The sequence below is a fragment of the Ursus maritimus genome, unplaced genomic scaffold, assembly GCF_017311325.1.
Source record: "Ursus maritimus isolate PB19 unplaced genomic scaffold, ASM1731132v1 scaffold_3, whole genome shotgun sequence".
In the NCBI taxonomy this organism is placed as follows: domain Eukaryota; kingdom Metazoa; phylum Chordata; class Mammalia; order Carnivora; family Ursidae; genus Ursus; species Ursus maritimus.
The window spans coordinates 32,969,539-33,031,025 of NW_024425563.1; the positions used below are offsets into that span (position 1 = coordinate 32,969,539).

The 61,487-nt window shown below is 38.2% G+C and overlaps 1 protein-coding gene across 1 annotated transcript; it reads right to left on the bottom strand.

Moving 5' to 3' along the window:
- Positions 1-14,295: 14,295 nt before the first annotated feature.
- TES (testin LIM domain protein) lies at positions 14,296-60,387 on the bottom strand. The gene is made up of 7 exons (XM_040644080.1): positions 60,168-60,387; positions 36,039-36,124; positions 24,127-24,379; positions 22,905-23,240; positions 21,425-21,640; positions 20,849-21,007; positions 14,296-15,545 (listed from the first exon to the last, which is right to left on the bottom strand). Exons 1-7 carry the CDS (start codon positions 60,192-60,194, stop codon positions 15,357-15,359), a joined length of 1,266 nt encoding a protein of 421 aa, XP_040500014.1. The 5' UTR covers positions 60,195-60,387; the 3' UTR covers positions 14,296-15,356.
- Positions 60,388-61,487: the final 1,100 nt, after the last annotated feature.

Below are 61,487 nucleotides of genomic sequence, written 5' to 3' on the forward strand. Positions count from 1 at the left end.
TTGAGCCTGTTCATTTTTGTACCCTGAGGTCTGGAAAACCTGACATTCTCTTGCCTAGCTAACGTAATCTATTTTAGCATCAGTGTTCCCCATTTTCTAATAAAATTAGAGTTTTAGGTTAAAGAGAAGTATTTATCAAAGCAAATGTTGTTTTTACTGTAATATCGTTTAATTTTATCAGACTGGTATCCAAGTTGCCCCTGGCACATAAGCTCTGTAGATTGTGAAGTTTAGGAAGGATAAAACCTATGGCTGATGGGTATTCTTGAGAAATCTTAAATCTCAGCTAATATGTTAAATTTTCAATCAATTTTTGGGAACATATACAAAGTGCTCTTCATTGCCGTTAATGTCTAGGAAGCAAGGTTGTGGCTATTGATCCCTAATATAAAATTGAGAATCAATTATTTAAAGATTGATTAATGCATTTATTGGGGGGGAGAGAAGGAGCATGCGCATAGTGGGGGGAGGGGCAGTGGGAGAGGGAGAGAGAATCCTCAAGCAGACTCCCCACTGAGCGTAGAGCTGATGCAGGGCTTGATCCCAGAACCCTGAGATCATGACCTGAGCTGAAATCTAGAGTCAGACGCTTAACCTACTGAGCCACCCAGGCACTCCGAGAATCAATTATTTAATACAATATACATGAATTTTTCTTTAAAACTTAATTGTAAGTAAGTGATTTATGTCTGTATCCTCTTGGGGAGAGTCTAGCTCATCAAAAAGGTGGTAAAATTTTGTACGTTATTTTTAGAGATTAAGGATTAAGTCCAAGCTAAAATTGAGTTTGCTCTGGGTCAGCCAAAGTTGTTTGAAGAGAGAAGCTGCCATTTAATTAAAAGCACCAGCAGGTGGAGACACTCTAATGTAAGGATGTTCTCAAAATCTCACAGTGTCGCCTCTTTTCAGAACTTCAGGCACATCTTACTAGGAATTTCCCCCTGGATATGATACTGGCATTTTAAAGAAACGTACCCCAAACAAAACACCATATTTGTCAACCCAGAAACTCCCCAAACCTTGTCATTTGGGATTTTTATGGAGGCCTCACTACCTAGGTATGATTGACTGAATCATTGGCCATTCATGAATGATCTCAAATTCTAGCTCCTCTCCCCTTCCAGAGAGCTGAAAGTTCCAACCTTCTAATCAAATAGTTGGTTCCTCTGGCAAACTCAGGTGTGATTGAAAGGGGATTCTTATGAATAATTGAAGACACCTTTATCTCTTTCATCAGTTAGGAAATTGGAAGGGTTTTAGGAGCTCTGTGCCATGAACTGGATGAAGACCAAATATGTATTTCTTATTATAAATCACAATAAATATGACAACCTCCTGCTTCTTTTCCTCCTAAGTCACCTACACTCCTGTTAATGACCCAGTTCCAGTGTTGCCTTCCTCACTGAAATCTGCTCTGCTCTCAACTTGACTCCCTTCATGCATTCCCTCTATTAAGGGCTTAACACGCTACATGGTAATTACTTGTTTGCATGTCTGCCTGTCTACCCATCTGGTGAGCTTCTTGAGTTCGTTGGCTCCTTGTATACCTTGTAAACATCAGAGTCTTTTTAAAACTCTGAACGATTGATTGTTGAATGAATGAACACAAGTTTGATGTTTTCTGCATATTCCTGACACTATTATCTGGTGAATTTGCTGAATCAGCTCTACTTGGTGACCATATCAGATTATCGATAGTGAGGGGACTTTTGTATCAAGCCACAACTATAGGTATGTAACATAATTTATTTATTATTAATTTTCCTTTTCTCACATCACTCACTTATATTTGGAAATCTATGTTACAAGGTATGTGAGCAAAATAGCTGAGGTGTATCTTTTAATATTAACCAAAATCACCAGGTATCAGACTTATTTCCATTTATAAGATTCATGAAGTAAGAAGGTATAATCATTTTATTGCCTTGTAACCAGAGAAAACTTTGGGGCATATGTACATGCTACATTTCTGAAACATGATTTATTCTTTATAGTTTGGGACAATATGTGAGTTTGATGCATTTAGCTTCTAGGGCAAATTCTAAGCTTATAACCACAAATCTTCCAGTTTTTCTATTCATTTAAAATGACTTCACCAGTCTTTTTTTTTTTTTTTTTCATTTAAGATATTTGGGTATTTTATGAGATTAAGAAGAAAAAAAGATTTGGTTAGGATCTCTAGTTTCTTTGAAATGAAATGAAACTTAGAATTTGATAGCTGGTCTTAATTCATCTTGCCAGATAAATGTGTGTTGCTGATAAGTAAGCCTATTTTCTTCAAGTGAGTGTAAACGAGTGAAGAAACATGGTGGGAAATAGTGTTCTCGTGTCTATTCTGACTTTTAAAAACACATCTCTCATAACATTCTTTAGCCTTCTTCTTGCCTTTAAAGATGTGATTCATCAGACTTTACGTTTGTTCAACAGAATTGATGGAAGTCCTTGCGGCAATTATGTATCTCAACTACGCGTCTTTCCACTTTAGCTTACCAAAGCTAAAGCTTTCCACTTTTATTACCTGAACAGGAAAACTGAGTCATATAAAAGGGTCAAAACCCAGATTCTTTCCTAATCAGAGACCTCAGAGCCCGAACGTGTGCAACTTGGGTCCTGTCCTTCTGGAGACAAACTAATGGGAATAAACTTTTCCATAGCAGAAGAGACATCATGATTTTTCCGTATTGCTCTCCAGTTTCTTGAGAATGTGCTTGAAGAAGGATGTTGAACTAAACTCTAGATTTCTGTCTTCTATTTCAGATACATTCCATGTAGATTATGGCATAGTGTAGGGTATACCACTCAGCCTCCCACACACTGTGATTCATACGGAAACCCCTTTTACTGGCTGCCAACAAATCAAGAGCTTGGGCTAGCAGGGTTTGAGAGGGCACAGATTCAGCGTGAGCTGGGGCTGGGCAGGAACACAGTGTGCATTCCAGGTTGGCAGAAGTGCACGGTTTACACGGTTTACAATTGCAAAGGAAGGCAGAACCACTGGTGCTGAAAAACAGTCCAGGAGCCTAGTAAATACTTGGTAAATGAGGCCCCAAAAGCACACAGTCTCTCTCTCTCTCTCTTTCTCTCTGTCTCTACGCATTTCTTTTTTTCTTTCTCTCTTATTTCCCTAATATGTTTTCGAAGTTGAGACGTTAACTGTACAATTTCTGAAGTCCATTATTCATTGTGTAATGGGCAAGCTCCTGTGTTATCCTTAGCTATGTCTGCAGATACATACTGATCCACCCTTAAACTTGTAATGCTGAAGCGTGCGCTCGTTTGAATCGGCATTGCCATACAAGGCAGCTTTGAATTCCTCGTGGTAACCTTTTATTACTCTTTTTAAGTTTCCCAAGCACTGCCAAACATCTTGAACTTTGTGGAATGATTATAAACTTTATAAACATAAACCTCTGATTCCACTTTGAAATCTGTTAAAGAATGCCGAAATTATATTCACAATGAACATTTCAAAATCAAAGACCTCGAACACTATTTTGATTACCTCAAGCCTAGAAAATATTTGTTGATATCGTTGGAGATCTGATAAATGGGCCTTGCAACAGCTGTACTGGTTTTCAGGACGATTATACAACCCAGAAACAAAGACTGGGCTGCAAAGCTAGCCTGGGTGTCTGGGTTGTTTGTACATGCCTCAGATATTTAGAAAGCTGTCCCTTTAAAATCTCCAAAACATTTGTTAGAAAACTTCATAATATAAGTATGTTTCCCTTGGCATCTCAGTAGGGCAGTTCTTGTTTTCAGCTCAAAATATGAGGGATTTGGTTCAGAAACAGAAAGGGTTTTGTCTTTAATGGGCTGACATGGGGCTGCTGCTGGTTGCGTGACCCAGAATCAATGCAATGTGGAGCAACTCTGTAACGTGAGAAGTTTCTCTACAAGATGGGCTAAAGCAAATGTGCATGGAAGAAATCTCTGGAAGGGCAAACAAGCAAAAGAAAACTATTTTTATGTGGTCCTGCTACAATTTATATGAAAGGGAAAAGACATGGATTCAGTATGGCAATATGGGGAGGCTGGATTGACAAAGTTCAAATGCCAGTTCCCCTTCCTAGTTTTGTGGCCTTGGTCAAATTACACAATCTCATTGTCCTCAGTTTCCTTATCTATAAAATGATATAATAAAACCTACTTCTGAGGGAGTGAGTGCATATATACAAAGCATTCAGAACAGTGACTAGCTCGGCTGTTCAAAAGAATGATAACGCAACTTTAAAAAGAGACTAAGAATGAACTTTGTTTGAAACAATGTTTCAGCTAAAATTTGCTCTCACATAATAATGTTTGCCCCAACACACACACTTAGGAAAGGTCATTCTAAAGCTATTAACTCTTCCTTTGGTAAAATGTAGATTAAATACTCAGAAAAAGGCTCTCTGATCGTCCCCCAAAGACCTTTTGCCTAGAGATAAGTAATAGAAATTCCTATGTTCGTTCTATAAGAAGCAAGAATTATCCTCAGCCTTCAGTAAGGATACTGAACCGTCCCTCCGGGATGTAACCCCTTGCAGCAGGGGGTTAGCTGGATGTGCTTACTCTGTCTTACGCCACTATAGGGCAGAGGGGAATCCTTAATAAATATTAAATGGTGATGATGATTTCACAATAGTGCCTTACAGTTACCTCATAGATTTTGCAAAACTGTACAGGGAATTTCCTGATATTGGAAAATACTGCGTAGAGTGCCATTGGGTAGAAAATGAGGTGGGGGTGTGGAAAATCAATTCAGAATGAAAGTACTTTAAGTCGCTGTGGTCCTATATGGTCCTCCAGCTTCTCTTTCCAGACCCTGTGATAAGCCCATGAGCAGAATTTCGTTTGGAACAAGGAAAGAAAGGGAAAATGTGTGTGTTTGGGGGGGAGGGGGATAATGTACTATATGACTTGGTTAAGCAGGACTGCCAAAACTTTCACACACCCCCTTACAATTCACGCTTCCCCCCCCTTTTTATGATTTCATTTAATTTATTTGAGAGAAAGAGAAAAATCACTAGCAGGTGTGTGTGTGGGGGGGTGAGGGACAAAGGGAGAGGAAGAAGCAGACTCCCCACTGAGCAAGGAGCCAGACGTGGGGCTGGGTCATGACCTGAGCCAAAGGCAGACTCTTAACCGACTGAGCCACCCAGGCACCCCCAATTCACTCATATATGCTTAATTACATTGAAGGTTTGATCTCTAAATTTTATAAATTGCAATTCAGAGGAAGTAACTCATTTTTAAATGTGAGAAAAAAATTGTAAGAAATTGGGTAAATAACTGATTGTGAATAGTATCGCATACCACTGTTCTCTGATAAACTGTAAGTATTGACAAACTCTCAGGCTAATCTTCAGATTTTGTCTCTACATTTACCACAATGGATCAAACACCTATCTCCTTTATAAGATACGAGATTATGAACTTCTTGAAGGCAAGGCCTATGTTGTACATAGTTTTACATCCATAGTACTTGGGAGCTTGTGGATGTTTAATCAACCCCCTCTCAATCTTCCTTAAATAAGTGATTTTTGTTTCATAACACTTGGAGGATAAACAAGCCTTTGTGTTCTAAATTCTTTCCCACTAAAACCTTAGCAACACTAAAGGTGTTTCTTACCTTGGCAACTGGAGTGCTGAGGATTCCATTTGTCCAGCATAGGAATTCAAGAACTGAAGTCTCCCAATAGGAATACAGGCCTTCCATTTGCTCCAGGACTGTGATCCTAAACTCCAGAATGTACTGTCTTGAAAACAGTACTCACCAGGTTTTTTGAGTCAGGATTATTATGAGTGTTCCTTATGTTTATAAACTCTACAGATAGAGTTTATGGACTTATGTTTATTAAGACTGCACATTTATACAAATCTTTGAGCAAAGGGAGAGGAAAGGCAGATAAAAGGATGAGTTAATAAGTATGGTATTTGTAAAAATAACATTTTGTAGTATATGGAGTAAACTTACATGTTTTGCAGGATTTCTCCTTTATGGATCATCTAATTTTGATCAACAGGTCTTACAGATACCAGGGCTGCATAATGAATTACCCCCGAATTTTGTGGCATAAAATACCTGTTCATTATATTCATGGCCTCTATGGTTGGGAATATGGACAGGACATAATGGGTTCAGCTTGTTTCTGCTGACATCGGGGGCTTTTGCTGGTAGACTTGAGGCTGGGGAATGGAATCATTTGAAGATTCATTCACTCGTGTTTGGAAGTTGACGCTGCCATTGGACAGGGAGCCTCAGTTCCTCTCCATATGGACCTCCCCACATGGAAATCTCCAAGTGGGCTACTTTGGGCCTCCTCACAGTATGATAACTGGGCCCCATCCCTTGAGATAGGCTAGAGAGGTCATAGCAAATTCAGTTTTCTCTCAACCTAACTCCTTCATAAGGAGATTTTCCCATTTTTGTCACTGCCATTCTTCCAGTTGGCAGGAATGGGGTTTTGGGCTTGTCCTTGACTCCTGTCCTTCAATCCCATTGTGACCAGGTATTTCAGACTTTGTTTTTGCAATGCTTCTTTTTATCTATCCACTACTCTAGGAAAATAATGAAAATAACCTGTTATTACAGAAGACTTTTCAATGTCTCATCACTTTAGGATCATTTCTATTGTCTTCTTTCAAGAATAGGTTTTCATTACTTTAATCTTCTGTTCACCTGTTTGTCTTCTCCATGAGAGTATGAGGAATTGAGAGCAGAAGTCTTATTCATCTCCAGTTTCCCAATATCCTAGTCAAGGTATGTTTGTAGAATTAGCAAATGGTCTGCTTTATTTATCTGTACTAGTTAGAAAAGGGTAACTCTCATGAAAAACAATCTTAATCTCAGTGGCTTAAAACAATAAATGCTTACTTCTTGCTCACATTATGTTCCATCTGTAAGACTGTGGAGAAGAGGGCCTCCTTTATCCTTTGGCTCCAACATCTTCTAAGGAATCTTGAGTTTTAATGGCCAAGCTAGAGGGCTCTTACAGTAGATGCTAGGAAATACAGTCCCACTGGAGATAAGTTTGGTTATCATCTAGCCAATGTCACACTATCCTTTCAACTATATACTTATTTAAACCATAATAGTTATCTTGTAGAAATGCTGGCCCTACCCCCACCCATTTTATTTCCATTCTGTTCTCTGCCTCCCCCCCGCCGCAGACCTCATTTGGGGAGATTTTTAACTTTTTTGTGTATGTTGCATGACTCTGACCTCTAGGTATAAACTGGTTTGCCCAGTGTGAGACAGTTGGGGTCAGACTTTCTTTTTGGGGAATTTGGAATCAGAACCTGGTAGCACTATTAGGGAGGAAAAAAATTTTCTCTACCCTTTTATGTTCTTTGGCTGATAAATCGGTATAAGACAGATTAATGGGAAAAACAAACTCAAATACAGACATGTGGGAGCCCCATAAGAATATGAGACCCCACAGTCAGCCAGGCAGTTGAGGTTCATATACCACCCAGAACTAGGAAGGGCGTAGGGAGTCTGAGACTTCAAAGAGGAGGAAGACAAATTACAGGAGAATGGGAAGAACAAATGCTTTGGTAAACGAATGTTTGCTGTAACGCTCAGAGACAATGGGAAACAGAGAGGAATTTGATCTCCAGACCATGCTGAGCTTACCCCCAGCTTACCACCTGGGGGGTATTCTTTGTAGTTATCTCTGGTAGTAGCTCTCTTCTGGAACCAGGCACTCTATCTAAATTCTTTTAGGCAGATAAGGGGAAGGTAAAGCTTTTCCCAAGTCTTTGGGTTTTGATTAACTTCAGCTCAAAGTAATCCACATGCCAAAGTGGCATTTGAGGGGAGGCTCATTCTGAACCCCTTCAGCACTAGGCTCTAATAGTAATTTCTTAGGCAGTGGGGTATAAGTGATTCATGTGGGAGATTTCACAGCCTCACTTCAATCCACTCAGGCTTTTGAAGAGGATCCCAATTCTCACATGTTATGATAAAGGCCAGTGCTTAGAATCTTAGAACAATTAGAACCTCATTATAGCTATTATGCAGGCCCTTATTATCTAATATTTTTAATGGCTTTGACCTCCGCTTGCTATTTATACATTCTCTGATCTTGAATCTTATTTTCCCCATTTGGCCACATTTAATTTTATGTGTTAGAATTCTTCTATTCTCTGTAGAACATAAAGCACCATGAGAACAGGGATTTTGTCTTGTTCACTACTTTGTTCCCAGTGTGTGCAGCCATTCCAGACATATAGCAGATGTTAAATAAATATTGATTGGCTGTGAGTGAGTGAGTGCATGAATAAATGAATGAAGTAATAGAGAGAAATGGACAGGACAGAAGAGAAGAGAAGAGAAATTGGGTAAGATTGAGGCTTGGGGGCCTTGTGGAGAGAGAGCAGCTGGAGGAGTAAAGAAAGGAAGCAGGAGGGAAGAGGGAATTTTAATAGGTATTGCTGAGGGCAGTGTACTATGATCCTTGTTATCACTTCTTAAAAATTCAAATAAATTCTTCTTTAACTTACTGAGCTGTATTTCTTCTACTGATCCATTTTTCAAAAAGATGACCAAATGAATTCCATATCAACTAGTAAAACTCTTATCTAGTTTTCATGACCTGTTCACATGTCACTTAATTCATTTTGTTATTCATCGTTTTGGAGGCATATATCATGTGTTAAGTGCTCTATTGGGTTCCAGGGAAAAGAACATGAATAATATTATATTCCTGCATCCAATTAGGGCAATGATATAAGTAAACTAGTACTATAGATCAAAACCTTTGTGGGAGCACAGAGGATGGGTCACAAACTTAGTAGGGTGTGAGAGTGTCATAGATCAGCTTCTTAGCAGTAGCTACCTTTGCAGTTATGGATGTATGAAAGAAGTTGCTAACTTAAAGAAACTATAAGCATTTGGGTATGGCTGAATAACAATGTGTATGTGTGGACAGTTAGAAAAAGAGGCTGGATCACTGTTAGATTTTTAAGTAGGAGAATAGAAACTCCATCTTTGTATTACACTCTGAGAGAAGAATAGAGAATGGATCAGAACAATGTTTCTCAATGTGTGGACCCAGATATCAGCATCAGCATCACCTGGGAACTTTTCAGGAATGCAGATAATCAGGCCCCAAACAAGACCTACTAATTCAGAAACTCTGGAGAGTGGGGTTCAGTAATATGTATTGAGCAAGCCCTCCAGGTGATTTTGCTGCATACTAAAGTTTGAGGACCACTGAGTGAGCATGAGGGTGAGTGGGTGAGACTATAGGCAGGAAGGCACGATAGGAACTCACAATAGCCCTGGTGAGAAACAGTGAGATCATCAACTACAGTGTCAGTTATGATATTAGAGAGGCAGGCATAGACAGATTCAAATAAGTGTTTCAGATGGTCAGATAAGTCAGCATGTTAGGGGAATCAAGGAATAAGATGTAAGGGGGGAGAGAGAGAGACTGATAGAGAAGGTAACAAAGACCTGTGACTTGAAATGGATCAGATATATAGAATGAGATGGAGTGGGGAGCAAGCCAAGCAAAAATTTAGTAACCAGTCACTGCAAGAACTTCACAGTATCTTTTGCTGTGACTCCACATCATCTTGACCATTCTCTGGCATTCTGCCTAAGAAAGATACCCCAAAGGATGCCCCTGCCTCATCTCACAAGCCAACAGAAACCCCAAGCTTCAGAACCAAACAGCTGCCCAGCAACCCTGTACCCTATAGCTAAAGAATTTGAACTCTAAATAATCATTCATCATAGTGGCCCATAGATTCTGAACTCTAAATAATTATTCACCATAGTGTTGAGTCATTTGCCAATTCAACAGCCATTACCCCTCTTCCTATATCAGCAAATTAATTTTGTTCTGGGTGACCATGTGCCCAGCCCTTTGGGTATGAATTATTATGGGATAAGTCAACCATACCTAAAGCTTCCCTTTTTCTCTGAGCAGGTGACCTAGTTCTAGCCAAGAAATGGAAGGGTAGGTAAGTCTGCTGGGGGATCTTGGTTAAGATGTTTCTCCTTGTTAAGAGAGTATACTACCCTTTTGTCCCACCTCTGCTTTACACTTTGGGTGCTGTTATGTGAAGGATTGGCATTTGAAAGAAAGGACAAACTTGAGAATGGAAGGCAATGCATATGGAATGGCAGAGCAGAGAGATTAAAAAGAGCCAAATTTGGACTAGCCTATGTCTTGTCTTTAAGCCACTCTTAACTGTGCTTTTAGTTACTTATAGCCAAAAGCATTCCTAATTGATTATTCATTCTTCTCTAGCAAACTATCGGAACTAACTGTGGTATGTCTCTCAGCTCTGTTTACTCCAGGCATCTAGATTTTTTGGCCTCATTTGGAAATCTGATATCCATTCTGCTTTGTAAATCCCTTAATCTGGCCGTATCCCTTCCCACACTCCCTAACTTTACATTTGTGTCCTGTGAGCTCCAACTTCTGTGAACTGCAGACTTGCTGTATTTTCAACTGCTTCATCTCCTTGTTCCAACTGACAGCCAGTTATCCCTCAAGCTGTTTCTTCTGTAGTATTCTCTAGTAGAGGCCAGTTATTTTTACTCTCATATGGGCATTCCAGAGTGCCTGTGGTGTCATTGTCTTCCTCGTTCTCTGTTGGCATTTCCACTAATTCTGTTTTTTCCCCCTAACAAAATCACAGCTCTTTGAAGTATATATAGTGAATGGCCTTGGACTTTACCACCTATTTCTACCCTTAGTTGTCATCTTGAATCACATTCCAGGATACCCCTTCACATTTTTTGATAACTTTTGGCCTCTGGCTCATTCTTCTCTCAACCATTTTCCCTATTGTTATTCTTGGTGACTTCAACATATTTATAGATGTCTGACCTACACTTGGGCCCATTATTTCCTAGACTCCTCAAATCCAACAGTCTTGTCCTCCATCCTGCTCAGCTATAACTGTGAGGAGACGAGAAACAATCAATGGGACTTGGCCAGAAGGTCTCTAGACTCCTAAACCCAGCCCTCCTTTAAACTATACCGTGAGGCCTTCACAGTCAGTATTTGTGGGGGCATCAACTCTAACTTCTCTGCATTCAATAATGGCAGACTCTAGTAAAGGTAACTGGGTGCAAGTTGTTTTGTTATTGTCTGAAGGTCAAGATATTCTGGGGTGAGAAGAGAAATCAATAGCAGCCTTCATAAATGTCAGCGTAAAATGCCATTCAAAACAAGTATAAAAGGTTAATGATATCTTGTTTTGAGTGTTTCAAAATACATTATCAGATTAAATAGAAGCTACAATGACATGTTGTTCCCCATGAAGAGACAAAATAATTAGCTAAAGCTATTTAAATATTTGATAAATATATGAAAAAAAGATTCAATTAATCAAGCAAGTATGTGTTCAGGTTATGTGCTCAAAACACACCCATATACCCCAGCACAGTGGGTCCTTTTCATATCTGTGAGTATTCAGTGCAATCATCAAAGTTGTCATTGAGCATTTAAATCAGGAGAGGTCCGGAAAGGGCAGAGCATATCTAGTAAGAATCTGTGGTAAAATGCTATTTTATGGAGACATTGATGGAGTCATATGTTTTCTGAGGAATTAAGTGAATGCCCAGAAGACAAGTTCAGATATGCCAGGGCATCTTGAGACAAAGGCTTAATACTGATCTTGGGTTATAGTGTCTCTTTGGTAACCATGGTGAAGCTGGATGAGCTTAAACACTGCATGTTGGAAATTCCTTAAGAATGAGTCAATAATGAATCTCTTGCGGGTAAAATTGGGCCGAAATACTTCAAAGTCAGATTTGGAAATCTATGCTCGAAGATTTCAGAGTAACAGATGAGATTGGGCGCGTTCAGGGTGGTATTAGTAACAGAAGTTTCAGCTAGAGTTCATTAAAGAAAAAACCTCACAGGGCCTCACTTCAGAAAAAAAAAGAAGAAGATACTCTACAACAAATAGAAAGGCTAGTGTGTCTCTTAAGCAACTCATATTTCTTAATGGGATCAAATAATTGAAATCCACTGATTTGTTAAAATTATTACTGTATCCAAGGGTTACAAGCAAAATTCTGCTTGGAGATGAACAGGATGTGTCTAGTTTCTGTGAATGAGTTCATGATTAATCATTCTAACATGTCAGATTCTTCCAATAAGGATGATAAATATATTACCTCACCTCACCTCAATATTCTTCAACTACTGATGTGTCAAAATCTTTTGAACTTCCTGAATCGGAAAAGAAACCCCTCTGTTCTCAAGTACCCACTGCAGAGTAGGGACTAAGAGAATTAGAAGTCCCCACCATACCTTTTAATATCCAAGATGTTGGCTTCTGCAGAAGGGAAAAAGACATCTCTTATTCTCTGTGGTGCCTTTATCGTGGTTCATATTCTGGTATTCTCTTCCTCCCAGTCTAGTCTTTCCAGAGCGAGTGTCTCTACTGCTAACTGCATAGACATGGTTGTTAATGCCTTCTATATTGACTACAGAAAGGATAAGCTATATCTCTGAAAATTAGAACTTAAATGGTATTTGGATGACAGAGATTTCCATTTATTGAGCCTTGAGAAATTAGGAAACAAAAGCCTTTTCTTCATTATCTACTTTTGAAGAAAAACAATGCATGAATCCAGATAAAAGCATTTATTACTTCCCTATCTTTTCTTATTGCAAGGAGAGGATTTAACTTTGGTCCCTGTACCAAGTAAACCATTATTTAGAACTGAGGACAATGCAGAATATAAAATGATAGTGGAGAGTGAGCAGGGGAGCATAACCTAAATGCTAGAGAAAAAATAAATCTTAGAGACTCTAGTAACCATCTTACTCTCTTGTTATAGGCCAAAGTATTTAAAAGACTTTTTTTCCCCAAAAAACCGAAACCTGATTAAAAATTAAAAATAGCAATCATTCTCTTGTATTACATACATTTCATTACAGTTCAGTTTCTTGTATTATAAGACCAAACTGAAAATAAGTCAGGGTAAAGAGTCAAACCCAGTGTATTTCCCAGGCAAAGTACTTCATTCTTTTAGGAAATGCCTAACATACATGCAGTCAGTATCTTGGGTAGTGAGTGATGGATTTGATCAATTTTTTTGGGCCTCTAACACCCACCGAACAGCTTGATTCTGCCTCAGCAGAATGAAGGCCGTGCAGGCAAACATGTAAAGAGTGGCCATGTTAATATGCAGGGAAGGTGTTTCAATTTATTCCCACTTAGCCATGCCTGGGAAAGTTAACTTGTTCAACTTTGTGGAAAAAATGATATAGAAAATATATTTGTTGCCATTTGAGATAAAGGTAAAAAGAGCAAGCATAAAGTGATATTTACAGACAATGATGGAAATTTGTGATATAAGCATTTAAAACTGTATGTAGGATTAGATTACCTCTTTAGATAAGGTGACATGTGTTCAAGATACTTTTTCAAGGCTGAGGAAGGCATAGTGTAGAAGGAATAAATGTGTCTATCTGTATGTTAGTGACAGTATGTGAGTGGTGGTATGGAATTTAGGAAAAGCACTATCAGCCAATCAATCACGAGCTGGGGAAAAAAAAAATCCAAAGCAAATTATTCTGAGTATGTGTCATAGAAAACCACTACTCCCACTATGACAGAAATACCTCAGACTGGGGAAAAAAAAAAAAGAAATCTCATGATCTGCTAAACTAGGAAGAATTAATCTACTACAATTCCACATTTGCTTCCTTTTTCAGAATAGATAGCCATGAAAAAATTGTTAGAAAATAAAAAAAAATTCAAGTATGAGCATAATATTTGTTAGATTCACCTCAAAAGAATATAGCTTACCCAAATTTCAGTTAAAATGACACTTCTCTTTTCTGAAAGATAAAACTCCTGCATGAATTGAAAACCAGCAACTTAAATTTGTTGTTTGCTTGATTTATTTAAAAGTGTCATAAAAGGGGCACCTTGATGGCTCAGTTGGTTAAGCATCTGACTCTTGATTACAGCTCAGGTCATGATCTTAACGGTCTTGAGATTGAGCCCTGCGTGGGGCTCTGTGCTGTGTGGAGCCTGCTTGAGATTCTCTTTCTCTCCTCTCTCTGCCCCTCCCTGCTCACGTGCTCTCTTTCTCTCTCTCTCAAAAAAAAAAAAAAAAAAAAAAAAAGTTTCATAAAATGTATCCCTTAATTACAACGAAAAGCTTAGTTTCCTGTCTTGCCAGAAAAAGCTTTTATTTTTGTTTGAGGCTTTATTCGTGGAGACAGCGCCCCCTGCTGTGATAAATGCTCAACTGCAGACGGATTTTTTTTTTTTTTTTTTTTTTGCTCTCTCAGGGAAAGGATATGAAGAATAAAGGTACAAATGTTGAAGTGAAAGAGACTTTATTTTGAATATACGTATCATTCATTCAGTTTCATTTTTATAGTGCATAGGTGTATATGGAAGTATATAGGGAAAATAAACATTAGAAGTATCTAAGGATGGAAGTGTACAGGCAAAGAAGACATTCTATATATACCCTTGAACAGGTTTAGAAGCACCATACGACAGTATCCATTAGAAAAGAATAGGTTCATGCAAAAAAATCTATCCAAACCATGGTAGGCAAGTGCAATCAGTACAAGTTATAGTTTCTTGGGTACAAAAAGTATACATGTTCTTTGGATTGAAAACATAAATGAGTGGCCTGGCTTTTATATCCAAGTCAGAAATCATCTATAGAAGTAAAAAGTGGATGCCACATGTGACAATAAGTATTTAAGGCCACAGATAGAGGTCACCAGCTTACAAAGAGAATGCTGAGAGGTAGGGCAAGTTAAAAAAAAAAAAAAGATAGAGAAATGCAATAAAGCCACCTCTGCCTAAATAAGAGGAAATGCAAAGGCATTAGAATGATAACAGCTCTGTACTCTGCTGCGTTTCTCTTTTCTTTGTCAAAAGAATTCACTATCACTACAAAGTTCAGTGAATAAGATAAGGCAATAAACGCAGAGCTTGGCATTAGGGCAAGTTTAATTTCCTTTCATTTTACACAAGAGGGGAAAAAGAATATAGAACCAGCAATGCACACCTTCCCACTCAGCACACTGATTTTTAAGTGTTCATATATACTGTTTGTTTGGCACAGGGGGATAGGCATATGAAGATTAATTAAACTCAAGCTTCCACCTCCAAGATTTTACATGAGGAAAGCCAAGGAAAGATAACATTCTTTACTGTTTTAAAGATCAAATGCTTAAAGCAGGTTTTAAAAATTGAGATGAAAAAAATTGATAAGGAAAAACAGCAAAGAAAGATACAGAACAAAATCTCCTGGTTTCCTTTACAGTTTCTTTTTTTCCATTTATTTTTCCAAATTGCATTTAAGAGTAGAAATGCAGACCATTTAGCATAGCTCTGGCTCAATATTGCTTGGTACTTTCCTCTTAAGACATCATCTTCTTACACTCCACTGAACAGAAAACCATCCCTTCTACTGGCATGAACTTCTGCCCGATGAGACACTTGCTGCAGCATGAACACAAAAAGCACTCTGTGGACGCATGCCAGCTGAAATTGTTATAGGTCACCCGCTGCACTTCAGGGTCAATGGCATTGTGGCATCCTTGACATACCTGTTAAGTTGATTACACAAATAAGAGAAGAGGATGAGTGATCAAACTGTGATGGTAATATTTTCATGTTAGAACAAACAATACCTTTCTTTCAGATGGCAAATTGAGAATGACCACCTCAAAAATATGTAACTGAGAGTGACCTTCTAGTTAATCTTTTAACAGTGGCCAACCACTGTTAATGGATGTCTATAGGCTGAGCACTATGAGAAATAACAGATGAAGACCAAACACGTGATTTGGTGCTTGTAGGATATCCCCATGGTGTCTGAGGCAGAAAGTCTTGATGGCGAGTTTCAATGCAGTTTCATTCTAGTGAATTATAAAGAAGTTTTATGATTTTTCCTTTAATACCAAATGCTGGTGAAGATGTGAAACAACAGGAACTCTCATTCATTATTGGTGGGAAAGCAAAATGTACAGCCACTTGGGGAGACAGTTTAGCAGTTTCTTAGAAAACTAAACATACTTTCATCATACAATCCAAAATCGTGCTCCTCCTTGGTATTTACCTAAAGGAGTTGAAAACGTATGCCCACAGAACTTGCACATTGATATTTATAGAATCTTTATTCATAATTGCCAAAATTTGGAAGCAACCAAGATGTCCTTCAGTAGGTAAAGCGATAAATACGCTGTGATACATCCAGACCATAGAATATTAACCAGTGCTGAAAAAGATAGGAGCTACCAAAGCATGAAAAGACACGGAGGAACTTTAAATGCACATTGCTAAGAGAAAGAAGCCAATCTAAAAATCAACATACTGTATGATTCCAACTGTACGACATTCTGGCAAAGGCAAAGCTATAGAGAAAATACAAAGATTAGTGGTTGCCAGGGGTGGGATAGGGAGGTGGGAGAGAGGAACCGGTAGAGCACAGCAGACATTTAGTGCAGTGAAAATATTCTCTACGATATTATAATGATGGGTATATGTCATTTGCCCATTCTATACATTTGTCCAAACCCACAGGATGTACAACACCGAGAATGAACCCTAAGGTGAACTACGGACTTTGGGTGATTATGATATGTGAGTGTAGATTCATCCTTGGTAAAAAAAAAAATGTAGCATTCAGGTGAGTGATGTTACAGTGAGTGAGGTTATATATAAGTGTAGGGGTAATATGGGAAATTGCTGTGTCTTCCTCCCAATTTTGTTGTAAACCTAATACTGCTCTTTAAAAAATAGTCCTAAAAAAGATTCTTCCTCACTCATTAAAGCTTTGAAGTGGTAATTTTACTAGTCTTACCTCTGACACATGAGATTATTAATATCACTAATTTCTAGACAGTATGAAATGAAAATCATATTCAAAATAATTAAGGACTCAATTTAAAATACTGACAGTGTTTGAGAATAATTAGTTTGCACTAAAAATATAACTTATAGTTAATTGGCTTCTGTTCTAAGTCATAATTTATGTATAATCTAATATTGTAAAACATTAATACTTATATTCTGTGGAATTCAGTGTATGTTGTGTACAAATAAGTATATGGCACACACACACATCCACAGACACACATAATTTTCTTTAGCTGAACATGTATATTAAGAAAATAAATGAATAGCCCTCAATATTTTAGCAGAAAAAAAAAACTACCCTATCAAGACTTCCAAAACACTAGATAGTCCATAGGCCTTCTTGTTTGTGCATTTTCTGAATGAATGTGACTATCTAAAGTTTTTGAGTATTTTTTATAACAAGTAAAGAAAGCAACACATTGTCCTGCATTACATAAAAATGTCTAAGCTTCAGCACCTTTGGTTTCTTAATGTGAATCCCTGAGAGAAGAGGGTAGGTCATTAAGCCTGAGCCTTCTTACTTGAAAAGACCTTCAAATGTGGCTGCTGTTCAGTGGGAAAACTGGTTTAGGATGTGAAGTGAGGCCTTGTTACAAATATCCACTTCAAACGTGCAATATACTTTCTATGCTTTTTTTTCTTTTAAGATTTTATTTATTTTTGAGAGAAAGAAAGAGAGAGGCAGAGGGAGAGGGAGAGAGAGAACCTTGAGCAGGCTCTGTGCCCAGCATGGAGCCTGACACAGGGCTTGATCCCAGGACCCTGAGATAATGACCTGAGCCAAAATCAAGTGTTGGACAGTTAACCAGCTGAGCCACCCAGGTGCCCTGATTTTCCCTACTTTTTAGAGCTACATGGCTTCTAGTTACAGAGATTATAGCTGCTTAAATCCCATGTCAACCTAGTGTTTAATGAGAAGCAAGGGAGATATTCTCTTTCCATGATCAATACGTGGCTATTCCTGAAAACAACAAAAATGGGTGTTTAAATTACAAATGTGCTCTTAATTTGTAGCTGTATCATGCAAGCAATTGCTTTTGCATATATTCATATTTTGTAGATTTATATTTAGAATGTTGTCCTTTGTAGTTTACTATGTTTCATATTAATTTTTCAATATTTTAAATTTGTTTGTGTAAAATAGAAGCATTTCCCAATTTTTTTTAGAAAAAATTGCTTTTAGACCATGCTTTTAGACCATGACCTATCTTCTTTATCTCAGCCCTCTAAAAATACTTGTGGGTCTTTTTATATCTTTTGAAACTCATATTTTTATTTGTAATTTTTAAAAAGGATGACTATTATTCAATTATATGTAAAATTAAGGAAATTGCTTAGGTTAAAAAAAACCCTAATGAACACACTGAATGGTATAGGAATTTAGGGTTTGTGGTTTCATAATAATTTGTCATTCATCCCAAAGTCTGACAGTCCCAGCTAAAACCTACTGCCCCTAATTCTTTATAAATCTGAAAGTTGCCTAGGCCTCCTTGAGGGTCTGGGAGATGATGTGCTTTACCACTTTCTGCCTGGCATTTGATTCTTTCTGGGTTCTTAAACTTCCAATATTTTAATTTGTTCTGATTTCCTTCAATTTCTCCTCCCTCTTTTAGTTTATTTGTATACACAACGTGAAAAAACTCACAACACTTATTGTAATCAGCTTTCTAGCAGGAGGTTCCTGTGAAGTCTCAGAGATGTGAATTCAGGGGGTGGCCATTTGAGACCAGAATTCCAGAGACCATTCAGAGACAAACTAAGTGTATTTCCCACTATCCTCTAAGGCAATTTTTTCCCCCACAGAAATGCCCTGTTTTGAGTTGAGTTCTTGCCGTCAGGTCTACAAATAATTTGTTTGAAGATTAAAAGATCTAAGCAGACTGATGCCCTGAACTAGACAATCTTCAAAATTTTATATCATTTAGTATGTGGCATGGGTAGCTCTTTTTGCCATTAGCTGACTTGTGCAGGCAATGGAGAGAGTTGTTCATTTTAATTTTATACAAAGGAGAATAGTACATCTTACTGAGAAAGTAAACTTTCTAAAAGAAATCATGCCACATTATAAAGCTGAATAATTTAGAGACTTTCTCTCTCTGTTTTAATAAAATCTCTGGTTATTCCTTTCTATTGGTTAGTTACAATGTAATGAAGAGAAGCTTGTAACAGTTATCTAAAGCCACTCCATCTGTTTAAAGCTTTATTCTGTAAGTGTTTATTAAGTATCTACTGTGCTGTTCTAGTGTTGGAAATAGAAAACAAAGCAGACAAAATTCCCTGCCTGCATGGAATTTGCATCCTAGTCCTTGAGAACAAGGTCACACAGCCCTACCATAAAATAGACATTATGATAACCATCTACCTTTAAAGAAACTGTAGCAATAATATTCAGAGAAGCGGTTTTTAGCTAAATAATGTACCAGGTCACATGGTGATTCATTATCCTTTTCCCGGGTATAATTCATTATCCTTTTCCCATGTTGATCCCAAAGCAATAGAAGATAAAGAAGTCACTTGAACATTTCCTAAGGGCAGACACTGAGAGCATGGAAATAAAAAGGAAAGCTCTATCCACCAGCTGCTTATAGTCTAGGGGAAGAGACAGAGGGGTGGTACTATTTACACATGGATGTGCCCGATGGGAGCACAGAGAGGCATCCTAGCCAGAGAAAAAGGGGTGAGTTTGAGACAAAAAAATCAAAAAAGGTATTCCAAAAAAGTTAGCCTCCACTGAGTCTGGGGGAACATATAGGCATAGTCAGGTAAAACAGGGAATGGGAGGGTGCATCAGACAAAGGAGTTAGTAAGTAGAAGACCAAGAACGGTGCATACTAGAAAACAAGTAACTTGTTAAATATAATTTGCGTTGGGTAACTAGTAGAAGAGGGTGAACAGGCAAGAAGGGGCTGGATCTGTTAAGCAAAGGCTTAATGATTAGGTTTGCATTTCAGAAAGATTATCTTCCATCATTATGGAAAGTGGCTTTGGACAAGAGGAAGAATGGAAGTGGGGAGACCAAATTTGAGGGCACTATAATAATCCAAATGACAAAAAATAAAGGTCTGAAGTAGAGTAGTTGTAACTGTGAGGATATGAGATTTACGGATGAGGCAGAATTGATAGAAAATGACAAATTATACTCAGGGAATGGATAAAGGTTGAAACCTGGCACTGGCATAAAAACTCGTTACCTTATTTCCTGTAGTACCACACTCCTAGAACAATAGAAACACGTCACTGTATTCCTTAGCCAGGAGCCTGCTTTACGTGATTGCTCTGGGGAACTTTAGTACATATTTTCTTGCTTATAAAGAAGTAAGTGTCTATCATTTTAATATCTCTTGGATTAAGATCTTTACTATATATGGTCAACTTTCTTTATCTACCCTTTATCTAGATTGCTTATCTCTTGGCCATCATGCAATAGCAGCTCTGTGTAAGCAGGGTAGAGTCAAGAAAAAAATATACTCTCACATTAAATATTTGAATGTTTGGCTGATGCAAATAAATCTAAATACACAGGTCAAATTTTGTTATAGTCAATTCGATGAGAGTTTAAGAAACAGGCATCGTACAATCTCCAGGTTAAAAAAAAAAATGAAGCCACAGCGGGGGGCTCTAGGAATATGAACAGAAACCATAAACACTCAGAGCTAAAGAATACAAACAGCTCCTAAAAATCTTAATGTAAATGGATTAGATGAGAACCAATCACTCTCATTCCCATTAAAGTACTTTTTTTTAGTGGGGATTTGATGACTAAGTAGCACTTAAAATCTATAGTGTAAACTGTACAGATAGAAATCTTGAGGTGGCTCACGGTCAATGCATGTTATTGTTTTTGAATTACCTGGATTTTAACACCCTATGGTAGGAATCACAGGTTTCCTACTTAAGCGTAGTCCTTTCTGTTTCTCATTGGTTTAAATAAAGGCATAGTGTCAAGTCCTAAAGCAAGTCAAGGCAACCATACCCCCAGGATGCTTCTTACCACAGCATGATTCTTCACATAGCAGGGCTTGCACACGGGCTTGTCATTGACCATCACGTATATTTCCCCAGCGAGGATGTTGTCACAGTCAAAGCAGCAAAAGTGTTTCAAATGCCAATTTTGGTTTTCTGCCTGGGTGTACTCATTGCTGAATATCAGCTGGGAAGAGGGCAAAAATAAGATGAATCATGTATTTTCCTTTTTGCTACAAACAACAAAGCTAGGTTCTGTAGACCAATAAGGGATTTAGATCCACAAGTACAAATCAACCCACTTTCCTGGGCTCAAAGCCTGAAAATAATCTAATGCTTAAACTCGGGTTATTATTTAGTTTAGTCCAAATCAATCTTCTAGGTTCCTGGACAGTTTTTCATTAGTCAACACAGTTAACACGGACACTCCGAATAACTGAAGTTAAAAGTTGTTTTTCCACTCAACTCCTCTGCATGTAAATAAAGAGACTGATGCTTGGTTAATTCATGTGGCCTTTCTGCTAAGGATGGCCTGGTTGAGGATGGTAAGGACTCTATGGGGGCACCAGAAGGAGCCTGCCTGCGGGAGCCGCAGAGAACATACCTCATCACAGCCAGCACATCGTGGTTTCTCACTGTCACAGTAATGTCTGCCACAGTACAGCTTCCCATTCTTCCAGAAATAAATCATGTCAACCAGGAGTTCGTGGCAGGTACTGCAGGTGAAACAAGCTGGGTGCCACAGTTTATCATAGCCGGCCCTTTCAGCGTAGATGGCTGGGTCACCTTCCTTCATACTCTGTTTGCAGCAGTAGCAGGACTGAAAGGGAAGCCGTCCAAAACAATACGTCATCGTAAGACTGGCATTTCTCATCATCAGTGTTGTAGGAATTCAGAGAAACAACTTCCAAGAGAAAGAGTTCCTACTAAAATTAGTAATTTGGCCACAGAGACAATAAGATGTCAGTATTTCTGGGAAACGGAATTTCTTGGCTTTCTCCAGGCTCTTCAAACCTAATTCTTGTGCCCTGCTGGTAATGGAGCACTGTTTCCTGAATTAAAGTCACTTACAGAAAAAGGGCAACAACAATTTTCACCCTAATTTTAAGTGGTTCTCTCAAAATCATTACCTTAGAGCTTATTAGTACCTTTTCTCTTTTTTTTAAACAGGATTAACTAAGCCTTATTGGTTAATGTGCTAATTGTATCTATGAGAAATGTATCACACACTAAGTTTAGCTCTTATGTTTTTTTCATCTGTATCACAATTCTCTTTTTACTTTCAAGGCAAAAAAAGACTTCAATTTCCCTAAGAGAGATTTTTAAAAAATAAGATTTGATTATATAGTTGACCCTTAAACAACACAGGGGTCAGGGGTGCTGACCCCACACACAATAAAAAAATCTATGTATGACTTTTACTTCCTCAAAACTTAACTACTAATAGTCTACTACTGATCTGAAGCCTCACCAACAACATAGTTAACACATATTTTGTATGTTATATGTATTATATACTGAATTCTAATAATAAAGTAAGCTAGAAAAAAGAAATTATTAAGAAAATCATATGGAAGAGAAAATACATTTATATTAATACTATACTGTATCAAAAAAAAAATCTGTCCTTAAGTAGACCTGGACAGTTCAAACCCATGTTTTTCAGGGTCAACTGTATATCCACATAAATTTAAATCATGAATTTTAGGCATGTTCTCACAGAGCAAAACTGAATTAACCGAAGCGTATATTATTCTCGTTTATAGGGAAAAGATAAACAATTAACACAAAAATTTTGTTTACATATTCTAGATGAGTATGTTGCTATTCTAGCACGACACTGATGCTGCCTACCATGCATTCATAAAACTCACAATTATCCTTGGCAACAGATAATCAGGAAACTTGGCTTTAGATAGAGGTTTCAAACATGATGATTCGCTAAAATAAACCTAAACTATTTCCTTCACTTACTCCTTTTGGAAACAGAGGAACAGCCCCCCCTCCCCCAAAAGTGTTCAAAGAAAGAGAAAGAACCTGTAAAAATAGACCAATGGGGCCAATGCCATGAGGTCTGTACTTACATACTGAGTTCTTCTGTGTTCGGCCGATGTGTCCTCCATGGCCCCCACGGCTGCTGTGGTGCTCCTGTCCCCACCAGGGATGTACATTCGGTTGGGGCCTTGAGCATCCATCTCACGGGGAAGTTTGACATCTCCTACTCCCAGAGCTTCGCTCTTATATTTCTTCACAAACTGTTCCATCTCCTTCACCTCTTTGGGAGACAACTCATGGCACTTTGAAGGGTCCTGGTCATGTGCGGGGAGCTGCTTGGCCAGCTGCTTCTTTCGGTACTGTGCCCCCTCTGAGCCTGCCACTGGCTGCTTCTCCTTGGGCAGCATCTGCATGTATTGCCTGGCCTGAACCAGAAGGAGACCACTGTTACCTGGGAGATGCACTGGCCATCAGACAAGCAATATTTTATAACACACATCAGAAGCAAGTTACTTAAGAAAGAAGGGGGTTTTATCCATTTGAAACAGACTTTATAACATAAATATCTTGAGATGTTAACACCATCAAAAAAGGTATTGTAAATAGATTTAGTTCAGTAAAAATAAATACATTTTTTTCTCCATGAAATTAAACCTTTGTTTTCAGTTTATAAGAAGATTTTGGTTACTAATGTTTACCCGTGCTATATCTATAAATGTATAATTGCAAGAGAACACAAATTTTTAGAAGGCATGTTTAAATGTTTAGAATTGCCTATGAATCAGCAGCATTTTTATCATTATATAGAAAAAGATATTATCACAAGATTCACTTGAATGATTTAACTGATCTTCTTAAAAGACTTCCAAATGTCGTATTTAGTTGTAACAGTAAAAAGAGTTTGACAAAAAATTACTTTTTTCCCCCTTACATAGTAAAGTATACAGTTCTACATTTTTGGAGTTCTAAAAAAATGACAGAAGTTCTATTCTTTCAGATATTCTTTGTTATCTTAAGAGAAATCTTGTCAATAGTAAGCTAGAAGTTACTAGATAGATACAAAACATGTTTTTCATATAATTATTAAGAATGTTGGACCATTCCCTCAAAAAGGTTAACATACCTCAGTAGTTAGGAAAATTCTATGAGGTATCTAATTTTACTTTCAAAAACTGATGGGAGTTGGAAGTCAAAGTAACGGGAACCCCCCAAAATAATAGACTTGAGGTTGATTAGGTCATTAAAGGAACTGCCCTAAATAAGTAGCCCCCCAACTTTAACAAAGAGACTGCCCATCCCCTTATTATTTACCAATGCCTGATTCTGGACAGGAGGAGCCCATTCATAGGTAACTGTATTGATGGAGACATTCTTCTTGGCAGCAACTGGATTGGTCAGTATCATAACATTGCGTTTATACATGGGAATTCCATCTGATTTTAGCTTTGCAATCAGGGTGGTATATTTGGTGTCTTCAAAAAGTTTTCCCACTTTTCGATCCTCTTCATTGCTCAAGAGGACATCATGTTCTTCTTGGCCACACTTGCAGTTACGACATATTTTTCTATAATTTTGGAAATAAGTTGGCAATAACTAATTATACCTAATCAATAAGTAAGTATACTCATACATTTATAGTTTATAAAATACTTTTATATACATTTCATATAATGGTATGGAAAGGCAAGCTATTGGGTGGTGGTATTCTAAGTAGCTATCCATAAATTTAAGCAAGGAAACATAAAAATGTACCTTCACATTATAAAACTTTAAAAAGTTAGATTTTGATTAAAAAGTATACGCTCAAGGGGGCATATGTGAGCAAAACCTCATCTGGTATTCCTCATTTTCTCAAATCAAGAAGTAAATAAAATCACCAAAACCCTATTACAGCAAGATTTTATTTTATTTTATTGCATGATAACATTTCATAGCCATTACCTAAGTTTTTTGTTTTGGGGTTTTTTCTAAGTTAGAGGGAGGTTGACATAATTTTTCCAATCAAGGACGATAATCCTAGATGCAGCTTTAGCTTTCCTCATTTCCTTTCCTGTCCCCTCGCTAATTTCCTTTCCTTTCCTTTCTCATTTCCTGTTTATTTTCTTTCTTTCCTTTCCCTTTATTTCTTCAAACATTTAGTGACCACCTACTATGTGCTTCCATATTATAAAAAACCAGATAGATGAAAGTCTCTGGACTTTCAGAGAAATGAAATGAAAGATACCACTAAATGAAAGATACTGCCCCCCTTCCCCAATCTGGTCTAGCAGGTAAGCATTCTTTCATGCAACATGTACGAATGTCCATGTGCTAAGCAATGTACTTAGCTAACATAGTTATAGTACTTAGCTTAGCTTATAGCAATGTATTTAGATTGATACACTCTATAATTGCATTTGTGATAGGAAAGAAAAGTACAGGATACTTTGAGAGGGTCTAATTTTGACTTGGAACTGGTAAGGAAAGGACTCCATAAAAATATTACTCCGTAAGAAACTAACATTTAGATGAGATCTGAAGGATGATGAAACAAGTATGAAGTATGTGTGTGTGTATACTTGAGATGGGGTAAAGAAAGGAGAAGAAAAGCCTCCAAATATTGGATAGAAAGAGTATCTGTGGTGGTCCTGAATTAGGAAAGAGCTTGTGCCCTTAGGTCCCATGATCAGAGAAGGCTGGCATGACTGCAGTGAGGTAAATAAATGGTGAATGACAAGGTTGGAGAGGTGGGCAGGCATTAGACCATGCAGGGACTTGTAGGATACATTAAAGGATTTGGCTTTTACTATAAGAATAAGCGGGAGGCACTGAAGGCTTTTAGGTAATGGAGTAACACAATTAGATCTATCATTCTCAAAAACTGTACTACCTATTATATGTGAATGGATTAGAGGGAGACATAATTGGAAGGAGGGAGACCGATTAACATGTCAGTGGTGCATCCAGTTTGCAAAGTAACATGGATCCTACTACTACTTCACAAGTGGAATTAATATTTTGGATGGTTATTGCTGTGGTCTAGGTAAGATGTGTTATAGCTTGGACTAGAGTATTTAACAGTGGAGATAGAAAAAATAATAACAGATTTAAGATTCCTCAAAGGTAAAACTGACTAAACTTTGTGGTTGATTTGGACATAGTGATGGTAAAGGGAAGGCCCAATCTGTCAAAAAAATGAACCCAGGTTTCCAGGATGAATAAGCTGGTAGAAGGAACGTAACTTATTAAGAGAATAAATATAAAAGAAGAACAGATCTGAGGTAGCTGGGGGGAAGGCTGATCAAAGTTCTCCAAAATTCAGCTATTGAAAAATTTGAAATGCCTACAAAACAGTGTAAAGATATCACGGAGATTGTAGGATGTGTAGATCTGGTGTTAAAAACTGTAGCCTCGTAGAAAATATAAATTTGGGAGTAAGGGAATGACACATTTGCATATAAATTGAACAGATGACTTTCACCTCCTGGGCAAGATAACAGGGAAAAGGTGAGGACTCAGGAAGGAATCTGGCAGAGAAGCAGAAGCTGGAAAAGGTGACTGAGGAAAACAGAGAAGTAGAGAGACTTTGTGGTGTTAAAAACATAAGCTGGAAGGGCAATGATAGTATATAAACCAGAGGGAAGAGTCTGAGAGTTTAAAAAAAATTGTAATATCCTTACATTGTTCAGGAAGATACTGCAGATATAGATTAACATTAGATGTTGTTAAGCATGCATACTAAACTACCTGGATAACTAAAGAAGGAAATATTACATATAATTCCTAAACTTAGAAAATGGAATGATGATATAAAATGCAAGTAATTAAACAGAAGGCAGTAAGAGGAGAAAAAAGAAACTTAGAAGATTAGGACATGTGGAAAGCACAATTAAGATGGTTAACATAATCCAAATATACCAATAGTCACAATAAATAGACTCAATGCTCCAGTTAAAAGATAAAGGATTTCAGGTTGAATAATAAACAAAATCGAACTATATGCGACTTAGAAGAGACACTTAAAATTTAAGGACAAAGAAAGGATGAAAGCATAAGGATGCAAAAAGATACATCAGGCAAATTCAAACAAAAAGTAAGTTAGATACCTATATTAATATCATACACTTTAGACTTCAATGCTTTTTCCTTTAATAACTATTAAAGAGAATCACTGCATAGTGACAGTTTAAAATCACCTCTATGATGTAACAAGTCTAAAATTAATATAGCTTAATGACCTAACTTCAAAATATATAAGCAAAAATAACAGAACTTTAAGAAATAGACAAACTCATTATAGTAACACTAAAAAATCAGAAATGAAGATTTGAATAACACAATAATCCTGATCAAGCAGACACATAAAAAACATCCTATCCACTGAGTGCAGAACACTTCTTTTTGTGAACAATTGAAACACTTCAGGAAACTGAACGTATACTAATAGACCAAGTCTCAAGAAATGCCCAAGGAATCACCATCAACCACATTATCTGAACAGAATATAATTATGTTAGAAATCAACAGCAAAAAAGGAAGAAATCAGAGAGGGAGACAAACCATGAGAGACTCTGGACTCCAGGAAACAAACTGAGGGTTACAGAAGGGAGAGTGGTTGGGGGTTGGGGTAGCCGGGTGATGGGTATTAAGGAGGGCACGTGATGTGATGAACACTGGGTATTATATGCAACTAATGAATCACTGAACCCTATATCAAAAACTAATGATGTACTGTATGTTGGCTAACTGAACATAATAATAATAAAAAAGTAGCTAGAAAGTACTTTTGAAAGACTCCTAAAAAATCCAATATTGAAACAATCACAATAGAAATTAAAACAAATAACATTTTAAGGAAAAAAGAAAACAAAACTATTACTTCCTGAAATGCAGAACACAACCGAGGGGGTGCTTAAGAGAAAAGGCATAGCTAACATGCTCAAATTAAAAAGACAAGAGTAAGTTCAACTCAGGAAGTTAGGAAAAATGAAGAATAAGCCTAAAGAACGTGGAAGGAAAATAAAAATATCAGAAACTAATAAAACAAATGTTTGCTTCTTATAAGATGCAGGGGGGAAAAAAGCATTCAATACATTTTAACATCTCTTCTGACTACATTTTGCTTAGTAGTTTTAGCTCCAGAAGGAAACTAAACAGAATTTTAGGAAGGGTTTCTGGGAAAAGGCCCATACTCCACATACTTAGTGCATTTATTTTAGCAAGAAAGCAACCTTGCCATCACTTCACTCATACAGTTCTCTGGGTAGTAATCAGAGAAGTAAGAAAAATCAAAGAAATTGAAGTTATAAGGATTCATCAGAAAGGAAGAATCTAAACTGCTGTTAATCACAGACACTATGACTGATTGTATAAAAATGTATTAACAGTAAGACTTTAGTAAGTTTTCTGGATTTAAAATTAATAAATTTGGATTTCTCTACATTGCTATATTAGGAAAAAACTAAAAATTCTTAAATGAATCTCTTTGCCAAATAACAAATTATTAAATAATTATCGATTTTTGTGTCTTGTTTTCTTAAAGTGAGGTATGCAAACTAAAAATATTAGGTTTGAGTCGTGCAGTCCCAGAGAGAGAGAGAGAGAGAGAGAGAGAGAGAGTCAGAGAAATGGGAGGTGAGGAAGCAAACTCATTTCCTTGTGCACACATTGGTCAGAAATCTTCGGGGCGCCTGGGTGGCACAGCGGTTAAGCATCTGCCTTCGGCGCAGGGCGTGATCCCGGCGTTATGGGATCGAGCCCCACATCAGGCTCCTCCACTATGAGCCTGCTTCTTCCTCTCCCACTCCCCCTGCTTGTGTTCCCTCTCTCGCTGGCTGTCTCTCTCTGTCAAATAAATAAATAAAATCTTAAAAAAAAAAAAAAGAAATCTTTATTTGGTAAGAATGTTCAGGAGAGTTTGCATATTCTAGTTCAGCTATAAAAGCCTCTTGCATCTGGTTATCTCATACTCCCACCCAGTGGAAAGGAGCATATTATTCTACTACAGTATGTTCTTCATTCTTGTTCTTCAGTTAACAAAAACAATATAATTATCCATAAAACCATCACATTGCTTTTGGCTCAAGTTTAAAATCATACCTTCCTGAGGAGAATTTAGTTCTTTAGGGGTGGGAACTTAGTTCTTAATATAGATAAACAGATCCTTACATGGCTGTGAACTAGGCCCTGCATCCTAATAATTAGCAAATGATTGACTAAAGAAGGAAGTAATAAAGTTACAAGGATATGTGCTGAAGGACATAGACTTTGTTCATGTTAATTATCCAGTTCTCGCCAGAACAACATGTACACCATAAAATAAGGGGAGTTAGATTTTAGAATATGAAAGACAAAAAAAGTATGTGAAATAAAGTCTGCTGGTTTATAAAGCAAGAACTATGACAAGCTGTAGAATAAATAAGTTCTATTTACTATGAAAGTATTATACATAAAAAGGTGTATAACCAATGTTATAATAGCCATCTCTATACTTTTTCTTATGACTTGTCCTGGCTATTCTTGGAAGATTTACATTCCGAGAATATCTATTTTCCCCATCTACCCCTTCACCCACCTAACAGACCTTTATTAAGTAGGTAAAATCAGGTTAAAACAATTTACCAATATCAGCAGTGATGAGGGAAAAAGAAGTTTTCAGTTTTCTAAGTGGCGGAAAACCCATGATTGATTCATGATAGCTTTTGAAATCACAAATACATCATAAACCTCATCTGCATTCTCGCTGCAACATGGTGGCAAGCAGTAACAGAGCACTTGGCAGGAGTATGACTCGAGGGCTGCAAGTGTTCTTTCAGTTCGAGTTGCCATCACTAAGCAACTGGAGTGACCACGTCACTTCGACACCCCTTACCTTAGAGCTCCATTTCTAAAATAAAAAGGGATAGCTACAAACCACAGCTCAAGAAAGAAGCCTATACAATCTGGGCCAGGTGCCAAGAGCTATCCATTAGAGAAATCTAGGCTATTTACTACTGAAATCTATGCTATGTACTAGTTCAAAAAAATTGTCTTAAATAATTTGGGGGGTACAGTGTTTTATATTTGAATCACCCGTATTTAAGTTGGAAAATTATTTTTACGAATATCTTTTAAGAAATTTATATTTTAGTTTTATTTTTAAAAATATTTATTTGAGAGAGAGAGAGAGAGCATGTCAGCAGGGGAGGGACAGAGAGAGAGACAATCTCCAGCAAACTGTGCTGAGTGTGGAGCCCTATGTGGGGTTCCATCTCACAACCCCAAAATCATGACCTGAGCCGAAATAAAGAGTCTGACACTTAACTGACTGAGCCACCCAGGCGCCCTCTTTTAAGAACTTTTTAAGTCATTAGGAAGATATCCAGTAAGTTTATTGAGAGGAAAATTTTGTTGAGGAATCGGGGGAAAAAAGGATATCATAATCTTGGTATCAAAGAAAAGGCATGAGAATAAGTAGGACGTTTATTATGTAATTAATTTCAACCTAAAATAAACCAGAGTCCGTCCTTCTTAAGAAAATGAAGAACTTTAAAAAAATTGATTTTATGTTAACCTAAAACAAAAATGGCATGGGTGAGCATAGTACCCATGTGCTGGGGCTATGTTTGTAGGGTTTGTTTAATAGCTTTCCTCAGATGCTACACCAGTAACTTTTGATGATATATGCAAATAGTTTGTTTATTACATTTAGATGAGCTATACCAATTTGATAGCCGTTTTTGAGGTAGTTATAAGTTAGTTGCCATACTTAGCACAGTTGCCAAATCTCTAAATCTTCTAACCTGTCCTTCCTATAGAGCACCTCTCAAATTCTCCACAGGATGTTAATAAAAGTTACATTGGGAAGAAAGAAGGGAAGTGAATTCAGAATTAAGTTTATTTTTTAAAGGGTCTTTTTTATGACTTTTTTTTAAAAGATGGAAATGTAATCTGATAGACTGGGAAGCTCTAAGTTTTGGGGGGGAATAGGGTTATTTGTACTAAAAAGTTTTTGTACAAAAAGTTTAGGGTGTTAACACATGTAAAGGTTAGAGTGCATGACAAATCGAAACTGTATACTCACATTTTTACATTACATTACAACTTTGGATTTCTTGAGTTAAATCCAGGAGAGGATGTATCAAAATTTACCAAAAGCACTGCCTCAGAAAAATACATAGATTTATAGTTTCAAGCTGAAAGCAGTCAAGAAACTATCTTTCATCCCCCCCAAAGGGAAATTATTTTTGTATCACCCTTTGTAAAAAATATTATTTTTACAAGGCAAGTAGTAGCAACTGGAGTGCTTTGACATGCTGCCAGCATTCACAGTGATTTAAAGGTATGGTCATGGCACTGCTACAAACCATATTTTAAAAGGGTTGGAAGCTGCTGTTTTATAACAGGGATATACTTATATGGACTTAAGCGTGGGCCTCTGTTACAGGATTCCACACAAGGATTAATCCATTTATGGTGGGAAATTTTTAGTTTTCAGCCAGCCCTAAACCAATCAGAAATTCTCTGGACAGAGAGGTATGCTATATTCAAATAACACTTTTCTTACAAAATGCTACTGTCTTATTAGAAGGATTTATCAAAGATAAAAAACTAATTGTATTACTTATATGATGAATAACTATTATTCCGATGATATTACTATACTTTCAGTATGAAATGATTGACTATAAACTCAAAATCGTGGGTTTGTGTCTTAAGATCTCATAAATATTTGTTAGCTCTAGATATTATTTGGAACTGTGCCCAGAAGACAGTAGCTCTTATTTAGTAAGTATCAGGCATCCTCAACCTTTTATTTTTCTGTAGTCTTGCCATTACTGATGCAGTGAAGAAAGAGAGTGCTCACAGTTAAAGCATCATTATCCACAAAGACGTGTATGTCACAAAAGCACCACACTGTAGAGAAGACAGTCTGATGCAGCCCCCAAAGTTCACTGATCATGAATGCGTGAACATGGGTTCTAGGTTCTGTTCTGCCATGTAGAAAGTGGTGATGAGGAGGGTTTTGGCAAGCTTTGGGTACAAATTCCAGCTCTGCCATCTATAAGCCATGTCTTTGGTAAATCATTTAACTTCCCTAAATCTTTGATTTCTCATATATAAAATGGAATACTATCACTTACCTCAAAGGGTGTTATGAAGATTAGTTACAATCAGGGACACAGAGTGCTGAGGTAAGCAGAATTCTTTTTTTTTTAATGTTTTTTATTATATTATGTTAGTCACCATACAGTACATCCCTGGTTTTTGATGTAAAGTTCGATGATTCATTAGTTGCGTATAACACCAGTGCACCATGCAATACGTGCCGTCCTTACTACCCATCACCAGCCTATCCCATTCCCCCACCCCCCTCCCCTCCGAAGCCCTCAGTTTGTTTCTCAGAGTCCATAGTCTCTCATGCTTCATTCCAGCAGAATTCTAAGATGGCCCCTCCGACCTGCACCCTCTGGTGTTAGCCCCATGATTATGTTATTATGTATGACAAAGGGAGATTATCCAGGTGTGCCAAATCTAATCACATGAGCACTTTAAAAACATAAATTTTCTCTGGCTGGGCACAGAAGAGGAAGTTGGAGAGATTTAAGGCAAAGAAAGGATTCTAAGCACTGTTAGTGATTTTGAAGACAGAGGTGGCCCTGTGCCAAGGAATGTGGGTGGCTTCTAGAAGCTGGGAACAGCTCCTGATTGACAGCCAACAAAAGAAACAGGGACAACCTACAACCACAAGGAAATGAAGGGAATTAATTCTACCAACATCACCAATGAGTCTAGAAGCAAATTCTAACCCCAGTTTCTAGATTAGAGCCCAACCTGGCCAAAACCTGACTTCAGCCTTTTCAAATTATAAGCAGAGAATCCAGCTAAATCTGCCTTGATTTCTGGCCTAAAGCATAAATGGAATCCATTAATAAGTGTTGTTTTAACCTGCTAAATTTGTAATAATTTTGTTATGTAGTAATAGAAAATCATTACAAGTGCTTATTAGTGTGTGACACAGGAAACTTCCTAAATTATATTTCTTGTTAATATCTAATAGGCTCAAACAGTCATTTTAACTTCTTTGGGTTTTAGGTCTTTGATCTAAAAAATGAGGTCTGACTAGTTAAGTTCCAAGTTCTACTCTAAACTTCCATAAGTTTAAGAATTCATTATTTTTAGTTTTTTTTGTAACACACCTTGTGAACAGGCAATCATGCCTGCTGGATCTCTTCCATTCACTTTCCAGATCCATTCTGCAACCTTCTGCACAGTACCCTGGGCCATGCTCTCGGAGGCTGATCTGTAAGGACTGCAGCAGTGGGCTACCTTGTCCCCAGCAATGGAAGATGTAGCAGGAAATCCGAGTGATGAATAGTGAGGTCTCAGGATTTATTTCCTGACTTCCTAACAAGTGTACAAGGTGCTAAGGCCAAAAATGACCACTTACTTTACTTGGGGGGTGTGTAGAAGCAGGGAAGAGGGTGCCAAGGACTGAATTGTGTCCCCCTCCCCCAAATTCATATGTTGAACCCCTAACCTCTAGTGTGACTGTATTTGTAGATAGAGCTTCTGGGAGGTAAAGTCAAATGAGGTCATAAGAACAGGGCCCTAATCTGATAGGACTGGTGGCCTTATAAGAAGGGGAAAAGAGAGAGCTCTCTCTCCATATGCATGCACAGAGAATACATGAGAACACCGAGAGAAGGTGGCTGTCTGCAGACCAGGAAGAGGTTTCTCACCAGAACCCAACCGCGCTCTGGTACTGAACTTCTTGCACTTCTAGTCTCCAGAACTAGAAGACATACATCTCTGTTGTTTCAACCACCCAGTCTATGGGATTTTGCTATGGGAGCCTGAGCTGACTATGACAGGGAGTAAGAAGAATTCTCAAAGGTAATGCTTGTACTGAGACTTAAAGAATAGGAAGAACTTTTTGTTTCATGAAGGTAAGATGTAGGGTTTTTCCAGCTAAAGGAAACATACCAAAAAACTACAGGAATTTCAGGGAAAGCATGTACCTCAGCGGTTGAGGCACAGCATGGAGGGGAAGTGGGAGAGGAGACTAGACAAGCAAGGAGGAGTAGATGTTGAGGTTTGAGGCCAAAGATTTTACCTAAAGGATCAAGCCCAGTGGAAAAGCAATGAAGGTTCTTAAGCTATTGGGAAGTACACAATAGTACCCATTTTCAAGACCATTCTATGGCTGGGTGGAAGTCAGATTGCTAAAACGTGTAGAATAATTTAGCTCTGATTTTCACAATGTGCCCCATGAAGCCCTAAGGGTCCTAGAAGTCAAGGGTTACCATGAAGATGGAAAAGAAAGCTAAGTGGACAGGATCCTGGGACTCTATGTCCACTTTAATCACAGCAGTTCTATGGCCCTAGACCAGACCTGGAATCTTCATTATACTGAGGACAACAAGCCTAGCATATTTTACTCCAGTGACTGTACTGAAAATGGCTCATCTGGAGGTCAAAGACACCTGCCCTCTAGGCTTCCAGTTATGGTAAAAAAGTCGGGAAATTATCAAGAATTCTGAGAGAGAAATGTGTCTGGGTTCATGCCAGAAAGAAGACAGAACTACTAAGTAATACCATCTGGATGAACTGTATAAACCCAAGTGAGGTTGGAGGCTGTGGCAAAACCCTAGTCTTTTATGGCTCCTAACAGAGTAGTCTCAGAGTATACCAAGGTGAATAAATGGAAACATTAAAATAAAAAAGTGATTTTCATGCCACAGAAATCAGCTCTTCTCTGACATTTTTATCTGAATTCTCAGATTATATTGATCTGCAACAGAAAAATAATATAGCACAAACAAGAATTACTCTAAACTAACCTTCTGCTTTAGAGAAAAGAGGCTATTCACTTCGTAATGAGCTTTAAAAATCTCATTAGCAGTTTTTGGCAATTGTAGTCAACCTAAAAGATTATTTTGATTGTACAGTAAGAACCATGCCCAGCAGAGGGCAGTGCAACTCTCTACACAGCCCACTGAGAGCATAATTAAGTGGTGTGCACCTCAGGAGCTGAAATATTCTGATCCATGAAATCTATTTTGTGTCTAGTGACTTTACCTTTCAAAACCATGACAGACATGCTGCTATGTCCCTTGAAAAGGTGGCACAGGGAAGAGCCATGAAAGTCTTGTAATTAAAAACCTCCCTGGAAAATTTTAACTCCCTACAAATTAAGAACTGTACCATCATTTCTTGGCAGACTGAGGTTTTTGTTGCCTTCACTATTTAAAACAACTGTCTTTGTTTCCTAAAACTTAATATCTCAAATTTTATTTGTTTACATTCTCCTTTAACTTACATTGTACACAGTCCTAATAGTGGATGAAATTTTTTTATTCTAGAGAGTTTTCTATGGAAATACGCCGTACAGAAGTGGTTCTCAAGTGAGATTTATTCTAACAAGGCATCTGCCATCCTAATAATGTATAGTTGATGACTAACTTTTTTCTTCTAACAATAAGGTGCTGATTCTAACTTTGAATAGATTTAGAAACTACCATTATAATCCTTGACAGGCATTGATGAACAACATTTATATTCTTCATAAGGAGAGGTTTAAAATACCAATTTTTAGGTTAATATGACATACTATTACTTTAAAATATGTAAATAAGATCTACACAAAATTCACCTTTTTTTTTTTTTTTCAAAATTCACATTTCTGATCCACTAACATTTGTCTGCCATATACATGCACTTGATTCAAGCCAAGACAATGGAAATGAATTATTATTTTTTTAATTTAAGTGTTTATCAATGTTTCTCAGTAGTAAATATATAGCTGAAAATTTCGAAGATCCCTTAGGTTCAAGTGTATGTCCTGACAACTAGCACATGAATGCTTAATTAACCATATTTATTGTTTATTGCAAATATACAGATAAGATGTGCAAAGTTACCAATTTTTAAGAAAAGAATAATAATTATAATAAACAGTGACAGATTACCATAAATTTATTTGCCACTCAGAAAAGAGACATATTCAGTATTCTAGACTCAAAGGAATTCTGAAGGATAGCAAATAAACAATCCAAATATAGTCACTATGGTACAATTAGCTCAGTCACACTTAGTAATAGGAAGGCAAAATAGATGTCTTTTTATTTATTTCTTAGAAAGGAGTATGACAGATCTACAACTTAGCAGCGATGCTAGAGACTTTGCAAGAGATCTCTGCTGCCTGAGGAAGCCTTGTCAAAGAGCAGAAATTATTCATGTGGTAGTAGTTTTTAGAACATTACCTCCAGAAGTGTAGTTCGAATCCTTCACATTTTTCTTTGCATTTTAAACAGGGGGCTCCAAATCCTTGCTCATGACCTAAGCCCATCTGTTAAGGAGAAAACAATGTGTATTATAACGGTTTTAAAAAATCTTAAAATTCAATAAATTACACTTCTAATTCCACTTACCACTCCTGTTGATATAATTTCAAACAAATCTTTTATGAGTATCACATTGTTTGGTTAATGATGACACTTAGATATGGATATGGGGACTGGAAGTACCTACACAACATACCTTTAATTCTTATTGCTTTTTTTGAAAAGCACCAGAATACAACTGTGTAGAAGACTATAAATACTGCAAGTTGCAAAAAGTCAATGGATTTATCTCTTTGGCCACTACACATCCTGTATACAATAGGAACAGGGAGTAGAGAGGCAGAGCTTAGAAAGCAAGTCTGCCCCCAATTAATATATTTTACAGTAACCAAGGATATGAAAAAGATTTTAGGAATTATGATTAAAATAATATTATTTCATTTTATCATTTATTATTCATAATAATTACAGGTTACAGAACTTGTTTAAGCGCAAAGTGTAAATAAGTGGTAGAGAAGTGATCTGGGTCCAGGTTTTTCTGACTCTGAAGCCTGTGCTCTTATGCCTGAGGTGGGAAGAGAGGGGGTGTACTATTGCCCTTATTATAGCAGACTATTTTTTAATCATATTAAACAATAATCCTTGGGTGCTTGCTGAGACATGACTTAATAAACAGAAAAGGAGGGGGTGCAGATGAGGGAAGGACACAAGAAGGTAATGTAAGCTCTTTTACCCAACTATTGATATTAGAGTAAAAAAGATCAGCCCACTTCATATCAGCACATCGACAAATCACCAGTGACCAGGCTACTCTCTATTTTAAATATCACATCAGTGATTGCTGACAAATTTGTTACCACCTAGTGCCTGGTGTAGGAATTCAAGCTGGACAAATAATAGATTTTCTACCAGGGCACCCTTTTGTAACTTTACCAAGTTGTGTTTTTGCTATGCGATCTAAATAAACCACATTGTTACTTGTTCCTTGAAAGATCAGTCTGACCATGCCCTGAAGCCTTCCTTTTTTTCTCAAGAAAATGACCACATCCTCTTACCACAGCTAAGGTCTACCCAGCTGCTCAGAGGAACTGACATTATTTTAAGTCAGACCATCTCAAGCATATTCTCTAATGGTGATAAAAATCTGTCCAGCATTAACTAAACTTCATCACTTTTGCCATGTCCCCATTACCAATTTTAAAAAGGTTTTGAAGTTGTATATACTTTAATACTAGGTGACACTTTTTCTTTCTTTCTTTCTTTCTTTCTTTCTTTCTTTCTTTCTTTCTTTCTTTCTATCTTTCCTCCTTTCTTTCTCTCTTTCTTTCTTTTTTGGCATCAAATTGTTTGTCACTGATGATCACAGCTCACAGTACAGAAATAAAGTGGGTTAAGCAAAAAAAGAGAACTGGTTGAGTTTTCTGGTCTTTTTTTTTTTTTTAAGATTTTATTTATTTATTTGAAAGAGAGAACATGAGCAGAGGAGAGGGGCAGAAGGAGAGGGAGAAGCAGGATCCCTGCTGGGTAGGCAGCCTGTTGCAGAACTCGATCCCAGGACCCTGGGATCATGACCTGAGCTGAAGGCAGATGCTTAACTGACTGAGCCACCCAGGCGCCCCTGAGTTTTCTGGTCTTAAAAGTAATGTAATTAAAGAGTTTTCTCCATTACGATATCCAGACTAAAATGAATGGCAAATCTAAAAAAGGGCATTCTTTTTAAAGCTCTTTCTAGTTTTCCATTAAAGGAGAGTTAACAATCCTGAATTCACCTGGTAAATGGATTTCCCTTCATAGGGTGTTCCATGTATTCCTACCAAACTCTGATTCCAAATGAAAATTAAGATGATATTATTAAGGCTTAATCATATAGCTCAGCTTAAATCAGCTTTTTCTAAACTCTCTTGTATATAATTCACAGTAAGAAATACATTTTATCTCATGACAGAGATATGCATACACACATTAAATTAAATGTGCACAAATTCTTACCTGCCTTCAAATCTGAATCACCTGGACTGAGCAACACTGGCCTTAATAAAATACTGCAAGCATACTGGAAAAATATCATCTCATTCTCTAATTCTGAATGGAACTTGGAAGCTTAGCTAATATAACTAGAACCCCAATTAGTCAGCAGAATTTTACACTAAGGCCCAGTGCAGTTCATTGTTGATTTATGAAGTTAGCATTGGAAAGGGGCAAATTGTTTCTTTCCTACCTGCTTTTTATCTTCTTAAAATAGTGATCAGTTTACCTACTAGAATTATTAAAACTGGTGATGTTTCATGAACGTGTCTTCTAAAGTGGCCCACATATTCTTATTGTTGGACAGGTTTAGGTATCCCCCTGGTGTAAGAAACTAAACTAAAATTGGGAAACTAAAATCAAGAAGAGAGCTGTTCTGCTCCTGATCGCACAGCCTGTCCAAAGCCTGCTAACCTAACACTCCGCGTTAGGCTGGTGCCCCACTGTGCTGCGGGCAGACCTCCGTAGAGCATCAGCTGCAAGCCCTTCAGTCTTCTAAAGATTCCCTGGCCCACTTCTGCTTCAAGGAAAAGGACTACAAGCCTCTAAATGTAGATGACTGGGACCTTTAGAATGGGAAGACATGAATCTTGTCAGGAAGGCTTGGGGAGGCTCTTGTCAACAAATGATGCTCGAACTGAGCTGAAAAGATGAGCAGCACCTAACTCGGCAGAGAGAGGAGGAAGCACATTCAAGGCAGAGGGGACACCTGATGTCAAGGTCAGTGGCAGAAGAGGGCATTGTTAGAGCTGGGACACCTTAGAGCACTCGAAAGATGATAGGATCAGACTTGCAACAGCCTGAGTGGGTTTTTTCCCACCTTTTCTTTCCCTTTTCCCAAGGAAGAAATAATCTTCTGAGGATGAGACTGGTAAGGAAGAAGCATTAGAGAAAAGCCATGCAGGCAATGGAGGGGATGAGCGGGGAGTGGGGGAGGAGGAGCACCCCTCAAGCTCCACTAGCCACGCCACAAAGGGGGGACCCTTAGGGAGACTAGGAACCTGACTGAAAAAAGCAGTCATTTGAAGAAACGGCTCTGCAGCCTGTCCCAGAAGGCTCAGAACGCACTGCTCCAGTGTTCTTTCTGGAAACGAAATTTCCATCTAGGTTCCTTCCAGTACAGTTTATGACTACCTGAAGAAAGTGTACCTTCCACCTTTTCAAACACACTTTCATTTCCCCAAATGCTCAGACACAAGGAGTGAGGGGACTCTGAAAATATCACACACAGCAAACGAGTAAATGAAAGAGAGTGGAATGAGATCATGGCAATATGATACACCCTCCTGCCATAATTCAATGCAAGCAGTTCTAATTAAAAATAAACATACAAACGAAAAATACACCTAGTTTTCAAAACCATTGTTCGCAGCTAAAGTGATTAAGAGAGAGTTTCAGACTGGGAATGAACTTGTTCTCCTAGAGGAATTTCATTAAAGAAATTATTTTATAGCTATAAGTGTATAGCTATAAAGCTTAAACTTCCGTGAAATCCAGCAATGAAGATCTCTAACCTATGCCACTTCTTGGGTGAGAACTTCTTCATATTCTTACCCTCTTTATCCACCTCTGTTAGGATAAAAAAGCACAATGCCACTAATAACACAGATACGTGGTTCACACTCTGGTGTTTTCCCTAATGTTTGCCCAGGTCCACATCTAGAACTCAATGTGTTCTCTAATCCTGTTAAATCCAATTTATAGGATAAAATTGCACCAGAGCCTTCATATCCCTACTGGTGTGAGGCAAATTTCGTCTATAGCTGTTTCCACCACAACTTAGGCATTTAGGCATCTGCTACCCTTCCCTTCACAAGTCAAACATATATCAGATGAAGGAAAGTGTGCTCATACTGCTCACTAATAAAATGGGTTTCAGAGCCAGAGCTGCACCAGGCACAGTTTCTTGGGGCCTATTTCCAGGCCTTTTTGGGCAGAATTCACAGGAGCTGGGATTCCCCAACTCTTTCTAGTCTTAGTTCAAGGGTCTGGAACGCCATCACCCTCAGCCAATTTCTCTTCCTCCTTCTCTTTTGTGTTCAGGATTCCCTGAAGCGCAGGACCCCAGATGCTTCTCCCTACACCTCTTCCAACCCCGTTCTCCTCAGCACAGGCTGCACCTTCTGGTTAGCATCCTCATTTCCTCAAGAGCCCTGGCTAGATATCCAGATCGTATAAGTTAGCTTCTGCCCACGTGTCTGGGGTTAAGAATTCTTGGGGACGGGAAAGACAAGGAAGGTGTTATTTAATACCCAGGGTGTGTGCAGGGGAATGTGGGAGGAAGTGGTGGAGGGGAAGGGGAACCCAGAAAGTACTAGCCCCTCAGCTTAGGCAAGTGAAGCTAAGTGAAGTCCAGGTCCCTGGACTAATACAAACACTAAGATATGTGCTTGTATGTACTAATATGTTGTGAGAATTAGCTACACCAGCTATTAAGGAAATAAAGAAGATCTACATGGCTAAATAGAGAACTGAAAATGCGGAAAGAGCATTGAAGGGAGTCAGGAAAACTGTGATCTGGTTCCAACGTGTCACTGCCAAGTCCAGTGATTTCAGAAGTCTTTTTTCTTCTCTGCGCTTCTTCGTGTAAATAATGAAGGAATTGAGTTAGACCAACTCTAACAAGCCTTTTAATTCTAAAATTATGACTGCAAATCAGGTTTCAGATTAACTTGATCTGAGTGTTACTTGGCATGGTCTTCTCAACATTTAAACACTAAATAGTCCTTTGAGAAAGCTAATAGATTATTGGCTCTTATAGGTCAGAATCATTTGGAATTCAGTTTGGAAGAGTAGTTTATAAAGGAAACAAAAAATTTAAGTTCTGAGGGATAAGACACATTTCTGTTGGGGCACCTGGGTGGCTCAGTCGTTAAGCATGTGCCTTCTGCTCAGGTCGTGATCCCAGGGTCCTGGGATCGAGTCCCACGTCAGACTCCCTGCACAGCGGGAAGCCTGCTTCTCCCTCTCCCACTCACCCTGCTTGTGTTCCCTCTCTTGCCGTGTCTCTTTCTGTCAAATAAATAAAATCTTAAAAAAAAAAAAAGACACAGTTCTGTTGCACGTAATTATTTTAGCAGCAAATGTGATATGGTATTCCCTGCAGAGTCAACACTTGGTGCCTTAAAAACACATGTTTTTCATAAGCACACAGGTCCTAAAGCTCTCTACTTCATGTAATTTTAGTAACACATTCTGGCCAGCATCAATACAAGGATATGACAGATTAATTTTTCTTCTTCAGTGTCCAAAAAACCAGATCCTTTGGATTGACTATATTTGGAAAACTACAGTCAGACTTTAGGAATACCTATCAAAGTCCTTTGAAAAAATAAAAATGACTCTATAGTATTTATCCTGAAATACTAGTCCTAGACAAATAAGATTTTTTAAATATCCTTAACTATACGTTCCAGGTATTGAACTTACATTACCATGATCTACGCCTCAAAACACCCCTTGTCCCCTGCTTATTCTAGGGAAAGAAATGGGAATGGAATCAATTTCTCCATATTCATAATTTCAGGTAACCAGATAGGCTGGCAACATTTCAAGTGACCCTGCTGACCCAGGAAAGGGTATTCAATATCAGATACTTTAAAGAAAAAGGAAAGAAGGGTAGGGAACATCTGGTATTTCAAATACGGTCTGAGTTGATTTGGAGATAATTTGAGTCTGGAAGATATTATGTAGTATTCAGGGTGAGATCATCTGATTCATGCTGTTTTCATAACCAAATTTCCCTCTGGAGCAAAGAATCATATGTGGTTACTAAACAAGCAAGTGTTACTAAGACTTCTTTAATCATTTTGGAATGAAGCAGACCAAGGTAGATTATAGGAAATATACATATCTTCTCTCCCTCTCTCTGTACATGTGCATGTTATTTACCTACTTCACACATACGCAGACATACATATATTCATATTACACTCTTAAAGAAGCATTTAATCTTGTTCATACAAATGAATATTTTGAACAAAGGAACATTTCCAAAAAAATAATTCCTCTCAGCACATGGCTCTTATAGAAACTTGGTGTGATCTGGGAAGTTCTCCCCACCTGAATCAATATATTTTGATTCATTGGTGACACAAAAGTTCAAATTGTTTTAGAATTTTTTGTTCATTGGCTGCTTCCCAATCTCTATTTGCAGTACCCACCCCCAACCCCCAGAAAAAGGTTAGGTTACACAGAAAGCCAGACTTAAATATAAAAACAGAGGGATCCTTCAACTTCTATGTAGTTTGGCAAATTTCTTAGATGAGAATACAAAGAAATAATTTATTATGATTAAGAGCTACTATTAAGTGTTTCTAATAAAACTGCTGTATCTTTTTTTTTTATTGCTCATAAGAACAAAAACTTTCCATCTCATTTAAGTTCGAAATACATAAGAGGAAGAATGAAGAAAAAGTCACCACCCACCTGGTCACACAAACTGGGGCCCAGAGTCCTTGTCCCTGTCTAGCCATGCTTACTGTGCTCCAATTCTTGCTGGTCTCTCCTCTAAAAACTCCATGGTTTGTTCCCCTCAACTCCACTCCACTGCTCAATGTTCACACTTCCATCATGTCAACCTGGGACCACTCTCCTTGCTGATCACTCCCTTTGATGGTGTCCTATTGCCAATCTCAAAATTATTTTAATAAAACCTAAAGATGATCAAAATATTCCCCTTGTTAGATGCTTTTACTGAGTTAAATGGATTCCACAAGTCTTAATATGGCAGAGAAGGCCCTGTTCAATCCACACCTCTCTTGTTCCTTCCATTCCCTTCCTCACAAAGCTCTGCTTCCCAGGGGAGCTCTTCCCCTTTGTTGGATCTCATTTCCCTTCTCCTCCATCTGGCAAAATCCTACTTTCTACAGACCCAACTCAAGCATTAGTTACTATGCGATGCCCTTCTTGGACTATTCTCAGCCAAATGCTAAATCCCCGTCTGTCTATTATTTAGACCTTTTTTTACTATGCTATGACTGTTTATACCTCAGTTTACCCCATTAGAGTACAAGTTTCTTGTTCATATTTGAATCCTGATGCTTGCCACGGAGTCCGAGCTTGACAGAAATGCCAGAAATTTTTATGTATTTAATACTTGTCTTAATTATCTAAGGACCCTTAACATAGTACTTTTATCCTAGGAACTCACATAGTACTTTTACCCCAGGAACTCCTATTGCGTTTCAAATAAGGAAAAAAAAAAAAAAAGCAGCATCAGATCTGGTAGGGATGGTTATTGCCTGGCATGGTTCTAAGGTGCATCATCTCATTTTATCCTCACAACAACCCTATGAAAGTCTCTGAGGTACTATTAATTATCATCTATCTGCATTTTCATCCAGATGAAGACACTGAAGCAGAGAATTTTTAACTTGCCCTAGGTCAGCTGCATTGCAGAATGCCCATTCTTAACCATTAGTGCCTAAATGTAGGTCATGGACATGGAAAGATCCGGGTTAGATAACTATTTCATAAGTTAGTTTTTTAAAAATAGAAAGAAATAGAATATTTAACTTGAGACCAAGGATTATAGCTCAAGAATAGAATAATCAATTAAGAGTCTTTAGTTGTCCATACCACTTATACAGAAGCAAATGGGAATAAAAGTCTTCATTGTAGATTCTAGGATTCATTTCCACATTCCTTCAGTTTTTCAGTGCCATAAGTACAAAGCCAGAGCCCTACATGAATCTGTATTACAAAATTCACTGCGAGCCAAATGGACCAACATTCTTTTTTTTTTTTTTCAAAGATTTTATTTATTTATTCAACAGAGATAGAGACAGCCAGCAAGAGAGGGAACACAAGCAGGAGGAGTGGGAGAGGAAGAAGCAGGCTCATAGCAGAGGAGCCTGATGTGGGGCTCGATCCCATAACGCCAGGATCACGCCCTGAGCCGAAGGCAGATGCTTAACCGCTGTGCCACCCAGGCGCCCCGACCGACATTCTTTTTGTTCACACAGTAGTAAACCGTCACATAGATTATTGTGTTAGGAAAGAAGGAAACAAGTGATCTTTCAATCTAAATAGTTTATAATAAATTCTATTCTGGAGGTACTGTGTCACTCTTCCTGGAACTTTAACAAATTAGATAACTCCCACTCAATCTATCCCTACATTTCTTAAGGCAGTGCCAGTATCCGGTAAGCAACACAGGGACTGTCACCAAGGCAATTTGTCTACTTCAGTCTGAGATGTAATCAGGTGACAGCAGATTTCCTAAGACATCTATACAACTTCAATAAATGTGGTAAATTTTTGACAAAGATCAGAAGTAGATCCTGCTCCTTTTTTCTAGGAAAAAAGAATGAATTTTAGTTCTGGTAGGATACCTTGAAACATTTCTAATTAAGGTTTTTCTTAATGAGCACTGATGATTGTGATGGTGGAGGTAAAAGTACCTCAACCACCATTTGTCAAGCTGTTACCACTGTCAGGCACAATACATACACCATCCCATTCAATTCTCCAGACAACCTATGCGAAAGTGTTATCTTCCTTATTTCACAAATAAGGAAACTGTGACTTGGACGGATTGAGTAATTTCTCCAAGACTGCCCAGCTAGCAAGTGGCAGAACTGAGATTTGAATCTTAGCAATTATAACTCTGAATTCTGAGCTCTTAATTCCAAAGTCATCATTTTTTCTTCTCCAAAATGAGAGTTTGAAGATAAATAATAATTTAAATAAGTAATATTCCTCATCTGTAACTTCTCTGGAACCATAGGTTTTGATCTGAAAGACTGCCTTTTCCTCTCTAGCCAGGAGCTCCTCCTTCCTGGACAAATGTGAGACTGATTATAAGGAACCTGAATGTCTGCACACCAGCTGCACGAACACTGAAAGCCCCAAGGTGATTATTCACACATGCAAGAGGGCCACAAAAGAATGGGGTGTGAGTCAAGCAAGATCTCCAGGGTCCTGATGCAAAATAGATTTCTTCCAATGTTATATCAAGAGAAAAAATATTTTAAAAGAAACAATGAATCCAAAATATATTTATATCACCCCCTGGAAAAAATAAAATAACTAAGACAATGAAATACAGATGAACAAATTAAATCTCAAAGTTGGAAGACCCTTATTCAAAATATGTAGACTTGACATTAGTACTGAAAATTATTTGCTATGTTATATATCTACACATTATATAGAAGATACCATATAGTGGCCAGGGATAATATAATGAGGCAAAAATTGAAATAATACTTTTCATTTTTTTCAAATCACTGAATTTCTAGACTTATAATGGAAAATGTCTGTATTGGTTACAAATTACCCCTAAAACTTAGGGGCTGAAATAAACATTTATGATTTCACAGTTTCTGTGGGTCAGGCCAGCTCGGAGTGGCTTAATGAGGTGGACTGGCTCAAGGCCTCTTGCCACATTGCAATCAAGGGTCAGCTAGGGATGCAGTCACATCACAAGGTCTGAATGGGGCCAAGACTGACTTTAAGCATACCTATAAGGGTGCCTCACAATATAGCAGCTGGTTTTTCTCGGGGCAAGTGATCCCAGAGAGAATGAGAGCACCCAAGACAGAAGCTGTAGCCTTTAATGTTAGAAGGGACATACCATCATTTCTGCCATGTTATACTCTTTGGGAAGCAATTGACCACATCCAACTCACACTCAAGGGGAGGGAAATACACAAGGGTATGAATTCTAGGAGTTGTGAATCAACGGGAGCCATCTTAGAAGCTGCCTTGGGGCACCTGGGTAGCTCAGTTGAGTCAGTTAAGCATCCAACTCTTGGTTTTAGCTCAGGTCATGATCACAGGGTCGTGAGACTGAGCCCTGCATTGGGCTCTGTGCTCAGTGCAGAGGCTGCCTGAGGTTCTCTCTCTCCCCCTGTCCCTCCCCCTGCTCCCTCTACCCCTCCCCCTGCCCTCTCTCAAATAAACAAATCTTTAAAAAAAAAAAAAGAAGAAGCTGTCTTCCACAACCTCTTTTCTGTTTTGATTTTAAATCCAAAGACTAAGTGATTTGTGATGATACAGACATATTACAAAGGGAGGGGATATATGGTGTGCTTATCTACCACTTGTCTTTACTTTTTTCCATTTCAAATGTTTAAATGTCTCTTCACCCAAACAGTCATAGTGAACAGAGCTTTGCTCCTTCCTTATAAATATTCTTATTCCTCTCAGTTTGTTAGCTGTTCACTCAGGCAGGAGCAGGGAACAGTCTTCCAGAAGATAGGGTAGAATATGATTTTTAGTCTCTAAGTCTTATTTTCCATTGCTCTCAGCATATATACATACTTCTGTAATACATAAATACACATACATACATACATGTGCTTTAGAACACAATCATAAATTAGAATACAAAATGTCAGGTTTGATTAGCAAGAAATTTTCAGAAATCTATTTAAGAGAAAAATTTCACTATTTTTACAGTATGCCATAGTCTTCCTTAATAAACACATTAAAAATGGAAAAAAGATTTATATAAACTTTATTTTATTACATAAATCTGATGATGGAATTAAGTAAAAGAAAAAAATTACAGCACTTCTTTGGGATGTCAGAATGCAAATTACTTGATTCCAATTAGGCAGTATTTATAGTCAGCAGTCCCTAACTACTTTTCCTGTACTGCTTACCTACTCAAAGCCTAATGTATCCTCACAGCATTATTAGGGAAAAAAATAACTTAGATTTTTTTAAAAATCTACGCTTATTTTAGGTAAGCAAATGATTAAAAAATTTATTGTGTGTTCAATTTATGCTAGTCCCTTATAAACATTTTTCAAACTGCCTATTATCAAATTATTTTTATACTATTGCTTAAAGGAAGTTGCTTGAAATGTTCACCGATAGAATACCTCCTCTGCAGACTCTACTCAAAAAAGGCGTTATCCTCAATCTGTTACTTTGAGAAGGACAATCCAGGCTATAAAAATGTCACAATTAACAGGTTATGATTGCTGCTGAAATGATTTCTTAATTAGGACTGGCTGAGCTCTGGCTCCATGGAAGGACTCTGCAGTGGCATGTGCTTTTATACGCAGCCCTCAAAGCCTCCCAATTATTAGCTATAAAAGGGATTTTAAAAACCTGATTCCAAAAGGCATCTGTAGTAGTCTCTTAAAAGAATTTAGATCATAACAAGCAATCCTAATTTGGTCTTGTGTCACTACCTCAAGAGCTGACTCTAAAGAGTGTATCCCACACATGGCTGTATCTTGAGAGGCTTAAATTAAGACTCTGTATATTCTAAAACTTGAGTGTTGCCATCATTTTTGCCAGGCCTTAGGGCTATAATATTATTTCTCTAGGAGTAACTTGTTATAACAGATGAGTGAGGGCGTGGGGAGGGTGACTACATACTTGGGTTATTTATTGCCATAAACTGCTTATCTAATCAGAGCACATGCAGGAAGAGAGCAGTAGAGGTGTGTTTTCACAGAGCAGAGAATGAAGGGAAAGGGTTGTGGTACTGGCTGAGAGGGCCACTGAAGGGGCTGCCCAGGGGAGCAAGAGGATCCAAGGGAACCTGAAGAGTCAAGCCCAGTGGAGAGCAGACATAGAAAAGGAGGGGAGTGGGGAGAATAAAAAGTACAAAAAGTCTTCTCATTTTCTACTTTTGCCCCAGATTGGCATTCAGGGGCATTTAGAACAAAAACAAAGTCTAACAGCACAGACAGGGGTCTTGGGAAGTGGGAAAGGCAGGAAGAGACAAAGGAAACCCTACTTCCAGATGCTTCATGCTTATTTACTTACTATCTAGTCTTTTCACACCATCCCTTAATCTGGAAAAAAAAAAAGAATTATGTTTACATGGTGTGCTGGGTGACCAAAAGAGCCTTAACTAATTTTTGACCCATTTTTTGATGTCTGATCTATTAGAGAAGTGGTTTGGATTTACATGGTTTTTGTTCTATATTTAGACTACAGGCCAAAGATTTCTGCACTACAAAAGGTACACAGACATCATTTTAAATTTGTCTAGGGTTCAGGGGAAAAACACATGCATATATCACTACCTTTTTACAACTAGGATCAAATGTCAGGCGCAGATAAACTTAAGTTTCCTTAATTTTGATAGAACAACGAGTAAAGAAATCAAAATTAGATTTGATTAGATTAGAAACAGGGACCATTCTCAAGTGACCAGTGATGTCAGGGAAGCTACAGTGTCCTGATTCTTTATTTTTTTCCCATGGACAGAGGACTACGAAGGTAATTCATTTTCCAAGTTAGAAAAGCCTTCTCTAAGGCCCTTCCCATAGCTTTCAGTGTGCGAGGCTGAGAAGACTTACATTCTAGCAACAGAGGGGGTGTAAATTATGATCGACTGCTTAACAAACTACCCTTAAATATACTGGCTTAAAGTAGCTTATGATCATGATACGCTGCTCATGGCTTTTCAGTTTGGCATCTTGGGCTGGGTTCAGCTGGATGGTTTTTCTAGTCTGAACTAGGCTCACTACAACTGCAGTCACTTTTCAAGTCAACTCAGGATAGCTGGTCTAGGGGAGCCTCAGCTGAGATATTTCATCTATTCCATGTGGTGTCTCATCCTCCATTGGGCAGGTGGGCGGGGCTAGGCTACTTCCATAGTAGCAGCAGGGTTCCGAGAAAGTCGTTAGAAGTGAACAAGGCCTCTTGAAGTCCACACACACAACATCACTTCTACCACACTCTATCGGCAGCCCAGAGTCAAAGGGCAGGGAAAAAGATTCTGTTTCTTAATGGGAGTTGTTGCAAAGAATTGTGAACATTTTTTCCAATTTACCACAAAATCTCTGAGGAAGATTCTGTTTAGGAAAACATACCCATTCTACTGGACCAGAATACCTAGTAATGTTAAATCAAGTGCCGCCTCTAGAGAACCTCATTAATATAGCTTTGAATCCTTCCCATAGTGACTAACACATGGTACCTACTCAAACCAGTACTGGAAACGATTATTTAAAAATTTTTACTTTTATCATAAAAAATTAAGATCAAAACAATTTGAAAATTATAAACAGGAAACAAATTAAGTGCAATAATTTAATAGATCCCAATTATTGCACTTAAAGTACTTCTTTGTCCTGAACAAAGCACCAGGTATCAATAATATCCTGAAAACATGCTGTCACAAAATTCTTGATGATATATTCAGGTGTCTGTTAAAGGGTTTGAAGTTCTATGCAGAATTTTCTTCCTTCTAGGTTGGATTTCTTGATAACGATCACGATACATCTATTAATTGTCTATGTGCAGGCACCATACTTCGTGCTTTAAAATATTCATCTCAATCATCCTTACACCCTTGTGAGACAGATAGTTGTAACCCATTTTCTGATCAAGATCCCAAGGTTTAGAGTGTTAAGTAACTTTGCCAAATTCACTCAGCTTGTAAGCGCCAGGGAGAAGAAATGAACCCAGGATTCTATAGCTGATAACTGCTGTAATTCAACTTCTCCAAACATTTACTTATTGATGCCAAAGTCTAGTTAACTAAACAAAACTGATCAGGGAACATTAACAGCATTAATAATTAACACTGATTAAGCACTTGCTAACTGTGCTAAGTGTTTACATGCATTGCTTTATTTAATTACACAATAACCCAATAAGGAAGTATTATCCATGTTTTATAGATAAGCCTCCTGAAGCTAAGAAAGCTAAGAAACTTGTCCAAATTTCTAGGGGAGTATCAAACCTCTGTCTGGAGCCATCAAAGTCTGTTTTGCAGCCTCTAAAGTCCCTAACTGTGCTCCAGCAGAGTGGGCAACAGTGGGCCACAGGATGACCCTATTCTCTGGCTTGACTTCATCTGGTCCATGAGAAAGTACCAACAAACATCTCTATTGTTTTTACCTGTGACATCTTAAAAGCAATATGGATATTAAGCCATCAAAATCTGTCTTGCCTCTCTTTACCTTTAATTTCTGCTAATTTCTCTTGGGTTAATTTTCTGTTCTGCTTCCACTGGCACAGTCTAACACATAGCAACATTTGAATATTTGTGAAACCTATTTTCAATTTGTTGCAGTAATTAAAAGATCAGAATTTGTAACTCCTCTTAGAAACTTCTGGCAATTTGCCATTTGCCAGAAAAATGAGTCCTACATTTCTTCACATGGAGATCACACGACTTAGGTGGAATGAATTTGAAGAGGTTGGAGTCTAAAAGCTAATGACTTGAATGAGAAAAGGATCCTCTAAAAATCAAGTAAGGGATACTGCAAGGTTAATTTTCCTTTAAAATTTTTCAAAAGAGCCCTTGAAATATCAGCAGTCTGTGATACTGTGTAGAATATCTTCTGAGCATAGGCTCTGATACATGAGAGATCTTCAGGAAAGCATACTTCAGCCCACAAAATTCAACAATCCCACATTGGCATGTGGGCTAGACTGAAGTAATGACCCCAATTCTTCATGGTCAGATAGCAGTATTAAACATTCACACCCTTGCCATAGCTCACAGTCACTAGAATGGACTTCTTTTTGACTTTCAGTTTGAACACATGGCTGTGGCACAAGCAGAGGCTTAAAATGTGTTTCTACAGTTGGGCATGCCCTCTATTGCTCCAGCCTTTGCTTAAGGGATTCCACGATCTAGAGAGGATGAAAGATATGTGGATCAGAGTGGTCCCAACCCACAACCTGGAGCCAAACACAGCCTACACAAACTAGACCCCAGTTTAAAATTTCCTCCTCTACTTCAAGAGATGATACAGTGTAATAAATAAGAATCAGGGTTGGGATAGAGAAATAGCTCCTTAACAGCAGGCTCCCTGACACCACTTCCTCAATTCAAACCTGTAACCAAGGAAAATTAGAAATCACTGAAGATCATGTACCTTGGCTTTATTTTAGAAACATCAAACCGAAAATGTTAATGGTGTGAATAACAAAGATTTACTGCCTTTTCCCTTTTCACTGACTTTTCCCCTGATTCATGCTATTTAATCTTCCTGCAGTGCCTTCTTTGCCTAATGAAACCTTATTTATTCTATAGGAGTTAGTTTGAACGTTGTTTCCTCCATAAAACACTCCCAAATTCACCCAAGTTTATTACTTCTGCTCTGGAGACTTCATAATAGTTGTCTGTATTCCTGTGATTGCAGTGCTACTCGGAAATGTGTCAGTCTGCAAACTATTGGTTATCAGTCTGTGATGAGACATATAAAGTGAGAGTAAGCTATGAGGAATTATTAGCAATTTGACAGTAATTTTATGGCTGATGGCAGTTAATAATTTTTTAATTGGCCTTGTCTTTGTCTTTTTTTTTCTTTTAGTAATTCATTTTTATTGTGTGTGTGTGTTTTTTTCTTTTAATATTGGTCCATGACAGATTCAGAATTAAAAAAAAAAAATGGTTCCTCACCACAGCTATTTTGAGCAACCCTATGTTACAGCACTTACTTCATTCTACCCAGCACTGCAGTTAACTTACGTATCTGCCCTACATGTCTGTTCAGTTTGTCTGCCTGCCTTCTTTTATAGACCAAAGCTGACATCACAGTGTTTTGGGGATACACACTCAACAGGTGATACTTATAGAAATGGAGTTTTTGTAATCCTTCATTTAAATTGCCCTTTTAATATTCTCTATGAAAAACAGAGGGTAACTTTGTTTTGGTTAGCCCCCAATTACTTTTATTGTAGTCTTGTACCTCATAAAGGAAGAAATATTCTTTACCTTTACTTTGTGACTCACTCTACCAAGACTTTCAGAGGTTATACTCATAGAAACTAAAATCCACCTGACGTATACAAGATCATTTTGCAATGAAACATGCTATCACTTTATCTTCAAACAAAGCCAGGGCAAGTTCACTGTGGCTACAGACTTATTAATAGACTCAGCACTAAAGCATTTGTACTGGGCTTCTTTTGGCCTCTTTTTGGCTGGGCTTACTGCTTAGATAAGAAGCTATGCAACAGACCACCTGAAACCTCTTTTACAGTTTTGCATGGTGGTCAGCACGTCACAATAATAAACACAGGTTGAATCATTCATGATTTGAGGATGATCCAGTATTTCAGATATTAAATATATTTGTTAGCAGCAGACTCGCTGTCATGTGGTAGATGAGATCTCAGCAGCCCTCAACGCCTGGCTTCGCATACAGCTTCCCCTTCGTGCCTTGCTCAAACCCGAGAAGTCCTGCATTCTTAGCAGAATACCTAAGGACCAAACTGGGAATCTTAAACTATGCTCTTCTCCTTTTTAAAAGATGCCCAAAACAAAAGCAGAAATACCTGGAATCATTTATTTTAGCTATGAACTACTCAGTACTTCCATAGATGTTTTCAAAATATACCTCCTGAGTTTCTTGTGGTTCTTTTTTCTATCACCTTCTGTTCTTTCCTAATATTTTTGTGATAGGCAATGAGTAGTGATTATAGTAGTTGATTGAGAAGGAAGGAAGAGAAAAGCAATTAAGAAGTCATTTTAGGGGCATAGCATGAACCGGCATTAGAAAATTATAGTCTTGCATACTCTTATATCTCTAATTCCAAATATGACTGGAGCTCTTTTATAGGAAAGTCAAAGACTGGAGCTGGATAGCTGAAAAGCATAACCTCTACATTTAATCCTCTAATAACAATGCTTAAAGCAAATTTTAATACATGGACATTTACTCAAAGGGCAGGGGTGAACTTATCAGTTACCAAGTTATTTTTCCTTAAAATCTTGAAAATCTATGATGTTTTGAAACCTGTTTTCAATGTGGTTAGTCTGTTTCCCTCTCCTCAAAAAAGTTGATTTCATAATTCATAATTTATATAATGTTCCCTGAATCTCACCACCTTGTAAAGAGCAAAATAGTTTCCTGTAGGTACTGTATATTAATGATCTAATAAGCATATTTTAAAAAATCATAGTTTGATGGCAGGAGTTACCAAACAAAGACTAGTAATGACTGCAAACAGAAAACACAATCCAGGGATGCCTGGGTGGCTCAGTTGGTTAAGCGGCTGCCTTCGGCTCAGTCATGATCCCAGGGTCCTGGGATCAAACCCCACATCCCCACATCAGGCTCCTTGCTCAGCAGGGAGCCTGCTTCTCCCTCTGCCTGCTGCTCATTCAGCTTGTGCTCTCTTCTCTCTCTGACAAATAAATAAATAAAATCTTAAAAAAAGAAAGAAAAGGGGCGCCTGGGTGGCACAGCAGTTAAGCGTCTGCCTTCGGCTCAGGGCATGATCCCGGAGTTCTGGGATTGAGGCCCACATCAGGCTCCTCTGTTGGGAGCCTGCTTCTTCCTCTCCCACTCCCCCTGCTTGTGTTCCCTCTCTCGCTGGCTGTCTCTATCTCTGTCAAATAAATAAATAAAATCTTTGAAAAAAAATAAAAAATAAAAAAAGAAAGAAAGAAAAGAAAACACAATCCAGGAATGACTCTTGTAGGGAAGGCATTTGTAACCAGGAAGAAGACTTAGTTTGTGTAACTTTATAGGTGTAATGTAACTAACTATAGCCCTATCCATTTATGAGCTTTTTCACATTCTAATATATAAAAGCTGCTTTCTCATTCCTTTTACATTTGCCAATAAGATAAATAAATAAGAATTCCTAATTACAAAGTTTGCAAAACTAGGAACCAATACTATGAATTACTACTAAAAATGCCCCTTCTCTATGTTAGAATTCTAGTGTATTGCTGACTTGTAAGCAGTTTTATAATATATTATATTATATTAATGGGTATAATCCCAGTTGTGCTTTTGATCATTTATTTTGATATTTACTTTTTTGTTCTATCATTCCTTTTAAGAGTGTAAATTCTATGACACAAGGTACCTTACTTTTTCTTCCCAGACTACACTCACAAAGTCTAGAAAACTGTTTGGCACATGAAGTACTCATTATTTTTAAATAAATCATCTTACTTTGGGAGAGACAACTTTGAAAGACAATAAAAATTCCATTATTTTTTTTCCTGTAATTAAATACCAAGGAAAGTGATATATCACACCTAGGATTATGTGACCTATGCTAATGGAGCAGTTTATTATGCATTTGAAACTTCATACTACACATTTAAAGTAATTAAACTTAATGTCTTCAAGTACATCACAAATCTTATAAAGGTAAATTAAGTAAAAACAAGTTGGAAATAGCTAAGATTTATTAAAAACTGTTTATAGGTTTCCTCATGGAATTCACAGAACTGCATAACATTACACACTATACTATTTTATTAAAATCACACATATTTATATATTCTTGGCTTGTGTGATTTTTAAGCACTTTGGGACTATTACACTTGTTAGACTACTATTAATATCTATCAAAGTCAAAGAGTCCCAGGGTTTGAAGAAATCTTAGAAATCACTTGGTTCTCTTATTGATTTTTATAGATATGGAAACTGAGAACCAAAGTGGCCAACATCACAAAAACTAGAGTGGACCAAGATCTACTAACTCAGCTCAGAGTGATGTCATCAACATCATACTGATAAATAGAAGTGAGAAAGTTGATATACTACAGATCTCTCCATACACGACAGGTCTTTACATATACTGGGGGCTTACTGACCTTTATATTTTCTGAACACACTGTGGTAATATGGTTTGTAAAAAACTTATATTCAAATTAGCATGGAGCCAAGCTGTATTACTACTTATAGTTCTCAGAACAAACAACATCAGAAGTAGTTCTCTTTTGCCAATTTATCATTCTCTTCCTACTAAGTAGGCCTCTCAGAGTAAACCTTGTTGCTCTCTGATGGTCCATGAAGTGAATTCCATGCTCACAAGGCTGGTATAATCCCAGAGCTCAGGGAGAGCCTTGCGAAATAGTCGATCAAACAGTAGTTTCCCACTGTTTCTTAATAGATCTTCTTACATCGAGAATGGGAAATTTAAAACAATAATGTCAACAACAAAAACCAGTTCTCCTCCCAGCACTGATGAATTTCTTTTTTAAACTGCGCTATTCTTAGCTATCTGGTCTGCTGTTCCAGTGGCACTCTGACCACTTTGGTACTGGAGGAAAGAAAGATTTAGCCTATCATGCGATGTATGAGGCTTTCTATCAACTCGGCTTCAGCAGGTAGACAGACTCTTCTACAGGCCAACCCACGAGTGCCTCAATACAGTTCCAGATGTCACTGATATCCCAAAGCACAGAGCCAATGCAGGGTCACTATTGTTCAAGGACCATATTAAGTAGCTAGGAGGCAGCAGTACCATTGTTCCCAACAAAAGTTGGAAAGTTGGAAGAATGCTAGAGGCTATGGTCCAGAATATTATTGGAGCTTGTAAAATGTCATTGCCTGTAAAAGACTCTGAGAGAAGTCCCTTTTCACAATACGTTTACTTTATTTAGACTTTGTTTCTGTCCAAAGAACGTCTGGGAACTTACACTAAAGGGCAATTATACAACACGGATAAAGTATAAATAAAATATAGAAAACCAGTAGGATGGTAATTTTATTGGAATAAAAACCACTTCCTCCAAATAATTCCTTAAAACAAAAATTTTGAAATGCACTTTAGGTTATTTCTCTTTTTATATTAGGGTAATTCATTTAACATATATTTAGTAAACAAGGCAAGGATGTAAAAGGATTCAGGGGCTAGATGGAGTGATGGAGAAGCATGGTTCTGAAGACTATGGTTCAAGATCATAGTTAGGTTAATCTGAAACTGCCAGAACCTATCTAAGCCTGCTTCTTTTGTCCTTAAAATGAGGCTAAGTTCCACTTCATAAGATTGCTTTGGACAGCAAACAAAACTATACAAGTATAAATAGGATAGGAATTCACTGCTCAAGGAGCTTGCAATCTAGGTAAGAAGAAAATCATAATTTAGAGGGAGAAAGGAATGAATGTCCTAAGAGTTACAGATAACACAGTTTGGGAATTCAGAAGAAACAGATATTGCATCTAGCTAGGAACAAGAAGATTTCCTGGAGGACAGGGCATGGTGGGGAGGAGGGGAGTGTCTTGAAGGATGAGTAATATTTAGTATTGTAGATGAGAAAGCAAAGTCAAGGGTTGAGGTGATGGTACACAGTAACAGCCAGCAGAGAGATAAATCCCCAACTCTACTTCACAGGAGAGCATAAAGGAACAAAATCAATAGAAAACCTACTACAGTTCTATTCAAACCAATATTCAGGGCCAGTTAGAGAAAGTGACTTTTCATATCCAATTAATGTAATGAATCACCCCATGGGTTAGCAGAGATAAAAGCCCAGCTGAGGACCACTTCACTTTCTTCTGTACTTGTTCTGAGAGACAGAGTAACTGGCTCTAAGGCAGAGCCCTGGCAGTACCTTGCCCTCCCATTACCCCCCAGCTTTGCCAATGATTCTCGCAGCAAGAATGGCTTCAAGCCGAGAATCCAACTGTAGATTTGAACATCCAGGTCACCATTTACTTGCCTTTTCTGCTTCAATCAAGGGCCACCTAAGAGAAAAGTATCGTTCTAATTCCTAATGGAAATAATCTTTCTGGTTCAGTACTCTTGCCAACTGCAATCACGTGGTTTCACTGTGTTTCTCTGGCTAATGACAGAAGCTTTTAAAACAAGTTTGGATGCTGAGAAACGGGATTTTTCATGACCTGTAATTGTAAAAGTGCATCTCATCTTTTTAAAATAAAATTAAAGAAACAAGGAAGAGAGTCCTAGGAAAAATATGTAAGGCATTAGGAAGGATCAAAAGACAAAGGTTAGAAAGGAGGCGAGAAATGAATAAGGAGTAAAATTAAAAGCTCTGCAGCAATTCCAGGCAGCCTAAGGGAAATTATGGGACTTCTTTCTCTCTGGTATGTTTTTAAAGGGAAAAAAGTGATTCTCATGGGAGAGTAACACAGAAAGGAAAGAGGAAAATAGCTGGCTGTGGGCCATGATTTACCGTTCACCACAAAATGAGACTCTGTTTCTGCTTCTCAAAGGCCATTGTTTTTTCCAAGCAGACATGGGCTCTATTACACAAAGTCAATTATAATGAAGAGACAAAAAACATAAGGAAGATATCTAGACAAATAACTCAGAAGACAGGGCACAGACATAAAAGTCAAATTCCACTCTAAAATATTATTAAAACAAAAACTCTGTATAACCAAACTAGCTTCACGTCCTAGCAACAGCTCGCCTGCTTCAAACAAAACAAAATATACCAAAATCTAATTATAAAAATCCCTTGTTTTTGTGATGGTGGGTTTTAACTGGTAATTACTCCAAATCTGTGCAAATGATATGGACACCCAAGTTCTCCTTTTATAAACCAAGAATCCTATAATAGTTTCATCTGCCTAAGTTGTTATGGAATAAGGACAATCCTCTTTAATTCTTTTTACACAAAATGTTAATGGGGAAAAAAGGTAACATTTTTCATCTGCCTGGGGAAATTCGTCATGAAATCAAGAGTATAAGGGTTTTAGAAGGAAAAGAATGCCACGTATCTTAAAACTGATGCCAAAACAGTTTTATTTAAATGGTTATGTCTTTGTTCCAGCTTCTAACCTGGCTTTTTTTAAAGGTACATTCAAACTATTACTTTACTTGTATACCCAAGCCAAAAAGAAGGGAGACTTGAAAACTAGCTACCAAAATAAGGTGAGAAGGCTCTGTGAGTAGATCAGAGATAAAATCTTATAATGTTTTCTTCTTCCAGTGTGTTAGAAAACAATTTCCAAAAGGAATGCAAGTTTCTTTTTGAGATTATGGCTAAAACTATAAAATCTATTCCTGGAATCTCCAAACTTTTTGTACTGGGAAACTTTTTGTCAAACCTATAGAACATCAAGCCTGTCAAGGGTCCTACAAAGGCACAGACAGTGTTATGGTTGGCAGTCAAATTGGACATTTTGGAGGTCTTTTAGTAGTTTCCAATTTACTGGTTGAGGACTCTGCCCTGAGAATCAGCAGCAATGACAAGGTAGTGAAACAAGGATTTGTTACTGTCATGGGATTGTAAAAGCTTTAAATTTATTTTATAGAATCCTTTTTCTCTGGGGTAAAGGAAGGAGAGGAGGAGGATTAGAGAAAAGGATAAGATTCTTGGATGAAAAGATAAACTAAAGGGGAGATGAAGGAGAAAAATTATACCATATATCAAGGACATTTTTTAAAAATCATAACCCACATTTTAAAACTAAGGAAATTGTTTATAAATAATGTCGGAATTTTTCCCTTGTAAGGACATTAATTCTTAACTTTGGACTTTCTCCCTCAGAATTACTCCTTCTTTGTCTCAAATAATTTCAAAAATCACTTTTAAATGTTGAGTCTCCCCCCCCTTTAAGTACACTTCCTTTTTCAGAGCAGTTTTATGTTCACAGCAAAACTGAGCACAAGGTATGGAGTTCCCATATAACTCCCTGCCCCCCTATCTCCCACATATCCTCCCACAGTATCAATATCCCACACCAAAGTGGGACCTTTGTTACAACTGATGAGCCTACATTGACACATCATTATCCCCCAAAGTCCAGAGTTTATTTTAGGGCTCATTCTTGGTGTTGTTCATTCTATGCATTTTTACAGATATATACTAACAAGTACCTACCATCATAGGTAGCATACAGAATAGTTTCACTGCCCTAAAAAATCCTCTGTGCTTCACCTTTCATCCTTTCCTCCCCCAAAGGGTGCTGACTCTTAAAAAGTAGTTTTTGCATCAATATTTATAAGCACAGTTAAGATCTCCCAAATTTTAGACAGGTATTAAATCAAGCAGCTCTTACCGACTTGAAAAAATAAGCAGTGTTCAGCAACAGAAGGCTAACTAAGCAGCAAAAAAAATGCTTTCCTAGTGGCAAGAAAGATTAACAAAAAATGTTGTGTCATTTAAAAGCTCAAGAATAAGAAACCAAAAGGGAAGAGAATAGAATGCAATCATATTACTCTTATAATTTACATTATGTTTTCCTGTCCTTAGATTCCCTTTTGAGTGCCGGTTGTAGTCATAAATGATAAACTGTTTCTCTACTGCAAGTGTTTATGTTTCAACAGCTTCCTAACCTAATATTTTGCATTAGGCATCCATTTTCAAAAATCCTATTCTGGGCATGAAACAGAATTAATGCTCAAGTCAAGAACTCTGTCTTTAGAAGATGAAATAACAGCAATACTGGCAACCATAGTGGGCAAGAGAAGAAAATTAGGTTCTATTTTTTTTCTTCTTTCTCTCTCTCTGCAAAACTTCCTTCCCTATTTGATAAGGGACAGCTAGCTCAAATTTACCGCAAAGTAAATAGGAGCAATTCCCTGGAATGAGACCTTTCACAAAGAATGTTAACACTGGAATGTGACATCAGCATTCCTTCTGAGTCACAGTCTGGTGCCCACCCCTTTCTCCCAGGAGACGTGAGGCTCCCATACGAGGGAGCAGCTCAGGTNCGGGGGGGCAGCCAGGAGGGAAACGTCTCCTGACGCTAAACCACTAGTGACAATCGCCGCTTTGGGGCTAGCCGCCGAAGAGGAAGAACGTTTTCTTTGAGAGATAAAGCACTAAGAGGGAGATAGTGCATGGAAAGTCAATAATGAATTACCAAAAAGAAAAAAAAAAAAATCACATTTCACGTTATCACCAGCCGCGAGTACGGAGGAAGTGCATTAAATCAGCACTCACTTTTGAGAGCCATAGGCAGCCAGGGTGGGAGGGGAGGAGGTCTGAGCTGTCAAAGTCACATCAGTGCTCCTAAACCACAAAGGCTTAATAAAGTTGAACTTCCTGAGACAGGAAGAAGAAGTGTCACGATCTCGCCCGAACTCGCCCTGCCCTCATCCTTTTCTTTTGGGGAGGCACAGGCGCAGCTGAAACGTACTAAGGCAAGTTTCAAACACCCCAACCGTTGGACGTGGTTAGACAGGGAGAAATGTCCCGCGCCCGCTCTCGCTCTCGCGCCCGACACTCCGTCGCTCCCGGATTTCAGGAATTAGCGGGGCTGCCAGGTACCCTCTCTACCGGGAGAGGCGGGTACCTGGGTCAGCGGGACCGGAGACCCGGAGCCGGCTCGCGCCGGGCGTCCCGTGCGCCCCACCGGCCGCCAGCAGCCAGGGGGCGGCGTCCCGCGCAGGTGAAGCGGCTGCTGCCCGCCGCCCGCGCCCTCCTACCTTCTTCACTTTGGCCTCCAGGTCCATGTTTGTGTGTCAAAGGAGTTCCTCCTCCCGTCCAGGATCTCACGCCCAGGATCGCCTGGCCTCCGGCTTCGCTGCGGGTACTGGGGGAGGACCTGCGGGGACTCCAGCGCCGCTGCCGGAGCCACTCGCCCGGCGCCGTCAAACTTCCGCCGCCCAGTCCGCCGCAGCCAGCCTGCAGCGGGGACCCGGGAACAAAGAGGCCCAGGCAGCCAATGGCAGCGGGGCAGCGCCGTCCAGCCGCCAATCACTGAGCGCCGCACGCACCTTCGCGGCCCCAGCTGGCCGCAGGCAAGGTGAGGGGTGGAGTCTCGTTCCGGTAACCCAGACCTGGTCTCGGTAGATGGACTGTGCTTCTGCAGATCCTCTAGAGAAGAAATTGAGGCCCACCCAGCCTCCAGCTGAAGATGAGGAAGACCCCATTTCATTCTGGCAGCTTGTACCTGTGTTTGCCTGGGACCTTAGATATGTGTGCTAGAGAGTACTTATCTCACTACTTAGCTTCTTGGCTTATTTTCAGAGCAAAGAGAAAGACATGAGATTGTGAAGACTGAGGAATTTCTATGATGGGCATTGCACCCCAGTTTCACTATTGCGTTGTAGAGGCGGCCGTTTCTCAGATGCTTTTCTACATAATCCCAAACATTGGCAAAGAACCTCATCTCATAGACTTAATGTCTATAAACAAGATTATACATGTTTTCTGAGCATTTAGTTGTTCAAAAACAGGCATGATGTGAATCCTTTCAGAGACAGGTTGTATCATTCCTTAGGAAGTAGAGGCTTGTCCTTTGTCCGTGCTACATGAAATGGTGTCCCTGCTGCTCCCTTGCCTTGATGAAGTTTCATAGATATAACAAGCAGCACTAGCGCACCAGAGCTAGGATTCATTTCATGGCCTCATTCCAGAGTGATTACAATGAATACCATCAGATTGGTGGGTCTGGAAGGGATCCTAGAGATTACTGAGTCTAGCTTTCTCATTTTCCTGGGAACTGAGGACCCCAGAGGTGTGGGGATCTGTCCAATTTCTTAGTGTCTTGGGGGCAGAGCTAGTGCTCATGAATCTAAGCAATGCCTCCAGCATGTTTGGAAACACAGACACAATATATTGACTAAGTAAAAGAGAAGAAAGAAAAGAGTCCATTCCTTTTTCAGTTTGTGGTAATGACAAAAAATTATAATGCACAGACGAGGTGACCTAATCTGGCATCTATTTTTAAAAAGAAATTCCCCACAAATGTGGATATCTGGGTACAGATGTCTCTTCCTTTACCTCTGAAAATTTAGTAACTG

Coding starts and splice junctions, on each gene's coding strand:
- TES (XM_040644080.1), bottom strand. CDS start 60,194: ATGGACCTGGAGGCCAAAGTGAAGAAG. Junction 36,125..60,167: donor TGGAGGCCAAAGTGAAGAAG/GTAGGAGGGCGC, acceptor TCTCCTTAACAG/ATGGGCTTAGGTCATGAGCA. Junction 24,380..36,038: donor TTCGAACTACACTTCTGGAG/GTAATGTTCTAA, acceptor CCAAAATTATAG/AAAAATATGTCGTAACTGCA.